The sequence below is a fragment of the Sander lucioperca genome, chromosome 1, assembly GCF_008315115.2.
Source record: "Sander lucioperca isolate FBNREF2018 chromosome 1, SLUC_FBN_1.2, whole genome shotgun sequence".
In the NCBI taxonomy this organism is placed as follows: domain Eukaryota; kingdom Metazoa; phylum Chordata; class Actinopteri; order Perciformes; family Percidae; genus Sander; species Sander lucioperca.
The window spans coordinates 10,541,686-10,612,888 of NC_050173.1; the positions used below are offsets into that span (position 1 = coordinate 10,541,686).

General features: G+C 38.6%; 4 protein-coding genes and 1 long non-coding RNA gene across 11 annotated transcripts; 3 read left to right on the forward strand and 2 right to left on the reverse strand.

Annotated features, from left to right (window-relative positions):
- Positions 1-857: 857 nt before the first annotated feature.
- Positions 858-21,255, forward strand: fybb (FYN binding protein b). 5 transcript variants are annotated; one of them, XM_031277862.2, is made up of 19 exons: positions 858-1,115; positions 5,079-6,018; positions 9,078-9,201; positions 9,312-9,385; positions 9,904-9,926; positions 11,920-11,978; positions 13,495-13,627; positions 13,945-14,104; positions 14,632-14,749; positions 15,147-15,166; positions 15,305-15,377; positions 17,071-17,154; positions 17,639-17,679; positions 18,469-18,550; positions 18,718-18,817; positions 19,493-19,655; positions 19,805-19,838; positions 20,085-20,116; positions 20,241-21,255. In XM_031277862.2, exons 1-19 carry the CDS (start codon positions 954-956, stop codon positions 20,261-20,263), a joined length of 2,445 nt encoding a protein of 814 aa, XP_031133722.1. In that variant the 5' UTR covers positions 858-953; the 3' UTR covers positions 20,264-21,255. The 5 variants fall into 5 exon arrangements, 4 of the variants coding, with proteins under 4 accessions (XP_031133722.1, XP_031133723.1, XP_031133724.1 ...); XM_031277863.2 differs by having other exon boundaries at positions 15,150-15,166; XM_031277864.2 differs by having other exon boundaries at positions 15,159-15,166.
- A 969-nt stretch (positions 21,256-22,224) lies between these two features.
- Positions 22,225-23,860, forward strand: LOC116035002. Its single transcript, XR_004101257.2, has 3 exons — positions 22,225-22,318; positions 23,443-23,541; positions 23,702-23,860. It is a non-coding gene; the product is annotated as an uncharacterized LOC116035002 (long non-coding RNA).
- A 561-nt stretch (positions 23,861-24,421) lies between these two features.
- On the reverse strand, positions 24,422-37,190 carry pde6b (phosphodiesterase 6B, cGMP-specific, rod, beta). The gene is made up of 24 exons (XM_035994736.1): positions 36,968-37,190; positions 36,588-36,858; positions 36,078-36,389; positions 34,035-34,187; positions 32,722-32,811; positions 32,454-32,594; positions 32,265-32,339; positions 32,090-32,154; positions 31,721-31,787; positions 31,561-31,608; positions 30,794-30,943; positions 30,454-30,597; positions 30,077-30,142; positions 29,678-29,827; positions 29,476-29,583; positions 29,255-29,364; positions 28,347-28,434; positions 28,130-28,230; positions 27,901-28,008; positions 27,755-27,818; positions 27,585-27,659; positions 26,703-26,786; positions 26,321-26,474; positions 24,422-26,042 (listed from the first exon to the last, which is right to left on the reverse strand). The coding sequence occupies exons 2-24, from the start codon at positions 36,744-36,746 to the stop codon at positions 25,993-25,995; spliced, it is 2,562 nt and encodes an 853-aa protein (XP_035850629.1). The 5' UTR covers positions 36,747-36,858; positions 36,968-37,190; the 3' UTR covers positions 24,422-25,992.
- A 5,543-nt stretch (positions 37,191-42,733) lies between these two features.
- rbp4l (retinol binding protein 4, like) lies at positions 42,734-44,830 on the forward strand. The gene is made up of 5 exons (XM_031278136.2): positions 42,734-42,966; positions 43,294-43,411; positions 43,505-43,641; positions 44,207-44,319; positions 44,411-44,830. The coding sequence occupies exons 2-5, from the start codon at positions 43,295-43,297 to the stop codon at positions 44,632-44,634; spliced, it is 591 nt and encodes a 196-aa protein (XP_031133996.1). The 5' UTR covers positions 42,734-42,966; position 43,294; the 3' UTR covers positions 44,635-44,830.
- A 6,791-nt stretch (positions 44,831-51,621) lies between these two features.
- On the reverse strand, positions 51,622-61,187 carry si:ch211-243g18.2 (uncharacterized protein LOC559906 homolog). 3 transcript variants are annotated; one of them, XR_004895787.1, is made up of 11 exons: positions 61,080-61,187; positions 59,317-59,589; positions 59,024-59,149; positions 58,467-58,549; positions 57,793-57,949; positions 56,302-56,466; positions 55,716-55,841; positions 54,603-54,820; positions 53,931-53,959; positions 52,075-52,263; positions 51,622-52,042 (listed from the first exon to the last, which is right to left on the reverse strand). XR_004895787.1 is itself a non-coding variant. In XM_031278110.2 (10 exons), the coding sequence occupies exons 2-10, from the start codon at positions 59,578-59,580 to the stop codon at positions 52,148-52,150; spliced, it is 1,284 nt and encodes a 427-aa protein (XP_031133970.1). In that variant the 5' UTR covers positions 59,581-59,589; positions 61,080-61,187; the 3' UTR covers positions 51,622-52,147. The 3 variants fall into 3 exon arrangements, 2 of the variants coding, with proteins under 2 accessions (XP_031133970.1, XP_031133971.1); XM_031278110.2 differs by having other exon boundaries at positions 51,622-52,263; XM_031278111.2 differs by having other exon boundaries at positions 51,622-52,263; positions 53,927-53,959.
- Between the last annotated feature and the right edge of the window lie 10,016 nt (positions 61,188-71,203).

The following is a 71,203-nucleotide window of genomic DNA, read 5'->3' on the forward strand; positions in this document are numbered from 1 at the left end:
TCGTGGGGGATGGTGTCAGGACTGTCCTTTTGTCTTTCAAATCGGCAGTAGAACTCGTTCAGGTCGTTGGCTAGGTGTCGGTCATTGAAGGAGTGGGGGGTTTTAGGCTTGAAGTTGGTGATCTGCCTAAGTCCTTTCCAGACAGTCGCAGAGTCATTAGCTGAGAACTGGCGTTGGAGCTTCTCAGAGTACCCTGTGTTGAGTCCTTCTTTTCACCTAGTCAGCTATGAAGCACATCATCGTGGTAACCAGTGGAGTTGCTGTTCTGAAGAGGGCAATTAAAGATGGTGTCCTTGGGGGGAGGAGTAGGACCCCCACTGGAGGAGGAAGAGCAGATAGGAGGGGGAGGGGGTGTAGTGGTTTGGTCTCTGAGTTGACTCTGGAAGTCGACAGGCTGGGGGGTGCAGTTAAACCTGTTAAAAAACAGGTTCATGCCATATCCACTCCTCCCTCAATCCCACTGTCAGCTGAAAAAACCAAGTGATGGTTCTCATGCCCTTCGACACCTCTCTTGCATTGTTTTGCTGGAGTTTCCACTCCAGCTTCCTCCTATATTTCTCTTTGGCCTCCCTTATCTTTTTTAGCTCCTCCCTATTACCAGCTCTAAAAGCCCTCTACTTGTCGTTTAAAATGTCCTCAATGTCCCTTGTTACCGAAGGTATTTAAATTGTTTAATACGGTTGCTAAGGAACAAGTACCACAGTGTTTTTTCTGTTGACGTGCCACAGAGTGAGTGGGCATCAGTTGTTGAGAACAGAGGAAAAGTGCAGGGAGTTTGCCAGGTATAGGCAAATTCATGAGATCAAAATACACAGATAACAGAGGCTGGGAGACTCACAGCCACATTAAAACAGACATTCTACCAAGAGAGGAAGTAGTCAAGTAGTCTGCTGATATCACTGAACTGGTGTGTACATCCTCCCCACACACAGACACACACTCACACACACTTAATGCTTTGTCACTATCTTTGTCATTCACTTTATCTCGTGCCTTTCTCTCTCTTCGTCCTCAACAGAAACTCACACAGATACACTGAACAAACACACTCTGCACCACTTACACTGCACCATTTACACCTAGCAGAGGCACCTGGGATTGCTGTTCTCAGTATGGTGAGTACAACTTAACTGTCAACTAAATGTATTTAAAAATCACTTTGTAGATATAAGAATTACTCTGGAGTACCTTGGTATGATGTAATGAAAGAAAGCTGGATACTATGAGTATTTTTTTTGCAACAACACCTTCAAGTAGCCATTCATTCTTGTCCCTATGAAATTGACAGTGTAATTTGTTTGAGCAAGTTACTGCATGTATGATTATTGATTATTATATTAAAATGCATTCAACAGAACTTGGACTAAAAAGTCACTTTATTGATTTGTGGGCTTTTATTAATCCTAATATAGTGTTTAAAACACAAGATTATTTTAATTTCATTTTATGATTTTGTTTAATTTCTTCATATATATTGTGTAAAAACAGGAGCCACCATTAGGGTATTTTGTGTGTATGTGCGTGCGTGTGTGTGTGGTTTTGTGTCATCTAGATTGTGTAAGACAACTTTGGCCTCCACTTTTCATCACATAGAAATCATGGTTCCTCTTTGCTTTGACCAGAAGATCTCTTTCTCTCATTCTTCTCTCTGCAGGTCATATTACTTTAAATAGCCTATACTTGTGTTTAATAACTGCATATACAATAGGATTTGAATTCATATTTGCAATAACAGGGGAACTAGCTAAACACCTAACCATCCAGTGGCTAAAGTCTTGTTCTCAACATAACAATACTGTGGTTTTAACTTCTCCACATGAATTTACACATAATAAAAGAGACCCTGCACTAAAACTATGAACTGTATACAGAGTAAACCAAATCTAAACCTGTGCTTATCCAGAATGTACAGCGTGCTGCCAGATTATTAGTCACACGTAGCTGAAACTAATGCAGTCTAACAGCCCTGCAATAAATCCTAACTAAACACTTTTCACAGATATGCAGTTTCAGAAGACTAAAGTTTATGGTCACTTTGACTGCAGTTTGGGGTTCTGTTTAGATGTGTTGCATTATTCTGAAAGGTCTTACAGGATTTTACAGAATGTATCTGTAGTTTTAGTTTTTACAAAATTGCAACTGCACAAACATTTAGAGAAGTGGTAATTGCAACTGGCAGGACATATTGGGGATTTCTTTGTTTACTGCGATTGACAAACTTTCCTCTGATTTCGTATGCAGCCACATCATGTCAGGCTTTGTGATAACACCCTGCATAATGCCACCACTGCAAAATGTTACTGGCACCATTATAGGAACACTTCAGCCAAAGCCTATGCTTTCAGCACCAGTGGTGAAAGAAGTATTCAGATCCTTTACTTAAGTAAAAGCCCTGCATTGAAAATGTTACTTAAGTAAAAGTATGTATCATGAGGGGAAAGTGTTCTAAAAGTATTAAAAGTAAAAGTACTCAATGCAGAAAAATCCGATCAAAACAGTGCTGTCAATCAACTAAGTGTTTAATCGGCTAATCATTTCAGCTGTACTTGTAGGCCTGTATATTGATGGCTAGTTTAATTTATAATAAAACATTGTATTTTATAAACTACAGTACATGTGTTTTGTGTGCAAAAATCTTAATTTGTAAAGTAACTAGTAACTAAAGCTATCAGATGAATGTATTGGAGTAAAAAGTACAATATTTCTCTCTGAAATTTAGTGGCGTAGAAGTAGAAAGTGGTATGAAAAGAAAAGACTTAAGTAAAGTGCAAGTACCTCAAATCTGTACTTAAGTACAGTACTTGAGTAAATGTACTTAGTTACATTCCACCACTGTTCAGCACCAAATACGGAACCTCGGTTGGCTTGAAAGGTGGTTGATTTAAAGTAAAGGTTGGCAGTGGCCTTCTCAACAACACACACAGTGTCACAATGGAATAAAAAAAATATCAAAACTAAAAACAAATCCTCCAACATCACTCGCTTCTCCATTGACCATTTGTGTGTCCAGTATGCTATAAGATATTTTGGAGCTATAACTAACTGAATAGACGCAGTGCTATATTTTGGATGATGGTTGGATAGATGAGTGGACAGCGGAGAAGTCCAGTCTGCGAAGCTGCAACATGTTCAAACTGTACATTGCTTTTCCCACAATATCTGCTCGTAGTAATGATTCACATTTTTTAAGTTTTGGCAAGTTAAGGTTATGAAAAGATCGGTGTTCAATCATCTTTTTCAGTATTTCACCAAAACCATAATATTTTCCTACAACTTCTATGCCATATAAGAAGAAAAAAAAACATAATAAACATAATTTTTAGGAGACATGGTCGGTAGAAGACGATATTAGTTATACTAATAAGCTTGACTTGGCTTTTCCATCACTCACTAACATCATACTGAGATCATTCTAGTTACAATAACACACAGTAGCTTCTTCTTTTTTCTGGCAACTGAATGGTTTGGTGTACTTTAAGTGTGACTTTCTTTTGCAATATTCTAACTGGTTTTTGAATATTGTTATACGATCTGACATTCACTGTGGTGTAACTTCCCATTTAGCAGTACATTTCTACTTTCTGTTGTACCGTTTCTCCCCCGCTTTCACTGCTCTGCTGTAGGAACAGCATGCTGCTCTTATCTACACTTCCTGGTATGGTGCGGACTCCAGTCAAACCTGCCTCATTATAATAGGTGTGGCTGCTGCTTGGTCAGTTCATTGTAGCACATAGCTGCATGACCAAGATGTTTGAATGCATCCATGTGTGCCTTAGCCAAAGCAACACTATATATTTCTTATTATAGACTTCTTTTCAGTGTAATAAACAATCAAATTGCAATAATACACTATAAACCATTTTGTTGCCAAGGATCATACATCCTCAAAACAGGCATATCATTAATATCCCTCCCTCTTCTTTAACAATACCTGACAAAACTACTTTTTGTTCACCTACACTGAAGAATGTGCAAAGCCATCTATTTTATAGTACTTCCTACTTAACGTATTACAATTTGCTAAAAGTGTTGTTTAACCTTTATCTAACATTGTCTTTTGAGACATCCTATTTGCTCTATTTATACATTTTAATATCATGTGAGGAATGCATTTTGGTTCCCAGTTCTCATCTATGTATAGGCTACATTATCCAAATAATAGAAATAGTTTCCATAGCATAGAAAATAGCTTTTATTTAGATAAATGAAGGAAATTGTAGATTACAGGACATTCCTTTAGTGGTTTATGAGTGGCCTAGAGAAAAGAGAGGAACAGATACAACTACACACCACACACTGGGTCAATTTGAACCCAATTTGGGTCAATCTAGCACCGACCCAGTACCCATGAGCATAAAAACCACTGGGTCACCGATCACACTCAAAATAAATGATTTTGACCCAGTTTTAGTTATTTATATGATTTTCATTGGGTTATTCAGCCACACCAATATGTGGTTATTTTGACACAGTAACAATGTCATATTTATATACCAGTTGGGACACCACAAACTGTACAGTATGTGTATGTACTATATACTGTATGGAGAAGCAGTATGTGCTCGCAGCAGCAGATGTGTGCTTCAAATGTTTTTATGTCTATGACATAACATACCCCAAACAATGTTAATTTGTGTATCTGTCCTGTGAATTGGAGCCGCTCCAAATTTTTGGAGATTTTCAAATGGGTTCTTTCTTGGCTCATACTATGGCCTTCCAAAATCAGGCCAGTTTTTCCGTAATTCTGCTGACAAACAGACAAACTCCTTGGAGGAGGTAATAAGTAACCACAGAGGGAACCGGAGTTACATTAATTGGAAATGCCCTGATAGGAAGGTATTTTAAAGTTGTGCAACTTTCTGGTCCTATGTGAATGTGTCAGTCTAAGGATTTATGAATTTTGTTTGCTTTTATTCCTCTTTTGCTTTGTCAAACAGTTTCTGTTTCTTTTTTAGGACTTTTGTTTGCTGAAGTCATTTTCCATTCTGGCATGCATAGCACATCTTAATCTTATTTTTAATTCAGATTTTGTATTCTGATTATTAACTCTACTTCTGATCCTCTTCCGTTCTTCCTAGGAAAACAAAGCCGATGTAAAGGCCATGATGGCTCGCTTCCAAGCGAGTGGGGCGAGCATAGACGAGACTTCTTCCACACCGGCTGGACGCATCAAACAACCCCTGCACCCCACCCTCTCCTCTGGCCCGAACATACAGACAAGAAAACCGGTATTGGAGAGCCTCTCAGGCAGTGCAATAAATATTCCTCCAAAACCCACTTTTCTGAAAAATACAGTATCAACTAAAAGTGACACAGAAGCACATGAACCAAACAAAGCTAAAGCCCTGGCTAGCCGGTTTGAAAACACCCAGGATGACACCAACACCTGCAAAAAACCTTTCATTGTTAATAAACCCTTGAAGCCACCTTTGCAGGTTCCTGAAGCTAACGGCCCTCTACAGAAGCCCCCTCTCAGCAAGCCCTTCCTGAGCTCCACCACGTCTGACCCCAAACCTGCCTTTCCTAAACCCTCTCCAGCATTCAACTCCAAGCCCAGCTGGGTGAAAGAAGACAGTGGTGGAGGTTTACCACAAAAACGAAGCAGCAGCTTTGTAAAATTAAAGCAGCAAAATGAAGAATCTGCAGGAGCTGGTACGAACACTGCTAACACTCCGACAAACTACACTTTTAAGCCGCCCCCCAACTTCAAGACTGTTCAGAATACCTTCAACAAGGAGTCGGATAGCAGCGTGAAAGCACACGAAGCCAACAAACCTCCCCTCACTGGCACTAACCCAGTCTCTCCTCCAATACCTTCAGCCATTAAAAAACCTAGCATCAAAAAACCTCCGAAGCCTTCTCCTCAGACTAGCAGCATTATCAGTGATGCCACTTCAGGCCCCAAGCGTAACCCCCTCCCCAACAGTTTAGCTTTGGGCCCTGCTCCTGCCAAGCCCAATCGACCCCCCAATGTCAACCTGGAGAGCTTTAGAAGAGGTGCTGTGGCCTCTGATAATGGTAAGTAGGACTTAATTAACAGTATTTTAGTCTGTTTAATAGTGACACCATAAATGAACAAAACTACTGATTATGATAAGAAGTAACAACCAATTCAGTGAGTGAATATACATATCAGTATTTACACAAATCAATCCTCACTGTGGTGCAATGCATTACATAGTTGCATTTTAAAATGTAGCCCGAAGCCCCACCCAAAAATAATAACAACTTCACACTCTCAAAGGTCTCAAAGATGTGTGATCCCACTTTGTGTTACAGCAGGCATTCTTCATTAAGATTCAGCAGAAAAGTTCTTGCTTTTACCTTTGCATGTTACAAAGAGCTCTGTTACATGTGGCCTTTATTGGTATAAAGTATAAAGTATAAATCAAAACTACTACTTCATGAATTGGTAAAGTTTGGGCCTTGAAACTGAACAGATTTCAATCTAAAAAAATAACTGCAGAGTTATGAACTGTAGAAGACACATTACTACTGGAATGAACATTTTGACAACACATTTGAAGTTAGAGACACTATGTCCTCTTGCAGTGATAGTGTCATTTGTGAGGACTAGATGCCATTAAGGAGACTGAGGACATACGTTTTGATTTGGTGAATTTAGTGGTTTAACAACCTGATTCTTATGATCATATACATTTTTATAGTCAATATCCGTAGGCTTGATATAAAGGGAAGTAGTATTTCTCCAACAGAATTATATTCCTGAAACTGTGGAGAACTCTTTGAAACCCAAATTTGACTTTCATAAAATGTACAGATAATATATATTGACTGAAAAAAATGAAAAAAAGAAATTAAACGTTTCTTATGGGGATGGGGTTGCACTGCATGCGGAAATATGGACTCATGACCTCAGTAAAATCATGGCTACAACAGAGGTTGCTGATTTATCTGGCTCTAATCTTTTGGATATGTAATTTGCTCTCAGCTCTCTGCTGCAAAATACATATTGACCTGAATAACTAAAGATTACGTAACTGACTAATTAAACACCTTAGCTCTTCCAAATTGAATGAAAAATCATGTAATGGTTTACAGAAAAAATAGAGTCTAAAGTATACATTTTATTGCTTTTTCTCTATAAATCTCCTTTCTATCTAATGTATAACCATTAAGAAGGCAACATACTGAACAAATCACTTTATTCGCTGGAAAATAGAGTTAGAAGAGTGATTCTGCCAGCCAGCAGGTACACACATGTGGCCCCACAGGCAGGAACACTTCAACTATATCTGGCTGCATTCACATAATTTGTTTTCCATTTGTTATGATATGTCTTTAGTCCCCTGGTCCCAATCGATATGCAACAAATACACCAATTCAAACACTGCAAAGGATTTCAACATAATTTCTCTAAACTCTCTGAAAGCTAAGCTAAACCAGGCGTTTGCTGTCAAGAAGATTAAATGGCAGTAAACAGTTTGCAGGTCTTGCTACAGTCAGATAAAAGGGGTTCTTCATACAATATTTTGTTGTCTCAAGTGCATATCCTCTCTGTCACCATCAGTGCTAATTTTGACAGACTTTTTGAATGCGTTTCAGAAGTGTGAAAAGGAATTCACAAGTTTATGTGGTTTCAGTGGCATTAGCAATGCGTCACCTGCAGTTGTTTTGCAGAGTTTACTTTTGGTTATCTGACCAAGCAGCAATACAAACACCTTCTGCTTTTGCATGATAGCTTTAAAAGTCAATTATTCTTAGCATTTTAAGATATGTTCATGTAGCATTTGAATTTGCCTTTTGTACATTCTGTACAAAATGTGTGCAAGTTGCACAGAAGCGGCTGTAAAGTTGTTCAGAGCTATAGATAAGACACCAAAGTCACAGAAACACACTTGGTTCCTCTATTTCACCCGGCCAAGTTCCCTGTCCAGTTTCTCCTTTCTCCTTCCTCCTCGCTATCCACTCTGACAGCCTAGTTTGTTTTACCACATGAGGAAGTAAGTTCCAGCAAACAGGCATAGTTTCGGGTGAGAGGCTCAGTTTTTAGACACACACCTGATCTGAATTGATCTTTAGTCAGAGGTAAGGGATGGCTGTTGGCTGAAACGCAGAAGACCAACAATTACAGTTTGGATGTTGTTGTCGCTTCATTTGATTTCTTTACTGTGAACTTTAACCACAGTTTGTGAATTAATTACCGGTACATTCATTCAAGTACTATACTTATTTACAATTTTGAGGTTTTCCATATTTTGCTACTTTATAATAATTCTACTCCTCTGCATTTCAGAGGTAGAATTTCTACTTTTTACTCCACTAGTTACTTTGCAGACTGCAAAGTATTAAAATGAAATCATTCAACTGTATATAAAGTAGTTAAAATCAGCTCCACCAGTGGAAAGCTGCTCACACTGTAATGCATCACTGATCACTGATCACAATTCAATAATATAAGATATAACACTGACAGGGGTGGCATGGTGGTTAGCACCGTCACATCACAGAAAGAGGGTTGCAGGTTTGAACCCGCTGGTTGGCTTGGGTCCTTCTGTGTGAAGTTTGCATGTTCTCTGTGTGTTGCCGTGGTTTCTTATGTTTCCCCACAGCCCAAAGACATGCAGGTTAGGTTAATTATTGACTCTAAATTGCCTGTAGGTGTGAATGGGAGCATGAATGGTTGTTCTGTGATTAATTGGTCCAGGGTGTACCCCACCTCTCGCCCGATGTCAGCTGGGATTGGCTCCAGCCCCCCTGACTGTGAACAGGATAAACTGTTACATATAATGGATGGATGGATAGATAACACTGACATGCACCTATTTTGCACCATTATGAGTATTTCCACTTTTGATACCTCTAACCCAATTGTTCTGATAATTGATTTGAAACACAGAACGTGTACAGTAATAGAGTATTTTCACACTGTCACATTGTTTGTTGGGGACTGTCTGACTTGAGGTTTCTTTTCGCATGGGCAACCATGCTAGTTACCCCTCTGGGGATTGATAAAGTTATCTATCCATCTATTTATCTATAGCTACATATATAATTGAAGGGTAAAGACACTTACAGTAAATTGTCTATTTTAACACCATGTGTTTTTGTTACAGGTCCTGGCACCTTTAAGAAACCCATTCTGCCAACTCCTCTGGGCCCTCACCCAAGTAACCATGTGACCCCGACTCCCCCTCCGCCTGCGCTTCCTAGTCTGCCCCCACAACACCCTGGAGCCATGTAACCCACATTCATGCACACACAAACACAGTTACAAATGTATATACAGTAGGTCTTCTGGATAAAGCTTCTCCTGTTAACAAAAGGTAAATCCTGACTGTCCTTTTCAGGATCCAGCAAGATGAGTTCTATGATGATGTTGATGAATTCAAGAGTGCTCCTCCACCTCTACCACCATCTTCAGGTTCAGTAATGTTCACTATTTGATCAAATGTGATGTGTCTTGATATGGCAAGGCGTTTATGTGAGTTTATTTACCACCACAGGAAGACAGAAAAGGACTGTGTGATGCTGAACATAGTACCAATATTTACATATCAGAAGACACACATACATGGAACTATATTAGTCAGTATATCTTGGCTGTGAATAGTCTGTCTTACTGTTACCAACTTTTTACCTACTTTGGGGTGGTTATCTTAGTAATTTGCATATGATATACTATATGGCTAAAACTGTGCAGTTTTTTTGTAGTTTCTATCAATAGTTGTCAAGACAGTTTAGTTCTCATATGAAACTTAAAAACATAAATGTTGTTTTTACATGATTCAGAATGGAGATAAAAAATTTGAGAAACTCTCTGTGACTGTTACTGAAGTAATAAAAATAGTCAGATATGAAGTACAAGTTGGATCATGATGATCGTAGCTATTCCACAAAGGTCAAAATATCTTGTAATGTAGATTTGTTGTTTCTCTTTAGGTCACCCAAGTCAGAGGGCAAAGGTGAGACATGCTGATTTACTAACATAAATACAGATTTGCATGCAGTTACATGTGCAGGAGCAGACACAATAAGATAAGAACATGCACGTGTGCTCATGAAGACACTAGAGGTGTTCAGCACATTTTCTCCCAATTTCTTTTCAATTTTCAAAGTGAACAACTGACTACTGCAGCACTATTAACCTTATTTAAAAAGCGCTTGTATAGACTATTTTTGTACTAAACTGAAAGTGACATCTTGGACTACAACTACAACAGACTGAACTGAAGACAATTGCATCAGTGCTGTACTTCGGGCTGTATGAATAGTGTCGCATTCACTTACTGACGTACGTAGCTTAGAGGAAAGAATGAAAAAACTGCAGGAAAAACCACCTTGCAACTTTGGGCCGGCGAGGCGCCGGCCTCAGCACCAGGAAGTATCGTGTGATATCAGGTCTTGCGATGTAACGAATTACTTCACGGCACTGCACACATACGCCCGTTCAGGAACCGGCTTACAAGGTAGCAATTAGGGTTGAACGATTAATTGCATTTGCAATTATATCGCGATATGTTAAAATGCGATTTCCTAATCGCAAAGGCTGCGATTTGGTCATGTGACTCGCGAGAGCAAATCAGTCTGCACTCTGCAGAGAAAGCATCAACTTAGCACGCTAACGCTACGCCGTACCTTGAGCAGATTTCGGTCATTCAAACAACTTTGAGTTGTAGTTTAAAACTTTTACAGCCATTTTAATAAAATGAAGGGTTTTATTCGGGCTCGAGTCCATACATGCAGTTAATGGATACAGGCACGCAGAACTGAAGGCTCGGTTAGCAACAATTAGCTCTGATTAGCGGTTAGCTCCAGTTAGCTAGCTCCATTATAAATCTATGGAGTGGAGGAGAGGGGTAACAACCAGACTCTGATAAATGACGCTCGGGGAGCTTTCACAGCAGCGTGGCCGCGTTGTTTCAACGGTTTTATTAGTACAGTTAATCCCACGGCAAGAACACCAGCAACATGCTACTACTAACGTAACGATAGCCTCTCTGAGAAAGTGCAACGTTGTGACGCTGTCATGCATACGGGCACGCGAACTTCATGAGGGGAGGGGCTGGAGGCAGCTCCTCTGTGTGCGCTGTAATAAATACACCATTTTAGATATATATTTTTTACTTATTTAACTGTCTAGTTCAAAGACAGTATTTAAAATGTGCAATCAACTAAATAATCCAAATACTACTAAGTGTGGTAAAGCCACATATTTGTTTTTATATTTCTGCAATCGGCACTTGAGTGTGATTTGTTTCTGACTTTCATATGAATGTTTACACCAGGCTTGGTCAGTGCTCAATATACTACTGTGACTGAAGTAGTTCAATAAAAGATGTCATTCATATAAATTCATGCATCACCTAATTTCATCATCACATACAGGCCTGGCCTCCAGGAAAGTTTGTTTAATCTATCTAATCTTGTGTTATTCATACTATACAATGATTTATTGCTTGTCTTTGTTGAATAATACAGAAGACAAAGAGCTTAAAAAACAATCGCATATTGAATCGCAATCGCAATATTTTTGAAAAAAATCGCAATTAGATTATTTTCAAAAATCGTTCAGCCCTAGTAGCAATGGAGTTTTTCACACTATCATCATGGCTGAGCCAGCAAAAAGTGAAAAAGAAGCAGAAAGCTAGGAAAGCATTGTCGGAGGAACAGAGAAAGAGGAAACGGCAGACTGACCGAGCGAGGAGTCAAGACACAAGTAAACATAGGAGCTGCCAAATATCTATTCCGAAGCTGTAGGAGGAGCTCTATAGAGAAACCTGCAAGCAAAAAGCGAGAAATCAGAGAAATCAAAACTGCATAGCGCCCCTTTAAATATGTCTTTAAAAAGGTCTGCAGAGGTGAAAAGGATGAAAAAGTATGTACTGTATGATGTATGAAAATGAACTAATTACTGCTGAACTAATGCTGTTTTTACTCGCGTGTTCTCCGGCCCAGGAGGAAAATGATGACGATGATGATGATGGAGAGATGTACGAGGATCTTGATGAACGATGGTGAGAGAGTGTTCGTCATTAAATCTTTACCTGTTTATCCAACACACTGATTTCAATATTGTAAGTACATGTTTAACAATTTACTGAGCACCCTCACTCAAGTGTTGGTTTTAATCCCAGTTCAGCTGTGTTCTTGTCTAACTTCACTAACACTACTCTCTGGTGGTTGTTTTGCAACACTACAAGAAGTCATTCATTCTCACTCGCATGTACTTTCATTGATGAATTTTAATTTGTGTTTTCTAGTATTGTTTGTGTTTTGCACTTTTGGAAAAGCCCGTCTAGTGATGTGCTGCCAGTGTTGGGAAGGATACTTTCAAAACGTATTCCATTACAGAATACAGAATACATGCCCAAAAATGTAATTTGTAACGTATTCCGTTACGTTACTCAATCTGAGTAATGTATTCTGAATACTTGGATTACTTCCACATTGAATTGCATTTTATAAGTGTAACAATGCGGCCATCACATACAGCTTACTAAACAGGCCTATTCTGGTGTGTTATTCTGTTCCAACTGGCTGAATGTGTACCTGAACAAGCAGATAGATTTTTGTATTTGTAGTCCTGAACTGCATACTACAAAAATCTAACCGCAGTCTAAGCTACCATGACCTAATTTTAGCTAACGTTAGCTAGCATGTCAAACGGGGCTAGACAGTCTTTAAATGGCTCTGGGGCTAGTAAATCAGCACATAGGAGAATGCAAAGTCGCACGTCAACTATAAAATAGGAAGGTGACCAGTAAAACTACAGCAGACGACTACCCTTGGCTAATTAAAAAAAAAAACTTACTTTAAGATGCTAAGTAATTTGGACGCTGAAAGGAGGTTGGTTGCTGGCAAGCAGAGGTTGCATTGCACAGTTATATTTCATTCTCCCTTCTCTTTCTTTAATGTGAAATGCTGTTTGAATTTCCAAGATAGAAACGCATTCCTGCCATGGCTCTGTTGTGTCGGTTCCGGCTCCATCTCTACCTCTATCAGTGATCACGCAAATAGCTCATTTTTTCGTTTTCATATTGGGGCTTCTGGGAAATGCATGGTGTTGCCTTAATTTATTCAGAGAGTGAATAAACTCGTGAAACAGAGAAGTATCATCATGTAATCCATTGATTTCAACAATGTAACTGTATTCTAAATACCAACTATTTAAATTGTAACTGTAACGGAATACAGTTACTCATAATTTGTATTCTGAATACGTAACGCCGGTACATGTATTCCATTACTCCCCAACACTGTGTGCTGCAAGTTAGCATAGGCTAAGATACTATGATAAATTCCATTATAAGAAATGATCCCAATTAAATAGATTAACTGGGTATTTTTAAGATAGTGTACGCTTTTGTATTTTGTCACTCAGCCAATCGGTCATGTTGACATTTAGCTGTCCTCTTTCTTAAAAATATGCTGTGTCATCTTAGGAGCCACATCTTGCAAGTGCATTTGTTTATCAATCTGTCACAATTTATAATTTACTGTCTATTATCAACTCTCTCTCGATCCCAAAAGGGAAGCGATTGAACAAAAACAAGAAAAGAAGAAAGAGAAAGACGAGAAGGAAGAGAAAAAACGACTGGAGGCTGAGAAGAAGGAGCAGAAGGAACGTGAGAAGAAGGAACAAGATGCCAGAAAGAAGTTCAAAGTGAGCAAACAAGACTAAATATGAAGCTAGACCCTTAGAAAGTGACAAATATATTGTTCTGTCAAAAGCATGTCATACTGTGGCCGGTTTGGCTCAGTGGCACATATACTGAGAGGTTTATGCCTCGACGCAGAGGTCCAGGGTTCGAATCTGACCTGTGACGATTTCCTGCATGTCTTCCCCCGCTCTCTCTCTCCTTTCTCACCTAGCTGTTCTATCAATTAAAGGCGGAAACTCCCCAAAATGTCATATAAATAAATGTAACAATCTCTTTTTGTCTATTTGCATATGTGTTTTTGCACGGCTGTGTGTGTTAGTTGGTTGGTCCCCTGGAGGTCGTCCACCAAGGGAAAGCCCGGTTGGATTGCCGAAGCAGTAAGACTGACCTTGCTCTGAAGCAGGGACAAAGCCTGGACATCATCCGTGTCCAGGGCAACCCAGAGGGAAAATGGTTGGGACGTACGCAGGATGGATCCAGTAAGTTCACACATTTATTTACATGTGTTTACATTTTCTTCACTTCTTCATGTTTGCCTTTGCATCATCTTTCACCTGTCTTCTTCTTTTTGGCCATCACATCCTTCCAGTCCCCTCTGCGAATACAGAATAAGACTTTTATTACATCTCTTATTTAAAACAAACAAAACATTTATGACAAAGGAAGCTGTTAACTAACAATGAATTGTGGAGAAGGGGTGGGATTAAATACTTCCTCCACTCATTTTCGAACATAAAAAAAAAATGTATTTATTATTCATGTATGTCTATTCTTTGTAGTTTGTGAAACATTATTTTCTGTATGACCTTTTCTGTTTTCTTTTACATGTTTGAAATAAATTTCAATCAGTCAATCTTGTCCTTATTATCGTTTATTTTTTATATATTCTCATTTTTTATCAAATAGTCTATATTTGAGCTTCAGACATGCAATAAATCACACTCGACATCTTAACTTAGGACAATAAATCAACTCAATATTTCACTTTGCTCTTTGTTTCTAACAGTTGGTTATGTGAAGACCACGTCAGTGGAAATTGACTTTAACACTCTGAAAAGTCATGCTCAGCAGGCGTACGACCCTGACGTATACGATGACATCGACGTGGTGTCTCCTGATAACAGGTACTGAATTATATATTCTAACTCTACATCAGCTAGTTTCACAGATGAGCTGCACTTTTGTAAGAATGGAGACAAGTAAAATCATGGGAGCCACTAGTACTAGATGTGTTTTTTCTCATTATAAACTGCCAATAAGAAAACCTCAGTTATGCAACACATCCATGCAGACAGTTGGAAATATTTAACCATTGTCCTTGAAAAAAAATCAAACATTTCTGTCAGTTTGGTATATCGAATGGCACCCAGTACAACAGTTCTGACATATTCAGGAAGCTTTGTTGTTGCAATGTTAATATGTTGCAATGTTAATATCCTCTCTCTCTCTCTCTCTCTCTCTCTCTCTCTCTCTCTCTCTCTCTCTCTCTCTCTCTCTCTCTCTCTCTCTCTCTCTCCCCAGTGGGATGAAAAGACCAGGAGGTATGAGTAAAACCTCACAATAATATGAAGTGTTTTCATTACACTTAGTTACAATCTTTGCCTTCAGTTAATGTCAATGTTGTTTCACAGAGTTAAACATGTCACTAATTACATCATGTATTTGCTGTTGTCCTGTAGTTGTTCTACCCCCGCTACCAGGAGACGAAGGAGAAATATATGATGATGTTATTGATCCAAACCTGGACGTCAGGTGAGAACTGATTTGTTTAAATGGGTAAATTTACGGTGGCCGACAGGGGCATACGCCCTGCAAATTAAGAAAACACATGCAAATAGACAAAACACAAGCAAATTAAGAAAACAACTTCATTCATTTGACAACACATGTGCAGCATTCAGCAAACGCACTGCAAATACCACAACACAACCAAATACATAAACACACTGCAAATAAAAAACGATGCAAAAAGAAAAGCACGCAAACCCCGAAAAAAGAAGAGATGCAAAAAGAAAAACAACTTCATTAATTTAACAACACATGTGCAGCATTCAGCAAACGCACTGCAAATACAGAGAACACAACCAAATACATAAACGCGCTGCAAATATGAAACTATGCAAAAAGAAAAGCACGCAAACCCAGAAAACAAATGCAACAAAAAAACGCTGCATCCAGATTACACAACGGAAGTTCTCCAGGCCTCTAGAGGGAGCAGCTAGTGGAACAGCTGGATTTTCGACTGTTATTAACCGATATTAAATTCATAGTATTATTATTATTATTATTATTATTAATAATAACATAATATATTATTAATATACAGTCTATGCTCCCGTCTCATGCCCTCCCGGCTGGTGCTGTCCCCGAGCTTCGGCTTTTCAAAATAAAAGCTTGCGTCTGGTCCGCTATGTGTTTGTACTTTGGTGTTTTGGATGTTTGTGAACTCAACAGTACGACAATCATGCTAATAAATATAATAACTTTTTCAGCAGATGTCTTACTTACAACACGTTGGAGTTAGCAAAGCAGTTTTGTGTTTATATGTGCGGGCGGGATTTATTCAGTTTGATAAATCCCACGGTAAATTGGCTAGTTTACTAACAGGGAGGGACTATACATCCTGTCTGTTTTTTGTATTTCAAGAGCGAATTGCTCCACAATATGAATACAGATTGATCACTTATTTTGTTGGTAACCGTTGTTGTATAATCACAATATTACACTTGAGGAGGCCTACACTTCAGTAATTTCAGACCTCGAAATTAAACCCTCTCATGTAATATGGCTTAAACAAATGTCAACGTTAAACGCTGATGCAGTTTTAAATGTTTTATCACCACGAGTTTACAGACGTCTCTGCTGAGTGAGTATCACCTGTGACCTGAGCTGAGACACACCCACCAAACGAGAGAAAACAGATCTCAAACATAGACTTCATATTTACACCGTCTCTCTCTCTCTCTCTCTCTCTCTCTCTCTCTCTCTCTCTCTCTCTCTCTCTCTCTCTCTCTCTCTCCCCGTGGGGTCGAAAATCCAGCTGTTCCACTAGCTGCTCCCTCTAGAGGCCTGGAGAACTTCCGTTGTGTAATCTGGATGCAGCGTTTTTTTGTTGCATTTGTTTTCTGGGTTTGTGTGCTTTTCTTTTTGCATCGTTTTTTATTTGCAGTGCGTTTATGTATTTGGTTGTGTTGTGTGTATTTGCAGCGCGTTTGCTGAATGCTGCACATGTGTTGTCAAATTAATGAAGTTGTTTTCTTAATTTGCTTGTGTTTTGTCTATTTGCGTGTGTTTTCTTAAGCTGCAGGGCGTTTGCCCCTGTCGGCCACCGTATAAATTGAATATGAGTACAATATGCTTGTGATGGATACACAGGAAAGTTACCAAAAAAAAAGTAAACAGAAAAAGAAATGCAGGTTTTTTTCATCCTTGGTTGGCTCTCTAGTCCAGACTCCAGGTCTTGTTCTACGAAGCCTCGTGGCTTCCTGTGGATGTTTGACCGGAACAGACGTCTTGCCAGCACTAAAGAGTAAAATACACTCAGTAGTAAGACTGACCAATCACAGATCTACTGTCCACTCCCTAATCTTTCAGCCGTCACTCCTCCCTTTCAACATTTAAACAATTCCTCTCAGATGAATTTGCTTTTTGATGTTGATTTTCTCCCCAGATCAGATCAAAACCTTCACCTCTTACTGAATAACACCGAAGGATGCTAATTAGCAAACTGAAATCAAAGTGTTGTTTCTATGATTACAATCAGTGCAGCTGATCTGTGACTTTCCTAATCTTCTTGAGACATTTGCATGACTGTAATTGATGTATGACTGTTGACTTAATCAAAAAATCAGGGCACCATCTGCTGCTAACACCCTCAAGTATACTAACTAAAATATTGTGTTGCAATTCATGAATATCATTTCTCATTTGGGCTGCTTTGAATCAACCTTGAATTTTTTATATTGTCATGATATAAATTATGTAACATTTTGATTTTTCTTCTGTTGTACCAGAGTGCCTCCACCCAGCCAGTTTACTGCAGAGGGGAATTCAGGTATCACTCACTGTAATATGCTACCATGTTTTGAGTGAGAAAAAAAAAGTATAATATATATATATCCTTTTCTCTAATAAAAGCAAGTAGGAAGACAAACTCTAAATGAATGCAGAAGTTTTAGCCTTATGCAACTGGCCTTTGGTCATTTGTTTACCCAAAACAGTCCTTGGTCCTTAGTTGGCATTGTTAAAGCGAGACTACAGTATGTCACTATTGAAAGAAGACCTAAAACATTTTCCCTTTTACAAATAAGAAGTTGAATTCATAAGCAATAAAATACACTCTCGCTCCATACAATACACATAATGGTGTTGCTATTTTGGTCTGTCATGACCAGTAGCTCATAGTGGCTAATGTATTAGACTTTAGACAGACATTGTTGAACAATTGCCATTACTGAGTCACTCTGTATGACTCTTCTCTGTTTCTGTCATGCTACATTTAAGCTTTTACAATTATACTGTCATTGTAGATTGTAGGCACAATGGCTGGTGTTCAGCTAAAGTTACATATTCTCACTTTAAATAATTACACTTTGCATTTGATCTCATAAGTGAAGTTTGTACTTTGGACTCAATTCATGCTTTTATGTCATGGCTTTTATGGCATTATGGCTTTTAAACCTCACTAGCCAAAATGCAAACACACACCTTCTCTTTACATCCTTTATAGCTGACTATCGATTGTTTTATGTAGTCTGATTAAAATGTGTCCCCTCTTAATGGTAGGTGTCTTAAAGTAAAAAACATGTACATCACTGACTTCTTCTTCCACATGTTATCACAGATCAGCCAGGAGCAGCGATTGATGAGGAGCTATACGACGATATTGACTCTCAAAATGTGCCTCCCCTTCCTCCCATCAGCAGGTACATTTGCATCAATCTTAAAACAAAATAACCTTACAATAACGTCCATTCAGATCCACGTGTTCAAGTGTATTTTCAAAAATGTCAGACTCAGAAGACATATTGTGGTTGACAAAAAAAAAAAAAAAAAAAAAGTGACCAAAGAATCATTTGTTTTTGCTCTCCAGCCTTCCACCCCTGAAAGGCAAAAGCAAGACTGAAGAGATGGACCCAAAGAAGCAGAAAAAGTTTGAGAAAGAGGAGAAGGACTTCAGGAAAAAGTTTAAAGTTTGTCGCTCCTTAATGTCTTTAAGCATGTCTTTATCAGTTACCAGGATCCCTGCTGAAAAACTTAGAACAGCTCTATAGTGCATATATAGTACAGTTAGTATTTTTCGAATTTAAAAGCTACTGCTTTAAAAGCTAATACTTCAACAACAATTTGAATATAAATTCATTAGGATATTAAGTATAATCATCGTAGTGAATATATGGTCAAACTTCTTTAAATAACTTTTTTTCATACATTAAAAACTAACAAGCCATCATCAACAGGGCTGATTATAAGACATAGGTGCAGCACCTGAGCCATTTTGGGCAGCACCTAAGTCGAATGAATGTAAAATCAATGTGAGCATCAAAACTAACAAAATTATACTAAGATCTAATGGTTGTAGTTGGTCCCCATTGGACTTATTTAGCAAGTTTTGTCTTTAAACTTTTGAGCGTTATTTATTTATTGTCTGCTCTAGCGTTTCCAACGTTTTTAGACACACATATGGTGATAATAATGGTCCAAAACGATGTCAAATTATTGAAAAACATTCTTGAGGGATTTACCCCTAAACCCCTTCGCCAATATGCGCACCCAAGTCTTTCACCAACCAAGGGAAATCTCTGATCAAGAATGTAAAAATAAAATGTATACACAGTCACAATATTGATGATGTAATTCTCTTTCAGTATGAGGGTGGGATAAAGGTGCTGTACCAGGTGACCATCACCCCGACCCTTACTAACAAGAAGTGGGGTGTGAAGGAGCTTCCAGTCAAAGCAGGAGAGACACTGGACGTCATTGTTAAAGCCGTGGATAATAAACTCATCTGTCGGAACGAGGAGGGCAAGTGTGAGTATCTGCTGCTTGTTATGGTTTGTGTTTGCAAAGACATTGAATCAATACATGTGATCAAGGTTTCTACACTACAGCTTTTTCATTCTTTGCACCACAAAAGTGGACCATCCCAAATCTAAAATCTGCCTGTGTGTATTTTACAGTTGGTTATGTTTCGACCAGCCACATTGTAACGGAGTGAGTACCACAAACATGTACATGTACACACACACACACACACACACACACACACACACACCACACACACCTCATGCTTTATGTCTGTCTCCTAAACACACACACACACACACACACACACACCTCTTGCTTTCTGTCTGTCTCCTAAACACACACACACACACACACACACACACACACACACACACACACACACACACACACACACCAACACCAAACTGATCGTTTCGTTTTTTGTGTTTACAGCGATGGTGATATCTACGATGATATTGGAGATGGTATGTTTTCAGTGAATCTTTTAATCAGTTCATACAAATATATAATTTGTAAATATCCACACAGTGGACATAAATCACCATTTCTTTCAATGTTTTTTTAATCAATGTTATATTTTCTTTTCAGATTGCGTCTATGACAACGATTAGAAACATCCTGCACTAGGTGTATTGTTTTACACTGATATTGTTCATGTTATTTATTATGTGTATTGATAATATACATCTGGAGCTGCTTTTGGTTAGCCTGATAATCAGACCAAATTATCATCTTTCCCTTCATTATTTATCAATCAACATTTGAATCTGGAATCAGGCTAGCTTTAATTACTTTGAACAATGTGATCCTTTCAAAATTGTATTTCTTCAAACAACAAAACAATCTGATGGGGTTATGTTACTTGCAGCATTTTAACAAAGTGGGAAACATTTGTTAGAACAACAGTATTTGCAAATCTCCACAGCACTGTATTTACATGTTTGCTTCTACTGTGTTTTGCATTTCATAGGAATAGCTACATGTTGTTCATTACTTGCTATTTTGACTTTTAATTAATGTCCATGATATGATACTGTATGTACATTGCATTGCTATCTGTAAACTAACTCTGGTGTCTTTGCCCCAAGTTTCAACATGTAAACGAAACAACTGTTTCAGTGCCAAACTTCCTCAATAATACTGTACATACAATTATGAAATGCAATTTTAGAGAAAGAAACTGTTTGATTTTCTCTACACATCTTAGTTTGTAAAAGCATAATGGTATAGAGAGAGTGCTCCTGTTCTATGAGTATATCTCACAGTAACAATTACCATACACAGTTGTGTGATGTTTTTAAACTTGGGTAACTTGTGTGCTGGTGTATGAGATGTGTGAGGATGAAGGAAGACCATTTTAACTGTCAAAAGTCAAAAAAAATCAGCAGCAAAGAATTTGCAACTCCTCAATCATGACCTTCTCTGTGCAGTTTCTGTGCAAGAAGGGATATCAGCAGCATCTAGTGGCAGCCATCAGGAACTACAACAATAGAAAACTTCACACTTCAAGTAGTTTAATTTTTGCTGTCAATTAGGTTATTGATACAGTACTATAGAGATAGAGATAAAGACTTAAGAACAATAAATGGTATACCTACCCAAACTTAATAAGTTTCAACTTACATGAAGAGCTTAAACGATTAGTTGATTACTTAATTGCTCGATCAACAGAAAATAAATCAGCAACAATAATAATGATCAAATTATCGGTTCAGTCACTTTTCAAGCAAAAGTACAAAAAATATTATGTGAGTTTTTTTTCCTGCTTTTCCATGTTTTCATATCATTGCAAACTGAATCGGTTTTGGACTATTGGACGGATAAAACAAGAAATTTGAATAAACTGCGATGGATATTTTTTGTAAAAATGTCTTGATTAATCGAGAAAATAATCAGCAGAACATTAATTTTAAAATAATATTTGGTTGGATGTTTAGTTGTTTCCACAGCTTTACCAAAATGAGGTGGTGCCACAGTTGAGGTGGAAGGCCCTTGACTGGCAAAACATAATTAAGACCACATCAGTGACATAGGCTACTGTAAACATCACATGAATCACTAGGCTAAATGATTCATAGGCCCTAAAACATGCACAGGATTGTTTCCACTGTTTTCTAGCAGTACACCTGTAAGAACTGTATAAAAGTATCTCATAACTAATTAATGAGATGCTGCCAAGTATGAACAGGAATTTTGTATGGACTATCTTGCATTTGCAATATTGCCCATATCTGAGCAACACATGTATAACTGGCCAGAATCTTTTATCTGGCAAAACTAAATTAGTTTTTATCACTTTAAATTAATATGATAAATGTTCATGTTTGAGTAAATATGTATTTATTTAGCTAATTGTGCATTTCTTTGCTAACTTTGTTTAGGCATCATTACCTTATGAAGCGGGTGAGTCCATTCTGAAACTGTCTTGTCTGTTGCTTTAGTCCATTGTTTGGATTTAAAAAAAAAAAGAAGAAGAAGCAATGACAATAATATATATTTCGTAAAAATTACGTTTGGCTAATATGCACCTCCGGTGGTTTTAACTGAAATCCATGATTAACTAAGTAAAGAAAAGAAGAAAAGAATAAAGACTTCCGCCCGGCCCCCGGACGTCACTTCCTCGCTTCACCATGGTACCTCCAGTCGCAGTGTCGCCGCTCATCAAGGTAACGTTAATATTAATAACACACATTATTTGACCTGAATATTGCCATGATGTATTACATTTAAAGTGAAAACATTCATTTGAAACGGAAGCTTTCATTTTTAGATGTGCAGCTATCGGTGGACTGGCCGTTAATGTCAGTTGCTATAGTAGCATGTTAGCTAATGTTTGCTAGCGATGACATTGACAGGCTGTTCAGGTGAACATTCAACAGCAGCTGTAACTTACAATCTGGAGCTTCTGCGTCAGTCTAATGCAAAGTTCGTGATTATCATTAACGTGACTAGCTAGTTGTAGAGGTAACTCACGTTGGGAAGGGTCATAGAATAAGTAGCTAGCTAAACTTCACCCCCATCACGTTAACTTTGCGTTATTTTTGTTAAACGGTGACCACACTCTCTGGGTAACGTTATTGGTAAAGACAGAACCGTAACAAAAAGTCAGAAAGGTGGTTATCTCTCAGCTAATACTGTTTAAAAGTGAGTCACATGAGATGCAATGGAGTTCTTAAATATTGTTAAAGAAATTAACTATCTAAAGCTGTTTTGCTGACATGTCTTACTTAGTTAGGTTAGCTGGTTAGTAAAAGTTGCTTCACTAGTTAACACGTTTGAATCACTTATTTCAGACGGCCAGGTGGTCTGCTCTGCTGCTAGGCGTGTTCTATGGCAAACAGAGGTTCGGTAAGTTCATGTCGGCGCATGCGCCAGTCGTGTTTGTCAATGTCCAAACTCCAAGGGCAACAGTCAGACAGAAGGGAGGGACTAGTAAAGTTCCTTTCATATACATGTTTTTAATAGTCTTATTTAGGTTTATAGGTGAACTATCAAAAAATCTTATCCAAAGAAATACATTAACATACATACATTAAACAGTCCTTGTATAACTAGTAAAAATAATAAGAAAATCCATCTGTCTGACATAGGCCTGCTTTGATCTTTTAAAGTATATAAAGTATGAAGCTTCTATAATTATACTGTAACTGTACTTCTTTCTACCTTTAACGTGTGCTCATGATGCTGGACTCCTCTGTCATTAGGATATTTTGCACACTGCGTAAAGCTACAATAAATGTTCCAGGTTTGTTTTGAAATAATGATTGGTTGTGTTGTTTTTCTTGTTCAGATTACCTAAAGCCCATTGCTGAGGAGGAGAAGAGGGTTGAGGAAGTGGAGAAGAAGGCCAGAGAGGAGCAGGAGCGCATCTACAAACAACTGTCTGAAGGTAAAACAGGACCACACTCTTGGTTCCTTCTGTTTAACTGTCTGTCACACAAACATTACTTTTATTGTTGTTTATTCAAATGAGGCATCCCACATTTCAACATTATATCCACAACATGTTCTATTAACATGTTTTCCCCTTTTCTCTCTCCTTTCTGCAGCCAATTCTGACACCATCCTCAAATGAACGGTCTCTGGACCTGTTAAGTTATGTTCCAAACTCAATAAAAACAAAACATATTTTTCATGTAATAATCAGTTATTTGTGTTTTTTTGTGGGGGTTTATCTTCATACTAAAATAGCAAATCAAACTAGTTAATATAATTTAATTAAGAAGGTCTTCTTTAAAACAATGTGTGTGTGTGTGTGTGTGTGTGTGTGTGTGTGTGTGTGTGTGTGTGTGTGTGTGTGTGTGTGTGTGTGTGTGTGTGTGTGTGTGTGTGTGTGTGTGTGTGTGTGTCCTCCAGTAGGAGATTAGCCTGGGGAAAGAGCATGCATGGTTGTAATCCTGGACTAGTTAAGCAGCAATCCCAGGATTGAGGTCAGGGACCAGTAGTAGAAAGTGCAGTGTGGACAGACGTGTTTCCTCAATACTCTTGTGTGTTGTGTAATATTGTAACCTTCGTTATGTACTCTACATTACCTCATAGCATTATATAGTACATGCTATTGCATTATAATTGTGATGGCCAAGTGGCTGCAAATTAGGTTTTTAAAACATTCCATGTTGCTACATGTAACTCAAACAAAATTAAATTAGTTTTTAATAAATCAAACTAGTTTCCTGTGGTGAGTGTGCTTAGTCAGTGAATAGAGTTAAACAGTAAGTCATTTTAGTTTGTAAGCAAGTTTCAGTAAGGCAGGCAATTAATTCACTCAGTTACCTCATAAAAATACATTTGCTTTATTTGGATCATCATTGTACACATGGAACAAATGAGGCAAGCTTTAAAATACTGACCATGAAGTAAAGTGAAGTCTATTTATTTAAAAATCGTTAGGCAATTATTGCCTAATATTACATGGTTATCTCTGATACATCCACTTCTTTCCATATGTGGAATACTTGTAAATGAATAAATGGAGGCAAGCATGATAAAAAACAAATTTCAATCATTTAAGGGGATAAGAAATTAATTGATGACTCATTTGCCAGTGCTTACAAATCACACTACAGAAAATAAGCATCTATGTTTCAACTAGAAAAATATATTTTTTATATTTACAGGGACGAAGGAAGTATGTACGAGTCATTACAAGAAGCTGTTCTTTTGTCTCAAACAGCTCTGTCTGCAGAATTTGTTGCTGATGCCTGATAGACTAGTGGTTTACACGGTTGCCTCACAATAGTCCTGAATCACCAGATCATTGACCTGATCTTTTTTGTGTGGAGTTTGCATGTTCTCCATGTGTGTGTTCCTGTTTCCTCTCACATCAAAACACATAATTGTCAGCTATTATAAATACTATCATTGCTTTCGAACAAGACACAGGCCTCAGAACTGAAAAGTAAAGTTAATCTGATCTGGAACCAACTAATTTCCAGAGTTTTAAAATGCTCTTATTTAATAAGACATCTTTAATTGTATATTCATAAAACATAACATTCTCAGCTACTCAGATGTACATATGTACAGTATGAAGGCATCATGAGTAAGCAACTACAGGCTTGTCTGCGGACAGTAAAGCTACATTTCTAAGCCATCGCCTTAAATATTCATACTTTTTCACAAATATGCATTTTTTACTGTAGCAGTCTCGAGCTTGCCATCTACCTTTGGCTCTTTAATCAAGGTAAACAAACTCTCATTTGTAAATGGTAAGTGACTGGAAGGAGTGAACATAAAATGATCAATTTGAAATATATGTACAGTAGTTCAATTACTGTATAGTTCTATCTACTGATTTTCTAGATTTACATTCTGAAGCCCTAAATGAATATTACATTAATGTACAATATGCAGTATGTTTGAAAACAGAGCTCCAAACATGATATCCAATCTACGGTGACCTGGGCTTTGCAGCAAAGAATTATTACATCCTGTACATAGATATCACTTCACTACACATATGTATGTACAAGTTGTATCCTCTCATTTTTGCTGTGTTTCATAACTACATTAAAGAAACAGTCAAAATAAATGTATGTTTGTCCAACAAGCATGCACGTCTGTTTTTGTTGTTCCTCAGAGATATTTTTTGTCAAGATGTGGGAGTGTCCTGAATTCATATTTTGGCTCACCTGGATGAAACATTGCTCTTCCTTGTTTAGGTTTTTCATTTCTGATTGGAACCAGTTATTTTGAAGAAATACTACGGCACTGTGCATTTACTCACACTTCTGTCTTCCTGACTTTATTTCATTTTCTTCCTTGCCGGTGAGACGGACTGGCTGGCTTTGGTGCTCAGGTAATTCTAAAGTTGTCTGCACTTCCACAGCTTTTTGACCTTTTAGCACACAGAGCAGGTCTTGGAGCCTTCACCAGTGTTGTTTGAAGGAGCTGGTAAGACAAAGACATCAAAGAAAAGAGTCAATATATTTGTGGATCTTTAATATTCTGTATAGTAATTAGGCTTGTTTTTGTGTTTTGGCTAACCCAATAACTTTTTAGGTTCAGTGTTCCTGGTACTCCACATAGAATCACACTTAAAAAAAAGGCCATCAGCTGGTACAACATGGCATGCAATAACACGTGAAATAACTAAGATTGAGCAAACACCATAGCAGCAGTTCGAATACATTTCACAGTTGTGCGATAAGTCAAAAGAATCACTGCACCTTTACTGGCTTTGGCTGCCTCTTTAGCAGCCTTCTCCTCCTCTAGGGCTTTGAGTGTAGCTTCATACTCTTCTTTTTTAGCATTCCACTCCCTCCTGTTATTTAGGATGCCGTCCAGCATGGGCTGGATTTGTGGGTGGAAGCGAGAAAACTCCTGAGAGGAAAGCGAGTCAAAGAATAGGATAAAAGATCAGGTTAGTGGTTTGTTCAGACTTGTTGATGCTCCAATGAAAAAAAAAAGTCAGCAGATAGCTTTTATTTTGTCAGACCTGCAGAAAACCTCCAATTATATACACATCTATATAAATGATTTGCTTTAGGTAAACTGAAAAAGACCATGTACTGTGTAATTCATCTGTCAAAATGCAACATTAAACATTACCTTGTAGACAAACGTGCAGACGAAGTCAATGAAACCACACTGTAGCTTTGGAAGTTCTGGTGCATGGTTCCTGTCCATCATGGGCTGGTGGGCAGGCAGAAAGGGTTTGAGGCACTCAAAAACATCATGTCGACATCCCGGAAATCAATACTAACAGCAACAGGGAGTAGTTTCTTGTTACTAAACACCTGCCTAACATCAACCATTTTCTTCTGGTTTCTGACAAGTTTACATTTTCTTCATGTTTTTAACATTGCTGTGTTAGGAAGCCTAATGAGCACAATGTCGAAAATGATGGAGTCACTTCAATCAGGGCTCAATCAACACATGATATCTGTGAAGCTGTAGGTTGGTTAAAGATTTTATAATATATTGGGTTCTGTATTTACTGACCCACAACAGATGTATCAGTGGCACACTCCTTGCTGCTGCATATGTCACCACTAGATAGTCCAAAGTTACTAGTTAACAGCAACACAACAAGCAAATATACTACAAAACATATATTTCATATGATAGGAAATTAATCAGCATTTACTTTAATAATTTATTTCCTCATTTTAGTATTTTTTTAAAGCAAAAATAGCCAAAATGATCAGGTTCCAGCTTTTCCAGTGTGTCCAAACTGTTTCCGTTTTATATAATTTTATAAGAAATATTTTTGAGTTTTGAACTGTTTGTCCCATAGAAGTAGACATTGTGATGGATAGTGTTTACTATTTACTGACATTTCATACACTAAACAATTCATCAAGAAAATAATTGGCAGACCACACCAAAGATTACATTTACTCATACTATTACAGTATGTGCTTATATGTGCTGTACATATCCACACGGATAAAAATAAACAGATATTCACTATAACATTTGAAAACTCACAATAGGTTGTTGCTCCAGAACTGTCCTCTCTAGGTCACCCTGCTCCCAAAACTCTGCTGCTACAGACAAGGCAACCTGAAAGATACACACAGATACACACTCATCTGTTAAAAAAGCAGATCACAAACACTTATTATAATGAACATATATTAGATTTGTGTGCGTCTCACCTTGCTCTGCACCTCCCAAGGCTTGGTGATAGCTGACAAGTCGCATGCGGTCATCATCATGGCCCTGCAATAGAAAAGATTTACAGTAGAGAATCAGAGAAAGAACAACAACAACAAAGAACTACGTACATGCTTGTTGTACTCACATGACGATTTCTTTTCTGGTTGTTTCTAGAGACATGAAGTCCACCCACTTCTTTTCATCCTCATATGTGTGTGAAAGGTCCACGATCTTCTGGAACATGGTTCTTTTCCTATCAGGGTACGAGGAGAGGAGCTAATTAACTATTTATGAGTTTGTATTTTTACAGTGTAAAGTTTCAGAGAACAAGCAAAACAAGGGAATAAACAAGTAGAGTGAGAGATTGTGCTGACTTGAAATAAAGAGCCAAGTCAGTGGCGATGATGGCGATGTCCATGAGATGAATCACATGTTCTACCTGTCGCCTGTTAAGGTTCTGGTAGATATTCAGTGACTGCAGATGAAATGAGAGAGATGGGCAGTTAGTGACTGCTGCAATATCTTCCTCGTCACATCCTCCACAGTATAAGTAAGGTGAAGTTATTCTCTAGTTCATTTCTTCTTTCTCACCTCGTCAGCTAAGAGGAACTTCCCAAACTCTAGATGGTGTCGTTCCAAGATGGATGAGCCATGTAGCTTGGCCAGCGGGTTGCCAGATCTGTCGGCATGAATACAAATTCCTTAGATATGACATAACAGAATTAAAGACGATACCAACAACTGTCACTATTAGTTTCAAGTATAAGGCTTCAGTATTGGCATATGGCAGACTTTATGGGTTGTTTAAAGGATTATACCAAAGTGACGGCATGTATTGGCCCAATTCCTACAAATTGTCAAAACATAGTCATCCCATCATTTATTACTATATCCCATCACAATATATTAAACTTTGAAAGACTTGAAACTTGCTTGAAATAGAATGGCTTAAGATGCATTAAAAAGCTTTGAAAAGATATTGAAAAATTACTAACTAATGACTAACATTCATATAGAAAGTGATTTCTTTCCGAGCTACACGTTAGGACATGAATGCATCATTAGTATAGACTAATATAGACTATTTATGTATGTATATACACATAACTGCATCTTCATTGTAAATATAATAGTTTTCTTAGTTTATTACACTTTGTTTTATTTTATTTTAATTCTATTCTAATTTAGACTATTTTACATGTTTATACATGTTCTGTGTGTGTTGAGTGGAGGGGGACTACAGCTGCATTTCATTGTGCAATCCTATATTGTATAATGACAATAGAGCTGGACCTTGAACCATATACATTTAGATAGAAGGTGGTATGTGTGCACCTACAGCATACAATGATTATTTAGCAGTAGTATGGCACTAAGACACAGCAGTGTTATGATTGTGCCTCTCTGTAGCCGGCTGGTTTTCTGTATACCATGCTATGGATATAGTTTTGCAAAGTGTAGGTGGGGTTATTTTTTCTATAGTTTCCAACAGCACTTACTTGACTTGGTACAAGTTGTTGGTCCCTCTGTGATCAATATCATGCAGGAAGCCTGCAGTTATCATGGCCATTACCTCCAAGTCTGTGTAGTACCGCTTCAGCATTCCCGTCTGAGACACAAACAAAGTGGTCAAACAAAGAACATTTTGCAGAACAAACATAATGGTGCTTACAAAAATCAAAATAGTTTCTATTGTAAGTAGAGTAAAAATGAATAGCACCGTTAAGAGTGTGAACATGGTCTGTCCCACGTTAAAGCCGTGACGCCAGTTGTGGTAGGTGATCTTTCTGTAGCCTTTATGGACCGAGTACATGAAACGAACCAGCACCTGAGAGGAGAGAATTGCTTAATCACAAAGACTAATCACAAAGTGCTTTATAAAAAAAGAATGTATAATAATGTTGTATGAGTGTGTAGATCACCTCTTGAGGGATCTGGAACTTCTTGACCACCCCAACCTCATAGTACATCTGGATGCCGCACTTCACCAGTTCCATCTCTGTGCAGTTAAAATCCGAAAAGTGGAACTCGTAGATTTCAAACTTCTTAATAAGTGGAGGTAGGTCTTTTTTCTAAGAAGAAACAAGAGAGAAAGCAGAGTAAGATAAAAAAAAGAGTATACAGCCCATTCATGTCAGTGGAAGTTCTGCTTGAATATAGGAAAGAAAAACTGAGAAATTATGTTCTCGTAACTGAAGTGTAACACTCCCAAATATTGGAATTACTCAGGTCTTCCTCCTCTTTTAAAGAGTTGGTGTTACCTACTGTAGGGGACAAATTAAATGTGTGGACAATAAATTATAGATGATTTTCAGTGTTACCAAGATAGCTAGGAGCTCCTCCTCTTCACACTCATTGGGTTCAAGGTCATAGATGTCTCTGGTGTTCTGAGAGAGATGAGAAAAACACTCAGATTGTAAGTATGGACTGACTAAATAGCGAGCACAAGCAAGTACTGAGGTAGTTATAGGTAGTCATACTGAAAACAAAGTGTGTAACATGAATGCTGATCCATTTCTGTTGCCTAGTCACTAGTTTGAATTTGAAATAACTTCTTTCGAACAAGTGCTGTGATGACAAATCGTAGAAAAGCTTGAATGTGCTAGTGCACACTGGGATTTTTGATAAATCTAAACCTTCTCTGAATGTCCAATATTTCAAATGAATTAACAGTGAAAACAAAATGATAAGTACTGACCAGGATATTCTGAATCTCATCCTCCCGACATTTGACATGGTAGAGCACCATGTCCTGAGCGATGTCTTTACGATTCTCCAGCTTGTTCATCTTGTCGTAAGTGTCAGTGTTCAAAGCTGACCAGCCCAGGAACTGGGTCAAAGCCTGAGAAACAGGGATCAGGATCAATACAATATGTAGTAGTAATGTAGTAATGAGAGGAGGATTCACAGACAAAGTCCAAATTAAAAAAGCTTGGTAGACTTTTCTTAACCACATCATACCAAGATGAACTAAATCAAAGTTTCTGATTTAAAAACAAAAGCATTTCATTATGTGACGTAGTTCAGTGGTTATATACCTCCATGAGCTGCTCATCCTGATCATCAAAAGGCTTTCCATCTTTTCGGTTGTAAAAAGTGGCCACACCAACTATCTCTTCTTTTTTGTTGACGATTGGCAGAGAGAGAACATTTTTTATGGTCCATCCACTGCTGTCGAGTGGCTCTGTCTAAAACATTGAAACAACAAGCAAAATCATTTGATTCATCTCTGAATATACCTGGACTAACTTAGCTCTGGGGAGCTTATTCCCCGGAGTCCTTATGTTTTTTCGCCCCGCAGTTTTCCTTGGATTAGGGTGGCACCTAAATCATGGCAGCTGTCGCCGTGGTCCTGCTCCACGCCCTGCTATGCCCTGCTACACCCTGCAGTGCCCTGCTAAGCCCTGCAGTGCCCTGCTACACCATGAACTACTACAACTACTATTTCTAGTCATAGTTCCATTATCTTTATTGTGACTATAATTGCCACTGTTCCTCAGACCCCCAACCGGCACCATCAGACACCGCCTACCAAGAGCCTGGGTCTGTCCGAGGTTTCTCCCTAAAAGGAAGTTTTACTCACCACTCAAGGTTTCTGCCTAAAAGGGAGTTTTTTCTCGCCACTGTCACACTAAATGCTGGCTCTTGGGGGAATTACTGAATTGTTGGGTCTTTGTAAATTATAGAGTGTGGTCTAGACCTACTCTATCTGTAAAGTGTCTTGAGATAACTCTTGTTATGATTTGATACTATAAATAAAATTGAATTGAATTTTACCTTTCAGCTGAGTTTAGCCGTCGCTTACCTGGAACTGGAACGTCTCGTCAGCAGCTGCATTCATAATGTTACAAATCTGAGAAGCAGAGATAAAAACAGACTGATCAAGGTGGAAGATGTGCAAATACATTTATTTGGTTTCTAACGCATTCAACAGCTTATAGTAATGTAACGGGAAAATAACTCACAAAACCGCTCTCAGCAACATAAGTAGGAAGGCCGCTACTCAAGGCCCAATGATCTGGAGTCGGATTGCTGTGTGACAGAAGGGCAGGACGACAAGTTAGCAGACATGAGCACAGATTGTGTCCAAACTGTGCTCTGCTCTCTGATGTGCTATTAATGTTTTTAAATTGAGTAACATGGTGCATAAATATACCCATTTTACTTCTCTTCGCTTGAGCCCTGTTCCTCCAAATTACTTATTTACTTACTTATTTAACTATTTTAACTATGGGTGATGTTTTGGTATTTGGTTGTCATATTAATCCATGACCCCATTTTGAATAAATATTTAGACTAAAGCAAACTGTCAAATGAAAAATAAATGTACTTACGGTATTACTTTGATGTCTTCTTTTCCGTGTAGTATATAGTCAATCACTTTGTAGAAAATTATCTCCTGGAGGAAAAATAAAACACAGAGATTCGGTTTAAAACTGTTAAAACAGGAAAAAAAGACCAAGCAGAGTGTTGATAATAATGTTAGATACATTAAATAAAAGAATGTACCCTGCCATCAGGAGTGACAGGACCAGAGTAAGGTGCCTGATCTCCCATCAACACTGGCCAAATATCAAAGAACTCCTGGAGGAAGATGGACACAACAATTCAGAGAAAAAAAGCAGCACTTCATGGTAACAAATGCATGGCCACAACACAATGGGATATTACGGGCAAAGACACAGAAAGACATGGTACCTTCTCCTTTGTCATGTCTAGTAAACCGACAGAGTAGCGGTCACAGTTGAGGTAGGCTCGGACTGTGTACAAGGCTTTGTGAAACTGTCGCTCAATGTCTGTCAGCTCTTCAAACACCTTGTTGGCAGACCACAGCAGCAGCTAGGAAACACAACACACATGCAGCAGTCAGTTCATGCAGTGTACATGCAGTCATTCTGTATTTGAATAGAGTGTAAAGCCAAACTCTTGAGAGTGACTTCTATCAGAATATGTGCAGGTCCTTCACCTGTCCTTTACGGGTCTCACAGTTGTGGAGGTAACTCAGGTGGTAGATCTTCAAATTCAAAGTGGCAATTTTCAGATACTTTAAAAAAAGCTAAACGGACAAACAAGTGAAAAGACATATAAGAAAAATATATGATACAGTGTCTGGACAACATTTCTGATTAGGTAACATACAAGATACATTATGACAGAATACAACATGTGGGGATGTGTGAGGATGTAGGATACAGCATAATCTGATTCACTGCAAAAAGATAGGCTTTACAGTACATAAAGTCAGGTGCTTTTTAAAAACACAATACGCCCTTAAAGTGTCCCATCAATCTGGATCACTCAAGCTTTTTGCTCATTGCAGAAAATAATGAGCAAGTAAGTAAATGTAGGTAAAGCATTTACATCACAGTGTGGACTTCAGAATCATAATTCAGCATTATGACAAAACTGAGGCACATGAAATGTGTGAACTGTGATTTACAGTTGTTATTTGACAAATCTTCAACAAACCACGGAGCTTTGTCGTCATTTTGTCTCCACTACGCTTTTTCTTTTGTCTTTTCTTTTTTTCTTCCATTATGTGTTTATATTAGACTTACATCACAAGACTATCTAAAAACAGACAAACATGCATTTTTCATGTTTATTAAAAGGCCATCATGCCAGACATGTTTGAATATATTTAATGGGTTAATTTAAAAGGTGATGAGGATATTCAGGCAGATAACAACCCTGGCAAATACAACAACAATGTAAAAATCCATCTTTATACAATCTTTATGAACATTTCCTACTCAAGTGTATATACATATCTGGATTTCTGCATCATCATTCAGATAATATATGCTACTGAACTTTTATTTATTTACTTTTGCTAATTATATCATACCCTGTCATATAGTTACATGCTGTTAATACAGGCATTAACCTGCTGTAGATCTATAACTGACTTGACCACCTTGATCTTATTTCCATTTTGAAGCTTAGTTGGCTCCTAATTGGGATTAATGATGTATAATGAACACATACTGGTCCCATTCGTAAAGACCTTAATGATCTACCAGTCAGCCCAGAGGGAATTCCCTCCCAACTGTAATGATACACTGATGGCAGTTGTCTTTGAGAGTTATCAACTAAGTTTGAGATAGTCTAAAAGGTTAAAGAAGAGCCACAATCAAAATCTGGCAGAAACAGATTTGGTACAAGAGTTTTTGTTGAAGAAACTGTGATTTGGCAAGGCCGCTGACTTTATATGTGCTTAGCTATGTGTGTGTGTGTGTGTGTGTGTGTGATTTGTGTATGAGTGTGGTTGGGACTCACATCTTCATCCTCAGTAGTGAAATGTGGTCCTGTGGTCTTGTTTAGAGCCATGATCACAGCCACCATGTCTTTGCCGTTGAGGATGGGCATAGCCAAAATGTTCCGGGTCTTGTATCCTGTGAGATCGTCGACAAATGAGCTGAAGTGCTGGCTCTAAGAGACAGAAAATACACATTTTGAGTATGTATAAAGTATTCTTGCAGGACTTTCATTACCTGCTTTCATTACTATTACTACGTAGTGCATACATTAAAAAAAAAATATTTGAAGAAGAAATGTGGTCCAAAATTGCAGTTATTGCTCGTATGCAGTTAAGTTCTCTAACTTGATATAATAGTCATACTTTTCATTTAGTATATTGTAGAGTGTAGATTCATGAGTAGATTTATTAGAGGTCAATGGTGTCCCTAACCTTTATGATATAATGACATTAATTGCCTTTAAATTAATACTTTATGAAGTAGAATGAATGTCTCTGCATCTGAATGCCAGGTGGTAGGTAGGTACTGTAGTTCTAGGCCTCTAAAGTATTACAATTTGGACTAAAACCAAGACCATCATTGTTACAGTAACCCAGACGACAAATCACTTAACAATAATCCCTTTGGAAAAGTACATACAATCACTATACTGAATGCAAGATGTCTTTTACATGATTTACAAAATGTCCCACAACCATAGGATCAACCTGCTGTTTCCCACTGCTTGAGGTGATTTCATCTTAAAACTACAGTATTTATTTGAGCACAACACATATTATGTATGTAGTTTGGTTTGTATGGAGACAGTGTAAAGTAAAGTAGTTTTGATCTGTTTTGGATTCCTGCTGACTGCTGACTAAATGCCAGAGGCGTCTAATCCACAGCTAGAGCAGAGGCTGATGGGATCTGGAAATAAATGGATTATGTCTGACAAAGGGATTTATACTCTCACTTGGTCAAGTATAGAGATACGGGTCACTAACTCTTCTTTTACATGTCTGCAGCCATCAGCCAGGTTTTAAGTATAATGCAATTCATGAAAACATATAGATTCAGTAAGGACATGTCTAATGTCGACACTTTACATCTGTACAGTTTGATACAATAACAGGCAGCAGTAAAAATATTGACGACCCCCTTGAAGATGAGATGTTTCATCTCTAGGGGTTTATACTCTAATTCAAGTTTTAAATAAAAATATAATAATACACCAAAATATTGTTTGGTTGTTTACTTAATAAAACAGAGTAGTGGGTGCTAAAGCTACATACATTTTGTTTTACATATAGGCTGCCCAATACAGTGCCTTAACTCCAGTGCATTATTAATAACCACCTAATAAATTAAAGCTGCATTAGAGCATAAAATATTACTTCCAGATTGCATATATTGTATTCAAACTACTAGCTAATTTTCTATAATGGGGAGATGCACAATTCAGTTGTCATGGATGCCATAGCCTCATTGCCTTTTTCAAATATGCACTATGAACACTTGTCCATCTGCAACATGCTATTTTAAGGATTCTAAGGGACATCATATTACCTTAGCAACATGCTAGCCATCCTTAGTTTTGATCGTCACAGACAAATCCGATTTCACTCAATTTTTTAAATTGCCCAAAATTGTCCTATAGAACCAGATATATATTAAGGGAAATATACCACAGTATGGAAGGTACTGTATGGCATAGTCTTGCTACAGCTTGTTTTCACTAAGATGTAGATTTACTCTTACATCCTTATTTTTACTTGTCTGCATGTCACATTTAATAATTAATTAATTACGCCCCTCTAACGAAGTACAATGGTGTTCAGAAACAGACTTGCTTACTATGAGATTAAGATGTAATTGTTAAAAGAGAAACATGTAATTATTAGTTAAAACCACATTGTGTGGGAGTTAAAGATTGAAGACTGTGGCGCCATCTGGTGGTAGTATCATGAATGGAACTGTGAAAGACAGCAGTGCAGATATGCTCAACATCTGCACCCCATCCAGGTAGAGCTTCATCATTCTAATTTCAGGATTACTGTTTATCGGCGCATTTTTCCCCACTAACCTCTGTGACATCTTTCACATTAACAGTCTTCTTGGTCAGGGCCACGTGGCCGACTATTCCCATGTCCAGCGGATAAACGATCTCAGAGTCGGGTGGCACCACACAGTCCTCCAACTCTGCCTCTGTGTTGACATTGAAGAGCCTTGTGGCAAGCTCTCCAATGCCGTTTCGCTGCCGGTACATAAACAAGCTGCACCGGTCTGCGTGGATGAGCGCACTGATTCTCTTCAGGATCTTGAAGACCACCTTTTCCACGTTGATGTTCTCCTGCATGTCTTTGATCAAGTCGTACATGATTTGGCTTTCTTCAACCTTGAAACAGAGCAGAAAATAGTCCCATTTTAGAGAAGATTAGGACCTTCATAATAAGTACAGAAGTTTGCCAGAAGTTACATTGTACATGGATAGGCTTATGTGGGGTAACTCATGGCAAGGTGTGGTTAATAGTCTCGACTGGTTCTCTTTTGTTTTTACTGTAATAAACAAGTAGTGAAATAAAGATATATTTACCTGACTGAGCTCCTGGAACTGGCTGAAGTCAATTAGTTTCTCTGGGAGTCCTGATGCCTTTGATATGGAGGCAGCGCTCATATTCTTGGCAAAGTACTGTTTAGCAAATGCAGGGTTCCCGTTGAGGAACTTTTCCACGTCTTCCTTTTGCACACCCATGGTTCCTTCTTCCTCCTCTTCTCCCAAATGTTCCTGTCTTCTCCCTCTTCAGCTCAGTGATGGAGCTCCCGCTTGGTCCAACGCTTCCCTGAACGAGCTACTTCCAACTTCTCTAAATAGAAATAAAAGAAAAAAGAATAAGCAAAACAAAGCACACAGCTCCCAGTTTATCCAGTTAATCCCCTTAAGGAAAAAAGGAGAGAAAAACAAACAAATCTTACCCAGGTAATACACACAAAGGGGGAAAACAGAAGTGGACACATTCAAATGCAGGTAAAAAATAATCCCCCTGTAAGTGGGATGAGTGGACTGAGTGAGGGAGAGCCCTGAGGAGAAGGCAGAGGGCTGAATCCAAACAATCCATCTGTCATCAGCAGATAGTGCTGAAGGTTAGCAGGGATCTGACTATGCTAAACTTGTCAGCTGATCATCTAGTAACAGATATGTGGGCCAAATTATCCAGCCCCCAGTGTGCTTCAGTACCTTGTAAATCTGCAGACAAGACAGGCTACTGCATGTAAAACACCAATATTACATTTCAACACGATGCTGCTGTGCAACAACATACCCCTCTTTCTTTTCAATGCACTCTTAAATTTTCAATTTAAGGGTTACATCTAATTAGCAAGTCTTTTACACACATGTCAAATGGAAATAACATTGAATAATTTATATGTATGCTTAAATTAAAATGTATATAGCTTTCTCAGTCTTTAATAAATATGCACAAAGACAAGCAAAGCTAAAAATGAAACTAATTAGCAATTACATTATTATAATATGACATATCTAGATAATCTTGGCGCTGTTATATTAACTTAAACCCTACAAGCAGACAAGAATAACACTCCCAATGAAATGATTTAATGCTAAAAATACAAGACATCTTAGGCAGGTTTTGTGTACTCTTAAAGACAGAGAAATCAAAATGTAGGAACCCCCGTATTTCCGATACATTTCCTATTTATTGAATGATAAAAATGTATAAGAAACAAATATGTACGTTCATAAGTATTTTTAAATTATTATTATTATTATTATTATTATTTTATCCTTTGTCTTCCATATTATTTTTCAGTTTGTTATGTGTCATCTCCAGTATACTGTTTCTGTCTGTCTCTCTCATACATGCAGGTGTACCTGTACAAACTCTTTAAGTCCTAAGGCCTCCTCTAGCATAAGCCCTATTTAGTTAGGACACTAGCTGATTATCTCAGCACCCCAACTATCTGTCTCTTTCCACATGCAATTTTGTATGCAGTCCCCTTCTAAATTGTCATGGTAATTACTGTCATTATCATGTTTAAGAGAAAGATGGCTAATGCCCTGAGAAGACTGAGGGAGTAAAGCCAGCAAGAAGCTAGACACTGATCTACTGTCAGCAAAAAACACACAAAGACACAACGTGGGAAATAGGAGATGTTTTGTGCTTCTGTAAGAAAGTGAATCATTTCATTCAGAGCAGGGGGGACCTAGCCTATAATAAGCTTCCGAACATCTTAAACAATCTGCTTCCAATAGATTACGGCAGGTAGAGAGAGAGAGAGAGAGAGAGAGAGAGAGTGTGTGTGTGTGTGTGTGTGTGTGTGTGTGTGTGTGTGTGTGTGTGTGTGACATCACATGAGTGAGTGAGGGAAGGTATAGTGATTTATGTTGGTCAGTTTATTAAGTATGCATTTCATGTTTACCTTTCCTGTTGTGTCTTCTGAGTAAATCCACTAAAGTGAGCAGTGGGTCACTCAATGTGAATGCTGTTCTGTGCAGCCACGTTTTCTTTAGTCATTTGGGTTCATAAATCGTTCAGGTTTGGAAACTGCGAGCTGAAGTTGAAATAATGTTGATCGTTTTTATTTTAGTGTAGGATAGTTAATGGAGAATATTTAACAGTTTCATCTCCATCCATCCATCTTCCATCCATCTTCTTCCGCTTATCCGGTAACGGGTCGCGGGGGTAGCAGCTCCAGCAGGGGACCCCAAACTTCCCTTTCCCGAGCCACATTAACCAGCTCCGACTGGGGGATCCCGAGGCGTTCCCAGGCCAGGTTGGAGATATAATCCCTCCACCTACTCCTGGGTCTTCCCCGAGGCCTCCTCCCAGCTGGACGTGCCTGGAACACCTCCCTAGGGAGGCGCCCAGGGGGCATCCTTACCAGATGCCCGAACCACCTCAACTGGCTCCTTTCGACGTGAAGGAGCAGCGGCTCTACTCCGAGCTCCTCACGGATGACTGAGCTTCTCACCCTATCTCTAAGGGAGACGCCAGCCACCCTCCTGAGGAAACCCATTTCGGCCGCTTGTACCCTGGATCTCGTTCTTTCGGTCATGACCCAGCCTTCATGACCATAGGTCATCTGTTAATACAAAATATGTATCACAGTGGATTTGAGCTTTTAATTTCATTGCATACTTATTTATTTATTATTTAAAACCTATACAACACTCATTAATCAACCAAATTATGTAAATATGCCAGTGTTAGCCAGCTAGCTAATTTTCAGCTACAGTCCTTTAGCTAGATGTTTTGACACCAATGAGTTGCTAAAAGCCAAAGCTAACGTTAGCCTAACATGCTCACCAATGCTACATGCTATGCTAATAAAAATGCTGGGGTGTCGTGCTAAGGTAATTACCTCCATAGACTGTGATTACCTCTGATAGGACGCGTGCTCCTGGCCACGAGAGCGCGCATGCAGTAAATGGACCTACATTACGCTTCGAAGTTGCCTAAATGAAAAATAGCAACATTCTTTTTCTTTTTTATTCTTATCGTCCCCTTTCCATTTCTCTTTTTATGAGTTTGTGTTGTTTCCGGTTGTTTCTATCATAGACTGTATAAAAGCTATCAACGAGTTTTGCACCCAAAAAACCCCACATTCATCCTTCACATGCTGTCATTTGCTGAGTTCATAAAGATGGACAAAAAGAGCAGTTACAGTGACCAAAAACTGTTTCATGATTATTATACGGGCATGTTTTGTCAGTGTAATTCAATGATGGACTTGAATTCTGGATTGTCGTGGATTTAGTGTTGTACGCATAGACTCGACTGGTTGTACGTCACTACTACTCAAAATAATAATACTTAGCCTACTAGTTGCAATGCTGACATTTACCACAAGATGGCAGCAGACCCATATTGTAGCACACCCCGTGAAGAGATAATACATGATAATCAATAAATATGTTAACACATAAAGTGTGGTTGACTGACATCTGGTAGTTTATCATTTTTTATGGGAATTGTACCTACATAGAACCTACATCACACCACCATATACTGCTCGTGGTCTAACTATAAGAAAAAGAGTATGCAGGGGCTCAAGGTAGCATACAATGATGCAATGAGGCTGCTGCTCCGTGTCCCTAGGTGGTGTAGTGCCAGTCATTTGTTTGTGTCCACTAGAGCCGCACTCTTGACAGCTGATGTTTAGTTTTATGTGTCGCCTGGACAAGTCAGAGAACCACATAATTGAAGCTCTAGTCAGCCTTCTGAAAAGCTGTTATAGATACACTTCTAGGTTAAGATGGCATTGGTTCAATAGCCTGTATATCCTACAGGCTAATATGCAATTTTTATGTATTTTTGTATATCCTATAGGCTAATATGCAATTTTTATGTATTTTTGTATCTCCTTTTTATACTATGTATACCGTATGATGTGTTATATGGACCTGTGTCTGCAATAAAGCTTTATATATTATAGCTGACAGTTCCTAAATAGATGATTAGGATGGTCAGCAGAGGGTGTGTTAGCCTTGCCCCAGGTCAGCCAATCAAATCTAGCTGATAATCATGACCTGAGGCTTGGAGCATGCTCTGTGGATAATGCAACACGTGTCCTCAGATCAAGAGTTAATTTAGATCAATGGTTTTGCAGGAACAATAGAAGTAGCCTACTCATCATCAATTTCTTTATAATAAACAACCTCAAGAATTGAGGTACAGTATAGGGCCACAGACTTGTATATGATCCCATATTAACCTTCACATTTTTGAATTTAGGAATGTAAAATATAAAATGGCGTATGGTAAGTCTATTTTGGTCGATGATCCATTTCAGGCCATCGAGTTGGATTAAAGTGCAGCACTGTGGCGAAAATAGGTTGTCTATCTTGATTAGCTTGTCTTACTGTGTCCTCACTAAGGAGACATTATCAGTGTGTGGTGAGTCTGCAGTTTTTGCAACTTTGTTTTGTGTATAAAAAGCAACGTATTAAAGAACTTTAATTAAGCAAAGAAAAATGCACAATAAAAGAACAAAGCTACAGATGAAGAAGAGTTAATCCAGGAAATGAGAGTTTATGTCAGCAGAGAGAAAGATTAATTTGCTAATAAAGCAAATTGAAATTGAGAGAGAGAGAGAGAGAGAGAGAGAGAGAGAGAGTGCATAAGTGCATTCATGCATGGAAATGTATATTTATATTGATTCCTTTTCCTACATTTAAGCGGATCATCCCATTATTTGGAAAGTTTTGACACACAGGCTAATTCTCAGAGGATTACACACTGATTACTCACCCACGAGATAACAAAAGAACTACTCTAATTTTATTTACTCTCTGGTGGTGGTGTGAGATAATGTTCTTATTCTTAAACTGTGCTGAATTTACCAAACACTTAAACCCCATGCAGTATAACTTTAACAGTAGTATATGTCTTTATATGTGTCTGTGTACATGTAAGAATGTAAATATATATGCATTGCCATTATATCCATATTCATATTTTTTACTATGAATATTAATATCAGTACTTTTTATTTTGACATCCTTGACAATGTGTAATGATGGAGACTCTCCATCATTAAACATTGTCAAGGTTATAACCACTAATGTAGTTGTTTTTTTTTAAAGCACTTCTAGGGTTGTATATGTATCTATTTATTGTGGCACCTTGAGTAAGTAAGTAAGTAAGTAAGTAAAGTTTATTTCTAGAGCACAGCTTAGACGGTCCAAAGTGCTGTACAAAAAGCAGGTGCTGTATAAAAAGAACATTAAAGTGTAAATAAAAAGTAGAAAGAGAACATACCAACGACAACAACAAACAGCAATTCACAAATCCAAACTGTCAGAGTGTACAGATAAACAGGATATTCTATGTCAACTTGACAGGGCATAGCTTTTATTAGTCTGTGGAGACATTATCTAATCTCAAATATTTGTTTTCTGTGGTGAGTGCCAAGAAACTGTGATTGGTGGGGAGGGTTTAAAGCCTTTATATTATCTAGCCATATGTACTGATACATTTATTGATTCATCATCGGCACCAAGGAAAAACAACAACACAATATAGAACCTAATTAAAAGTGAATGGACATTTCTTTTTGTCTAAATTTAAAGCTCCTTAATAGGACATTTAATGGGAATATTTGGTCCTTTTAGGCCCAAGGGTTGTGTATTAAATAGTTTAGCTTTGTGGATCCTACACAGGCTTGGAAGTTTTTCAAGTTTAGTTTTAAAAGTGGATTTGTGCCTTTCATACCAGTGTGGCACTTTGCCATACACTTCGAACCTTCAAACAGATTCTTCTTAACAGATATTGATTTATATATTTGTTTTGTCTGCAAACATGACAGCACTATAACCTGCCAAATCAAACAATGAAAATCCATTTCTTGTCACATTGGTATTATGGCATCTAACCTTTTTAATTGGCACAAAACGTCTTCCTTATATAATATTTGTGATGCAGATAAATGCGTTTACAAAATTATTTTTTTGGCATGTATAAGTCATATGAGTATTTCCTTAATAATCAAGACATCAGATAACAAAGCTCAGAAATATCTGTTACTACCCTGTAGGCCTTTTTCTTTAGGTAAGTAAAGATTTCATTTTGTGTAAAGTCAAATACTTCGTTTATGCTGTATACTGTGCCATGCATGCATTCAAATTCAGTTTGTGTGCATGCACCTGCATCTGCTCAGATATCCACGTGCCTTTTTTGTTTGCTTCCAATCAGTCACATAAAGGTCTAGTTGTTGTTACAGTAAGTCTTGGGCAGGTTTTAACATGGAAGCCAGATTACGGTAAGTATTTCAACCCAACAGGATTATCTCCAGATTTAAGCACCTTATTTAGTTCCAAGCAATGAAAATCAGCCAGCTTGTCTGTGGAGTGTGTATATAAAGACTGCCTCACACACCACAAGACCCAATCTGCTGGATAACCTAAACAGAAGAAGACTTTCAATTACTGTTGCTTCTTTGACTCAAAACAGGTAAAACACTGAAATCAGCGAAAGCTACAGTATCTGAGATTGTGTTTTCTGAAAGCGTTTTGTGCACTTAAACTTTCTATTCTGTCAACTGTAACTGTTAGTAGAGATTTGATAATCACTGGATTGAGTAAAGTGCTACTATTTTCTTTATCATGTCAAATGACGCAATATATTGTTGAGGCATTTATTGTATGTTAGTATACAAGATATCAGGGATGGTGGACTATTTTTTCCTGAGACCTAGTTTTGTGTCAAATAATGATACTTCAGCAACCATGTAGAAATAATCCCAGGGTCTGTTTACACTGATATGCATGCTCATTATAGAATGGGATCCTCTAAGGTGGCCCTGCTGCTGGTCTTGCTGTCCTGTGTAGAACGCTGTCTGTCTGCCTCCTGTGTTGTTGACAGCTTCACAGTCAAAGGGGACTTTGACCCCAAGAGAGTGAGTGAATTATAACGCACAAAAAGCATGCATGTTGAAAAAAGTAATTGAACATCATTTTTTACTTGTCTTTTTCCTTCCTTTTAATCGCAGTATGCAGGAAAGTGGTATGCACTGCAGAAAAAAGACCCAGAGGGCCTGTTTCTGCAGGACAACATCTCCGCTGAGTACACCATTGATGATGACGGCTCCATGACCGCCTCCTCCAAGGGGCGTGTCACTCTGTTTGGGTAAATCAAGTGACTGTTTGTACTCACAGGGATGACTTTTTACCCTGCCTTATCCACTCAATAAATACAGATAAGATTAAATAATCCAAACGCAAAACCAAGGTAAGGGGTACATTTGGTCACAAAGACCTTCTTGACTTCCTAGGATAAGGATCTAGGATCTCAAATATGATGTTTCCAGGGTCAGCAGTTAGGAACAGGTGTAGAAGCAGAAGCACATTCTGAACAACGTTTGCTACAGACCGGGTTTTATGTGGATTATGGAGGATTAGGAAGGAATTAAGCTTGAACAGGTGGATTTTTACACAGAAATTTGGGCTTGAATGCATTTTTACAAACGAACTAACAGCTGATTTAGCTGTTAATGACATGGACTAAAAGCAATCTAAACTTTATTTGGAGAAATTGTAAAATGTACTGTATGTATATACTGTAAATTGTAATGAATTAAGGTTTACACAGTTAAAGGTTCCTGTAATTGCAAGGCAGGAACAATGATATTGGCTAAAGACTGTTCATTTGTTGCACTTTGATACTAACGTGTGTTTGTATCATCACGTTGCAGCTTCTGGGTTGTGTGTGCTGACATGGCTGCCCAGTACTCTGTCCCCGACCAGGCCAACCCTGGCAAGATGTTCATGAACTACCAGGGACTTGCCAGCTACCTGTCCAGTGGAGGTCAGCTGTGCACACATATCCCCCTCGCATCCCTCTTATACCTCCTCATTCCTCTTTACGCTCACTAACCTCTCTCTTCCTTTCCAACCAGGTGACAACTACTGGGTCATCGACACCGACTACGACAACTACGCCCTCACCTACGCCTGCCGCACCCTGAAGGAAGATGGCAGCTGCAATGACGGCTACGCCATTGTCTTCTCCAGGAACCCTCGTGGCCTGCCCCCCGCCATCCAGCGCATCATCCGTCAGAAACAGGAGGACATCTGCATGGCCGGAGAGTTTCAGCCTGTCCTGCAGTCTGGAGCCTGCTAAGAGAAAGAGAGCAGGAATGAGTGTGAAGCCAGCTAGTTGCAGTCTTAGAAGCTTGAAAGCAAGAAGAGGGAGAATGAAAAGAGTGTATGTGACCTATATGTGGGAGTAATAATGTGAATGGACAGAAGCAACAAAAAAAAAATGGGAGGAGGAAAAACGTGAGAAATAAATAAGCGAAGACAGTGAAAAACCTGCATATGTCCCATCAGGGTTCCAAGATTTGCTTCTGTTTTTTTAATCCATTTTCTCATCCATCATTCTATGTCCATCCATTTTTTTGTCCAAGGAAAATGTTACTGCTGCTGCGGTGTATTAAGTGAACTTGAAAGATAAAAGATTAAAGATATTTTTCTAAACAATATCACTGGAATGTTGTCATTTTTGTGTCGTAAAAAAGTTATATTTCATTTTTAAAACATGTATATGTGACTGTATATACATCCCCTAGTAGTTAAAAAAAAACCATAAAGCTGTTTGAAGCATACAAACACATTTGTCAGCAGTTAAGGCTTGAAAATCTGTTTGCACTTTCGCCATGTAAGTGGCTGTGATCCCTCCTGAGCTCAAGAGAATGCAGCCAAACAACACAAGATGCACTGAGCAGTAATAAGCTTACTGGTGGTCAGATGTTCAGAGACCTTAGTCCTATTATACTACCTCACCTAGGCCACCTAGCAAGCTCCAGGGGTCAAGGACCATATCAGGAGCCTCAGCTTTCTAAAAAAGGAAGACTGTCTTTATACTCACAGGTAAGAAAATGCTCAAATGTATTTTTGAATGGAAATTAGGTAATCTATACACAATACAAAACAGCTAAACCCAAACAATATGTTACACTTCTGTCATGATTTAGCCTGTGAAACTGATGTCCTCTATCCTAGAGCACACATTTCGTCATATTCTTGGATTTCGCGCTAGACAAACAGTAAGGGAAACTAACATTACATAGGCATCACTTTGGATGGAGAAACAAATCAAACAAACAACAATTATTTTTACAACAACAATTTACATTTTATGATCTCACCTTTACTGCAGACCCAGACTTGTCACGTAAATAGTTCCACAAGCTTGAGATAATAATTTAAGTGGATTTATGGTCTGGTGAGGCTCCAACTCAAATACCCCACGTCTGGAAAATGCCAGCATTAGGGTTTGTGGTCTTATAATGGTCTTCTTCATAGCAGCCTAACAAAGCTAAAGTGACAGACAAAATACTACTTGTTATTCATAAGAAATACTGATTCAATCTATTCTAGTGTTATTCAGTATATTCTGTCTATCAAGAAAGTGGCTTTCCTCTCATACTGTCCCATTATTTACAAGTCTCTGAGGGAGAAGGGTTTTTACTGTCCAAACAGACTGTGTCATCGTCATTTCAAACAGAAATAATTAACATCCTGTTTAAACACACTACCTTACATGTATATAAAATTGTACAGTACATTGTGAATGTTTGCAATAGCTGCCTTTACTAAATCATTTAATCAATCAATCAATTAATTACGTGTAAGATCACCATTAGACATGGTCTCAGTGCACTTGTGAAACAATTGAACAGCATTAAAGCAGTGATAATAAACAATACAAAACCAGCAACGTAAGAGAATAAGTGAAAAGGTTTGTTTGTGAAGGATGCAGAAAGGATGGTGTGTTATGGTTGGCTATAGTATAATAAGTAGATGTGGGTTTTCAATCTAGATTTTAAAATGTCAGCTGAGTGAGCTTCCTTAACATGTAGTGGGAGGCCATTCCACAGATGAGGGGCACAGTAGGAGAATGCTCTATAACCAACCGATTTTCAGTTGACTAGAAGGAGACCAGAATCAGAGGGGGCGGAGAGAGCGAGCTGGTGTATATGGTGTGATATATACATTTTATAGTGATTGCTGCAATAAGATTTGTCCACTAGATGGCAGTCAAACCACACCAAACACCGTACCAACACAGTCCTTTTGGCCTTAAAGTCGTTGTAATAGTTATAGTTTATGATTAATATACGTTTGTCATAGTGTCTATTAATAGTCAGTCATTTTCATGTTTGATCATTTGGTGTTGATAAACTTGCTTATTTGATAAGTAACAGTTCAGATAAGTTCAGTGACAGCTGGTCACCAACAATAAACAATGAGGCCTGCTACTTGATTATTTATACTCAGTATAAGTTTCTATTTTACGTTACATTCTTTATTTATCATGTGGATGGCGTGAAGTGCCAGTGCTCTGGAAGAGGTGCATTTCAATGCTGTTTTTAAAAGTGCAGGGCTCCATGTCTTTTAGAATAAACAGGTGAATGGACGGAGGGCGTAGGGCACTGACAGATAATTGGTGCTATTGTGTTTGTGTTGTGGGCTCAGGGTGGGGATGAGATTTGATCTGACTGAGGGTTTTTTGTAGTAGCTTTAAAATGTCACCATGTTCTTGTTCACATAACCAATAAAGGAGTAACACAAGGAAGCAGTAAGGATAACATAACTCTAGATTACAGTTTCATTTAAAACTTTGTATGTGTTGGGATCTTCTAAATGGTGCCTGAACGCAGCATCTGAATTTTGGAGGTGTGCCGGTTTTTGAAACATCACCAGACTAATCCAATGATCTGTCTGTCTCCTACTCACCTCTGTCTCTCTCTCTCTCTATCTCTCTGGAGAAAACAGAGGAAAGACAGAAGGTGACTGCCTGTGTACTCTACCTGCCGCCATTTAAAAGATTTGAGAAAACATGAACAAGCTTCTGCTCAATGTGCAGCTCCTTTTTTGAAAGAAATTTCCTCTGTAAACCTATTGTTTAGGAAACAAAGATGCCTGCAGCAACACACTGTTGTTGCCAGCAACATTTATTATTGTTGTCTCAATATGTACCAAGTTCTCTAAATCTTTATGTGATTATGCGCCAATAATCTTGTACTCGGTCTCTATTACCTAGGTATTTCTATTACCTAGGTAATTGGATGCTAAGGGAGTGAGATGATGCAATTTGTTCCCAGTGCAGCTTTCCTTGTTTCAGGAATGAGTATACTGTTATAAACAACATCATTTATCAGGTCCTAAATACTGTTCGTACAGAACAAAGACAGATTTAATACCATAGGTTCACTCTCAGTGGAGTTGGGCATTCATCACACAGACACTTACCACTTGAGGAAAATTGTTCCTTTAAAGGGGGTACAGAGGGCATTCTCATTTTCTAAAATAGACACCTTCAGAGGTCAGTTGATTAAAAAGGTAGATGTGCAAGGCATTACAATAATAAATACTGCTGATACTTGTTATTATGATGGGGCGTGTGTTATTGACACAGAAAGTCTTCTTTAGCGTCATGGTCACAGGGCACCAGTGTGAGACATTTCTCAGTTTCTTCTTGCTTACTTTATTAACCACCTGTCTCTCTGTTTGTGCTCCGTCTGACTCACCTGACTTTCTGTCTGTGTTTTTATGACTCTTTGAGTCGTCTGACCAAGAAACTGGCAGGGGGGCGGGTAGGTTCTTGACAAATCTGTCTAACTGCTCTGTAAACAGGCCGTGCCTTTATTTATTTTAAATGTCTGGGGACAACAAGGTGCTCATGAGGATAACCTGAAGCTGGAGTCAACAGTGTTTCAGGGTTCACATTTAGTCCTTACATCCAAAATAAGGCACAATTTTCTACACAGGATGTTTTTTATTTGTTTTTGTTTTTTAAAGCTCTCCAAATTTAATTAATTCTAAAATGCCAGTTTCACTTTATGTTGTGGGGCTTTAAGACTACTGTCTTTTGAATGTATGATATATGTATGTGATCTAGTAGCCTGTTGATATGTTGTTGTTGTTGTTGTGCATTTAGCTGGTCCAATCATTCATCACGTTTGCTTTGTAAACAACAAAAAGTTTGAAAATTGCAAAAACCTGCTTGGCAGAAGTGTAGAGTGGTTGATCAATAGCAAAGTGTTTTGCAATTGTTTTTGCCATGTCAATGTGAACAAACATTTTGGTTTTCTTTTGACTTTTGTTCATGAGGATTTTTGGAGCATGGTGATCCCGGTCCAAAAGGTCATGACCCTAAATGATAGGGTTGATGGAAGTCACAGTGGGGTTGTTGTGTGTGCTCAGGACGTTCTTAAGGGAGCATCAAATATATTAGAGTCTCTCAAGTGAAGCAGAGACAAACTAAACCTGTGTTCAAAAACCAAAACATGTCAGTCATTTTAGATCATTCTCTTACAAAGCAGAGACACAAATCTTATACATTGAAGATGGGACATTAGTGGGGGGAAGGGATGGGGATGGTCATGGAAGGTTTAAAAGTAAGAAAAAAAATCTATATAGATGAGCACAATATTTTAACAGTTTTTTAAGAGTAAGAAATGAAGCAGCCTGTACTTTGTGGTTTGCTATACTCACAGTGCTGCTGAGGTGAAGATGTTGTCCTGAGTGGCCCAGCCAGAGCACCACTGTAGCAGCAAACTCCTGCCTGGACTTGGTTCTATAGACATTAAAAAGAACATGAGTGGGATAAGTAACCGTGCTTACATTTTAGCATGACAAGATTCAAAGCTTACTATTAAGTGGCTTAGTGTGATTGACCGTATGTTATACTCAGCTGACTGGCTGCTGAAGAGGCTTCCAGGAGAGATGGCTGCTGCACACAAACGTTTAATTAATCTTCTATATCAGCCAGTTATAGGAATTATTTATAGGGTGGTGGGGCCCCCATCACCCTCTTTGTTTTCCTAAATGTCAACAACTATTGAATAGATTACCATGAAATGGTCCCCAGAGGATGAATCCTACTGACTATGATGGTCCCCTGATGTTTCCTCTAACTCTATCATCAAGTATAATGTGTCCAATATTTTGTTTAGTGCTAATTAGCTAATATTAGCATGCCAACACATTAACCTAAAATGGCAAACATGGTAAACATTATACCTGCTAAACATCAGCATATTAGCATTGCCATTGTTAGCATGGTAATGTATTTTAATAAAAAAACTGCTGTGCAATAAGTATTTATTCTATTCTTAAAGGTAAAGTCAAGACATTTTTTATGCAACTAGATCAACAACAAAGAAACTCAGAGCAGGGGCCTGTTTCACAAAAGCAGAATATATAAATCCAGGATAACTGATAAAGCGAGGCTTGACCTAGTCTAATCTGTGCATCCTGGCTTGGTGCGTTTCACGAAGGCCAAGCCAGGCTGAGGAGGAGCGACTAGGTTGAGCCAGGCTGAAGTAATTCAGATAGATGCGCGTCCACGGCTTTCCTCAAAAGACCGCGAGGTCGATCACAGATTTACTGATGCCAAAATGGAGAATACGCATTGCTCATACTTTATACAGAGTGAGCAGCAGCTTCTTGTGGAAGTATGATGATGTGAAACACATTTTTTGTATAAAAAGAAAATAATGAAACAGCGAGAGAAAACGTAGCAGACGATCACGGACCGACTGAATGCGCAGTTGCCTAAAAATATACATTAACTGACCACTGCTCTGAACTGAAACCATCATACCATTCAAGGATTAGGCTACTAATCATTTGCACAAATTAACAGTTGTACTCTTTGCCTTAAAAGTAAGCAGAAGATAATGTTACTCAGGAAATTTACCATGAAGATCAATTTTCTACAATGCTAGAGTATGATGCGTAAATATCTCTTTCACTCTGTTCCTCCCTCTCTCTCATGGGCTAAAATATACATTTCCTAAGTTTCCATATTAACTTCCACTGCTCGCTTTTAATGCAAAGTGTACAACGGTTTGCTTTTGCAAATGACAAGGGACTCATTGAATGGTTTCAGTTAAGAGCAGTAGTTCATACATGTATATTTTTAGACTATCGTTCAGTCTGTCCGCTATTATCTGCCATGCTTTTTCTCGCGTTTTTTTTTTATTTTTTATTTTTTTTTATAGAGGATGAGTTCCTTCTCTACATATTATATGCCTTGCTCCCTTGTGGACATAGAAAATAAAGACACTGAAGAAATTGGACTCTAAAATCTAGAAACTATAAAGATAATTAAGTGATAAATTCCATGCACACTGTAAACATGAATGGAACAGAGTGATATTCATCAGTTATTTCCCCCCCCAGCAAAACATAAGGTCAAAAACCATTGGGGTGCCCTCTCCCTGTTGTAACATGAATGTACAGTAGCCTACATCACTAGATAGTTACTGGTCCAGTGAACTAAGACTATAATTTGGGAGGATTGTACAATTACGATATGTTCTTTAAATTGTACAATCCTCCCAAATTATAGTCCCAGTTTACTGGACAACACAATTTGTGTGCTAAGAATGCCAAATACAATGCACATGGAAGTGGAACAAACATGATCCTTATTGTTAAAGAATTTAAAAAAAATTATCAACTAAAATAATTCAAGGTGCATTGGTCAACTATAGAAAAGGACAGCATTGTATGTATTGCCCTTAGTAACAGACTTAATTTAAAACACATTTGAAATTGTATCAGCCTTTTCTAATTATCTCAACAACTGCCATAATATATTCATCAAACTTCTAACAACAATATGAACAGCAGTCTTCATACAGCAATATAACAGTAACAATGACTGTCACATGAATAATTATTAAAAAAAATTATGGTCCCAACTTTAAATAATAACAGTACTTAAAGGAACAGCAATATGCACCTGTTGTATTTTAATCCAGGCTGATAACAATAGGGTAAAACCACTGCTGGGTGATCAGAAAATTAAATAAATCCTGAATGTTAGCCTGGTCGGGAGCAGGCTAGCTGCACAGAATAAATCTCCATGGTGATTTATGTGCCTCCACTTTCGTGAAACCGAGTCAAGGCTTAAATCATCCAGGATAACTGATAAATCCCGGCTTAATCCCTTATCTTGGTTTTGTGAAACAGGCCCCAGGTTTCACTGACATAACAGCCCAAAAACAAAGTCCATTTCGGCATTTGTTGATTTCAGTAAAAAAGCCATAAAATGTTCATTCTGAGTGACATAAGAATGACGGGGTAAACATTCCATGAATTAAAGAAACTTTATTTAGACATAGTACAAACACAGCAAAGACAATTAAATGAATAAAACTCAGTAACATTTTTGTAAAAGGAGTAAAGGTATGCATTAGCTTACTAAAGTTGTTCACACTAAGTAATAAATATCTTGTTTAAGTACAGTAAACAGCATTTTATTAATAAAACAGTATGAAGATGGCTATTAGTCAGTTGCTCTCACACAAAAACACACATTTCTATTCTAAATTGGATTAAGCATGCATAGCTATAGTAGTACTGGACATACAGTATATGTTTGTGGCATTTTCTCCAGAAACAATTGATTGAACAAAGTGTCACTAATAAGTCAACTGTGAGAAAACATTCCTCTGAAAACACAAAACATTCACAGTCATGTCATTTCCCCTCAAAAATTCTAAACAATATTTTCTCTGTTGCAAGAATAAATGACACTCTTCTCCCTCTCTTTTTTTGTTTTGCATATCCCTGTCTCATTTGTCATCCGTTACTATCTGTTCTCTCCTTTCCCCTTCTTATTTCTTGGTCTCCTCGATCTGCTCCACCTCGCTGGATTCGTCCACCACTTTGCCGTTGATCATCGTCTGAGTCACCACCTTCACAATCTTCCTGGTGCGAACATCAGGCTCCTCTGCACAGACAGAGATGAGATCAAATGAGATGGGAAGGGATGAGATGAAAGAGGAGAGGAGAAATGAATGATTTTGGAATGAGATTAGTTTTACAGTAAATGGGATCACATGAGACTTACACAGGTGAGAAAGTAAGCTGTGATTAAAAGAGATGACACGTGATGAGATGGAGAAGAGAAAAGTTTGATGATATGAGATTAAATAAAAAGAAAATAGAAGAAAAAAGATAAAACAATTTGAAGCGTGAAGATGAGATCATATGACAAAAATATTAAATAATACAGTGTGAGAAGAGATACGATGAGGTGGAAGAGATGCTATGAGAGGGGAGGAGAGAAAACATTAGAAGTAGTGAGATGAGAAGGGAAATTGCAGGTTCCATATTGTAAGAAGTGAGATTTCCATGTCTATTTTGATTGTAAAGCATGTTGAGGTGCTATATAAATACTGTGAAAGAATCAAAACGCTTAATCGACAGAAGAATGCACACAGCCCGTATTCAGAAACGGGGCCTTTAAATGATACAGGAGTTCTGTATGGTTGTGATGTCATAACTATACTAAATTTATTTATAGGTAGAAAAGTGCCCCTATAGTGCTGTTACAGTCATTCCCTGGCTGCAATGACAGTGCAGAGACTCAGAGAGTGTAGATGCAGAGGACAAGGAAACGCTGACCAATCAGAGCAGACTGGTCTTTTTCAGGAGAGGGGCTTAAAGAGACAGGCGCTAAAACGGAGGGTTTCAGACAGAGGGTGAGTACAGGTATGTTCAGACGGACCGTATGAAAAAAATTATGTTTTTGTAAAGATGTTTTAGTAAAAACCCCAAAATACAAGTATGAACCTTAAAATGAGCATAAGATGGGGCCTATAAAATGAGATGAGTCATTTTAATCTCATATTCCTCTGTAATTTGTGTTGAATCATGTGCCTGAGTAGGGCCTCCTCAGTCCCTGCTCTGTCTCTGTTTTATTTCTCCTGATGTATTGTGTTTGCAGTTTGATGGGTTGCACACTGAACTTCTATGTGTATGAACTGTAACAAATAAGATGTTGTGTCAGACAGCTTCAGATGAAGGACGACATGCAATTCTCACTAAGAAACACAGTTTGTAAAAACAGCGTTAACTATTCAACTCTCCTGTCTCGCGAAGGACTCTTAAAGGCGTCACAGCCATTTTTTGTGTTGTCTTTATGTTGAACACTAAACACCAAAACACCTCAAGCGTGTTAATCCAGCTGCAAGGGATGAGTCAGTCAGATTAAGAGACAGTTACAACATTTTCCCACCCACATTTGTTGCTATAGGAGTTGAGCTGTTAGCGGTGGTTGCATTGTTTTGAGGTCCATAAAACAATCATTAGTCCTGGGCCACCTGGGTGTGTAAGTTTGTGTCTGCCTTTCAGTTTCACTTTAACTCTGTCAAATTACAACATAAACATTTGTGAATAGTTTGCTCTACTTATCTCCATCATTACTGCTTTAGTCACACTGTACCTCCCTGCTGTTTCCTTCAGGTTGTAATAAAATGCATTCAGAATAAATGAATGATCAGTGAGATGATCATCTTTGCTGTGCTGATGTACTATTACTGTGCGTCGAAGTCATTCTGATGTTCTGACATTGTGACTTTTTTTTAATCAGATAATCAGAAGCCAAGTACTCACTTTTTGGTGGAGGAGGAACTTCCTTGACTCTGAGGGACAGAAAGGAAACATGTCAGAATGAATAGCTTTAAATTGACTTGAAAACAAGACAAACACTTAGGAATAGATCAGGAAATGTGCTTGTTCAAGCGGTATTTACAGTTGCCTGGCTATTTAAAAATGGCAGGTTTGTGCAGGATGTCCTGTGTCGCACTAGTGACGGTTCTCTCTGACCAATCAGTGGCCTGCAGTGTTTTAGTCTTGCATTGCCAGACCCTCCTCCACAGCTCTTCGAAGGAAGGTCTGACTAGTCCACACAGCATTCCGGGATAGGAGAAAAACACATGCCGGACACAATGACGGTGCCGCTGCAAAATAGCCTCGGGAAGGAACTTGTTTTGGTGGAACATGTGCACGTTCAAGTTGTTTTAGTCGTGCAACAGAAAACTCAGATTGGACAGATAGTCTAGCTAGCTGTCTGGATTTACCCTGCAGAGATCTGAGGAGCAGTTAACCATAGTCCTCATAAATTGACCAGAGTTTAAAATGCCAACACAAAGAAAGCAGAAGGTGACTGACATCTGGCCTAAAATGAGGTACATCCGGCAGATTTTCTGGCGGCACCTGAACATGTGGTATGCCGTACTATGTGGTGGAAATACAGCATCAGCATTCAGGATGGTGAAAACTCACGTCTCCTCTCCTTCCAGGAGGCGCCTGTAGGTTGCGATCTCCATCTCCAGGTTCTGCTTGATGCGGAGGAGCTGCTCGTAGTCGGTCTTGGTGCGCTGCATGTCCAGCCTGAGCTGGGAGAGGTCGTCCTCCAGCTGGCTCAGGGTGGCCTGCAGCCGCTCCATCTCAGCAGAGTATTTCTGACCTGTCTCACCCAGGTTACCTTCCAGCGCTGCTATCTGAGGAGAGAAGTGAAAATAATGAGAGCTGACCTAACTTATCCACATACCTGGGTCTAATATTACCATTGTGTGCTTTTAATGTTGCCCATAATCATATCAGTTTATAAGTTAAATGACAGGTGACCTGGTAAATGTCCCAAAATTATTCATAATTCTGTTATGTTGGCTGGTATTAAAAATTGATGCTTTTCAACCTCCTCACATTTCCTTAGAGGGTGTTTTTCAGTAGAAATCAAAGCTCAGTGTCTCTTGATTCTAAAATTACTTCCCAAAACCATTATCAACAAATACCTGAGAGCTGACAAGGCTTTGGCACCCAAAACAAACATTTGCTGCTCAGACACGATTAGGCTACCAATCTCACCATCGAAACTCACCCCCGTACAATTTAGCAACTGAATCCACTATGTCCTCGTACGGCTTATCAGCGTGGGAGAACATGTTTACTGTCAACACAGGATTAAGAAAGCAAAAAACAAAGAAATTCTCAGACGTTGATGTCAAGTTCAACAAACAGTTGTCACTGAGACTGAATCTGAAGTACTGTAAGGATTTTCTGTGTTGGTATTCGACAAATCCCTTCTAAACCCACTCTTTCTTTAACACAATTGCGGCTTTGTGAAAAGTTAATATTCATTACCATATTTCAAAATCATGGTTGTGGTGTTTGCACTGCCTTATGAGTATTCAGTTTTGTTTTCACTGTTCCAAATGGAGAAATATTACACATTTATTTTCAAACCAACACACAACCATGTAAGGCTTTAGCATTTCTCTTTCAACAAATTATTCCAAAGTGGAAAAAAAAACCCTGTCTTTTTACGTCTCTTGTGTGTGTTCATGGGATCATTTGCTCCACTTGTCACCTCCCTCCTCAGGTGTAGCCGCTCACCTGTTTGTGCAGCCCCTCCAGCTCCACCTCCAGGGTCTGCAGGAAGCGCTGCCTATCGATCAGCTCGCTCTGAGCTCCTCTCAGAGCCTCGTTGCTCTCCTTCACCTCGTTCTGCACATTCTCCAGCTACACAAAATAAACACAGGAATGCACACTCACATGGAATGCATGTACTGTACTACATGCATTTGTGTGTTTCCCCTCACTTAGCCTGCTATTTCTTCTTTGAATATTTAACATATCGTTTTTGTCTAACCTTGTCTCAGCCATTTGATAAAAACTTTGATATATAGGATTTCACTGCCAGGTGTAACTAACTGACAAACAATTTTAGTGTAGAGATGAAATGATTTTTAAATCAAAAACAGTGAAAAATATTCTCTCAAATGTGAGGATTTGCTCCTTTAAAAAAAAATATCTTTGCGTTTTGGATATTTAAAAACACCATGGCCTCTTAGAAGTTGTGATGGCCATTGTTTCCCTATTTTTGGACATACACCAAAAAAAAAAAAAAAAAATCTTAATGACAAAAGTCTTTAGTTGCAGTCCTATTTCAATAAATCAGCTGAGCGCTCTCTGCCCTCACCTTCTTGCGGTACCATTGCTCCGCTTGGTCCTTGTTCTTCTTGACAATCCCCTCATACTGGGAACGCAGTTCAGACAGAATGGTGCCCAGTTCTGGCCCGCTGGCCGAGTCCACCTCCACATTCACTTCATCTTTGGCAATACGAGACTTCATCTGCTCTAGTTCCTGGGGGTGGGTATGTGAGTAGTGAATACTCATGTGTATTTGTGAATGAAAAGAACACTGCATTGCGTCACTGCTACATAAACTTTGTTTACAAAAAATTGTACCATATGTGTGAATATACAGACGACATATGGAACCAGGGATAGTCTTGTGAATCCGACACCGCAGGGTGGCAGAGAGGATGTGAGGACATCTTCATAATTTAGATTTTCTCCATTAATAGTTGATGGGGCAGAGCTCACCTTACCTCTGCTTACTTACACACACACACACACACACGATCTCTTTCACTCTCGATCTTTGTGACATTGTGTCATGTCACATTTGTTTTTAACCCTCTGAGGTCTGAGGGTATTTTCATAAAAACCGATCCCCATGTATTTCATATCAAAATGTTCAGAACAAACTCAGCTTTCCGTATAGTAGAGGCCCACATTTTTTTTCCAGAGCATTGTGTGAAGAGATAATTAGGCGCTAAAGCTGAAACGTTGATGTTCGCTTTTTCAAATTCCTTAAATCTCTTTTGAAAACAAACTTTAACTTATGATGTGTTGTGCGAATTCTTTTAGTGCTTGAAATGAGTTTACCAAAGTCTTAAGTTCACAAAGTACTGTAATAAATGATTAAAATAGTAAAAAAAATGTCTGAAATGAAACCGGTTTTAATGATATTGAAATTAAATTTTTTCCAGCCTCTGTTGGGCAATAAAGTTCAATTATATCATTTATTTTTTTCATTGTATCCTTGCTTGGGAAGGAGAAGCATGCGTGATCTAGTCTCATTTAGTCAAATTCATTCTCAATATCTGGAGTAGGTCATGTATTGGCTCGGTGCAGTTTTATTCACATCTTGTTTCAGTAAGCAGGAAATCAGTCCTTCTCTTGATGAGAGGGCGTAAACTTATCTTAGTTTCTTATCCCCTCAGAGGACAGTAGTCCGGATGCTTCGGATCAGCTGATTGGGCAGAAAGAGAAGGTTTGGGAAACCAGATCTACCTGCTTCTTTTGTCTATAGTAACCAGAGGACCACATCTCTCTCTCTTCCCCCCTCCCCACACATTATTTTCTGTCCGGTTAGGCTCTAAATAAGACCTCATGAGTCCACTAAACTGGGTCAGCCCGATATATCAAACAACTTGTTGTTTGTGAGTGCAGGTTGTAGAATAAATGAAAGGGCCATGAAAATGAGATCAGGCAAATGTCGAGTAACAGAGAAGTAATTTTGATAACAGCGTGTTACTGTAAAAGACCTGCAGAGATGTGGGCAAAGAAGAAAAGAGAAGGGATAAGAAACTAGTACCGGCAGACAGCTTTAAGACAGATTTACCTCCTCATGGTTTTTCTTGAGGAAGTAAAGTTCTTCTTTCAGGCTGTCCAGATCTCCCCTCAGGGAGGCGATGATCTGCTCGTGGTCCGTCTTGGCCTTTTTCAGAGCAACACAGTCTCGCTCCACAGACTGACACATCACCAGCTCAGTCTCCCACCTAAGTAAAGTCCAGATAAATGGAGAGAAAGGCAGAAAAAAATAATATGTATTTACTTTCTTTTTAACTGCAATAGAAAGTGTCTCATAAAGTTACATCTAAACTTGAAAGCTCTGTCTGCAAAAAAGAAGAAAAGCATTCATATTGATCTAGTTCCATCTCATGATGACATCTCTTTGCAAAACGTTCATTAAACAAAATACTCAAGACTTTACAGGGAAAAAGTAGGAAATGAATGGTTGAAGCAAAAATGTAAATATTATGATGTTTTTCTAATAGGAATTTGCATTAAATACCTCAACAGTTGAGCCAATATCACACTAAAACGTAACACATACTTAACATTTTAGTATTAATGTAATGCTCCCATGCCACACAGTTATTAATGTGCGCTACTGCATGAAGCAGATGTAGTAAACCTCAATCAAAGACAGTGATTAAACTCTAACAGGCTCAGTAAATCATGTAAATCATGTCTCAGTTGTTCATCTTCATCCTGTAATCATGAATCACTCACTTAATTCTGAAGTCATCAGCAGCCAGTTTAGCATTATCAATCTCTAACATGAGACGAGCATTTTCCAAGGTCCTCTTCCTCACCTGACAAATATTGACGGGGAGAAACAATGTTATGATAGACATCAACATCCTTTATTAAATTCACACAGAAGTCATGTGGATTTGATGCTTCGTGTATTGCGTTCACATATTTATATTCATTAATACTGGCAGTGAAAGTAGCCAATGTTACAAAAGAATGTGAACATTCCATCTTCATGAAACTGTAACTTTTTCTGTTTGGTCAAAATAGGCAGAAATAATGACTTCACTCAGGCTCTGCTTGGTACAACTCAAAGATTAAGTGTAGGTGAAATTCTGCCTCTGATGAATCTAATAATGCAGTTCCTGCTAAAAGATCATATGTCCACATTTGCATGAATGTTTTGTCTATGTAAAATAACCAATGTCATTATAACCTTGAGCTTTGTTCATGAAAACAGAACTTGCAATCTGGCTACCGGTCTGTGTCACGTACAGTGTGTCTGGTGTGGTTCCACGGCCCTTCATGCTTACCTCTTGCTCAACAGCATGAGCTTGGGCCATCATGGAATCAAGGTCATGGCCTTTGGGAATGCGGTCGAGCATCAGCTTCTTGATCTTGGCCTCCAGGTCTGCATTGGAGCGCTCCAGTGAACGCACCTGGAGGAAGACAAAGAGAGAGAAACAGTTTAATGATCAGAGTGTTTCTGCTTGCTACTAGTGGTGTCAGATCCTTGTCTGCATGGTGTCAAGTGGAGATACACCCATCACCCATTTGGCTGCTGACCAACAGTATAACAGCGCTGCTACTGTTTTATGAATCACACCTTGTCCAGGTAGTTGGCCAGACGGCTGTTGAGACTCTGCATGGCTTCCTTATCATTGACGCTGTTGCCATGCAGGCCGTTAAGTTGCAGGCTGGTTGGCCCATTGAGATCCTGGCTGATGGAGACCGAACGGCTCAGCGGGCTGGCTGCAGCAAAAGACACCGACGCACGGGAGCGGGCGCGGCCGGTGTCCATCAGAGAACGACTGGAAAAGGAGGGCTGACGGTTCATAGAGAAGCTCCTCACCGACATGCTGGAAGCCATGATGGGTGGCTGTGAGGACACAAAGATGGAAATGTTGGTGAACTTGTAAAGATAAAATGGAGGCAAAACATGACGAGAGAAACCCAAGCACAATCACACGTTACATCCATCACAGCTACTAAGGGCTCACACTCTGAATAGAGAGTGGATGGATTTTCAAATTACAGCTATAAGGTCATAAGGAAAATACATAACTTCAAATGCCAGACTGTTTGACTTATTGCAGCAGTTTAAAGCTAGTGTTACATGACATCTGGCTGTGGAAAAGCTCTTTTGTGGCCCTTAAGCAAATGTGTTTTATTCTAGCATTTGGCTAGACTTACATACAAGTAGGGCCTTAGATTCAAGACGACGGAACGCCCCACTGAAAATGATGAAAGGAGTCTTTCAATGAGTGTACATATGGCCGGCTAGTGGCTTTTAAAATGAACCATCTGCATTGAAGAAATGACGACTTTACAGTCAGAGCCACTTCAGTCTGTTCGTCTCGGCTCTGTTCAAATGCAACTTCAACTCAAGTCAGGGTAAAATCAAAATGTAAATGAGCACAGCTCAACCCTGGGTCGAAGGAGAGCCTCTCAACGGGACTGAGAACGCTCTCATATAGTCTATTACTATGATAATGAAGTGCATTTTATATTCAAGAAGAGACTAATAGAGGATTCATAAAAACATAAAGTGAGGAGATAAAAAGTGGCTTCACAAAATAGCTTTCTTAAAGGTTTAGACTAATGGAGAAGTGGTTAAATGTTATAAAAGATTATGAAAGTTATGTTTCTATGTAAATCCAGTTCACACGCAAATCATTTTTTTCAGCAATGTAACTTTGTTTACTGTAAATACCTAGTATTTTCTTCCCTACTTTTTAACCTCAGTTAAGTTTAACAGGTGTTCACATTACTTTCTGGACTTCATCAAGTGTGACTAGTTGGTGTATAGATCGATGTCAAACATATACAGGACGGTATCTTTGTGTGTGTGTGTGTGTGTGTGTGTGTGTGAGTGTGAGTGTGAGTGTGTGTGTGTGTGTTTCTGTAGATTAGCAGTCAAGGGAACCTCTCTGTCTCTCTGTCACTTGATCCTTGCAACACCGTTCCCACAAGACTACAAAGGACCCAGCAGGAGACAGACGGCCCTTGTTCAGATGAAAGATATAGCTTGGGAAAATGATCGGGAAAATATTCAGAGTGAATTCCAGTGACACAAGGAGACACTTTGTTCAGCAGGAAATAGCCTTTCATTTCATTTTTTTTTGTTTAGATCACCTTGTCATTAGCTGACAAATAGTTGTGATGACAACCGTTGAATGAAAGTGAACAGAAAGATAAGATTCATTTGCTAGAAAGTGGTAGAAGCTTTTTCTTCCAAATGCTTATTTTTTTCATAATGTCAACTATTAAACTTAATAAAAGAAAAAAAGTAGAATTGTTGGAAATTACTTAAATCATCAATTCTAATAAATCTAATTACAATAACCCCTTAAAAAGCATCCTACTCACCAGGGTTTTCTTCAGATAGATGCACTGTGGGATCCAGAGGAATACACGAGGCTCTGTGCTGCTGATGCTACAGGACAGGTGAGCTTATATGCAGGTGTGCAGGAAGTGGGAGGAGCTAACTGTGAACAGGAGGTGTGTTTACTGCACCTGAAGGTCTTGAGAACGGTAGATGTGGGTCTTGTGATTAAACTGTAACATACATTTCCATTTTACCTGCCTACTGTTGAGGTGCACTAAGCTGAGAAACTCCATAGTACCTTTATTATGAGGAGGCAGTGACAGAATAGGTATTGTAGGTCTGAGCTTGGCTTCAGAGCTTGAATTTGTACTTAATACTCTTTATTTTTTAACCTTCGTCCATTGTCCTGATGTCTAAAATACTTACTTGTAACAGTAATTTGTGTCTGATATGGTTTAAAAAAAATTCCATTTACCAGATTAAATTCACCCAGGATCTATGAACATACAAATATTAGGGGCTTTCCGACCGGAGGGATTTTTGCAGTTCTTAGAACTAAACATTCCTAGAACACTTTTTTCGTCGTGTTCCGACAGGAACAAAAAAAATTGGGGATTTTTAAGTTCCTCTGGCCTCAGTAGCATACTTTTTTTAGCTCCTACTTCAGAGCAGGGTCTTTTCCCTTTTCCTAGGTGTACTTGATTGGTCGAACTTATAAGTCACGCCCCCTGCCAACTCGGAACTTGCAGACAGAGCAACAACGGGACATTTTTAACAATTTTCTCCATCTTATTCATCATTAAATTCACTTCTGACAACGTTTTAGGCTAAAAATTAACTGTTTGGATTTCGAATATAGGCAGTCTTGCGCAAATTGATGCCGAATTGACAATTTGCTTCAAAGTTTTCGGAGTTGAGAACCTCCATGAAGTGAGGCGACAGCCAGGAAGCGCCTGCCCCGGCCTCTAGCTCGTTGCTCGGCCAGTCTTGCTCAGACACCTCGCTGTAAGCTGGAGGTCTCTCAGACCGCTCTCGTAAATAAGAGGCTTTTATTTCGCCGTTGACGGTTCGTTTGTTTAAATATCACAACACATGTCCATCATAAGATTAACGGGAACCTGTGGTTAACTGTCTTTTCGGAGTTAAACTCCACAAGCGTGTCCTGCGGCTCGCCGGCCGTCACTCACACACACACACACACACACGTCCACAGCGCAGCAGGCAAACGCGGGGTCTGTTCCGAGTATAATAAAGCCCCGTCTGTGTTGAGCAAAACATTACGTGAATTACTACGAGAATGGACGGAATGCGGAACTCGGAAAAGTGGACTGATGCGGAGGTGCAGGCACTGCTGGCCATGTACGGCCTCCTCCATGCTGCTTTGTTGTTGTATGTGGCGCTAAGGTCTAGTGACGATGCTATAAAGACCGTTGCCGTGCTTGCGTCACTCCCTTACCCCTCCTACCAGTCCCTATGGCCACTTGGCCAGGGGGAATGCAAATGGAAAAAAAGATTTTGGGGGAGAGTAGTTCTTAGAACTGCTTAGAAGTGTACTTTTCCTCTAAAAAGTACAAGTACTATCTGGTGGGAAAGCACCTAATGTTCATTTCAATAGGTTGCTGGGCACGAGATATCTTCTGTCTGTTTTTAGTGTATGTGCACTGGAGGTTTTAAGTTTTCACATCACATTTGTGTGTAAATTTCTTATTTGGACCATGATTGGCTTCCTAGTTGCGATGTCACAAAACCCTGCTTACGAACACGTGTGAAACTCAGATTTAAGGTAAACAAACTTTTTCCTCCCTCAACAGATGAATGTGAAGCAAACCTTCCAAGGATAAATGGACATACTGTAACATAATGGGGACTTTAAACAATGGGGGCAGAGCAACAAACTGTAGACCATAGACATTTCATCACCCTATAAAGTTGATATGGTAAACATGAAACAACCTTCTGTTAACACATCCTGGAAACACGCATCAACATAACCATTCTGAGTCGTCTTTCAAGCCACCAACTCTAGAGAGAAATAGTTGCTAAATGCTCAAAGAGGTGAGAGTGAACCACAACAGTAAAACTGTGGGTTGTAAAACCAAAACAATGAGCTGAAAGATGCCAAAACGCTTTGTAGGAGAACTGCAGAGTTGTGTGACAATTCTCTTTGGATTCGTCGCTATGAGAGACCCCTTTCACACTATTATGAAAATATAGGGTAGTGCAGGTTTGAATACTAAACCAATATATTCTTTCAACAAATATTCAGTCAGGGATGCTGACAGTTCTCAGCTTCCACCTCGCAGCATCACTGATCTCAAGAAAGCATGCCCTCTCATGTATCTGTGCTGTTAAATATCTCATTATCATCACCATCCTTTTACTGTTTGTATGTGGGTGGGTGGAGCCCTGCCAAGCTTAAAGCTACTTATATACATATTAGATTTTGCATACTTTATTATTTTTTTCATATTTTTATTGTAATTCTCTTCATTTCTATATTTATGTCTCTTAGTGGAGCCCTGTCTGCAGTTCCCTGAAGCCCTCCTGTCATCTCGCTGCAACCTGACCCTCCTACCGGTTGGAGATAAAATATTCAACAAGTCGCTCACAGAGAAAGAAAACCTGCTGGCTGTAGCACTGTGAAACAAACGTGGTGTAAACTCATAATAGTTTACATACAGACACAACATATATCAAAGCTTATGCCCTGAAACACTCCAATAAATGTGTCATCGTTAATGAAGTTGTAACTTTAAAGATGACGCTGTATTTGAGTGCCAGGGAAGACATTTAGACTGACCAAATGCTTACTGTCATTTATTTACTCTCTACACACACATACACGTGTGTAACTAACACATGCTGCTGTGGTCAATATTTACTGACGACACACACACACACACACACACACACACTCTCTCTCATGCTACACAGCAGGACTGATTAAATTATTCAATTCAATTATGTAACTATAACTCTTTGAACTTTGTCCATGCAAATTCTTGTAGAAACATAGAGGGACGTGTCATATCAAAAATGTTTGTGTGTGTGTTTTCCATGTATTATCATATTCAAATTCAAGTGAGTTAAGTATTCCATGTGTCTGTCAGCATTGCAAATGTCTCTATTTGCATCCACAGACATTCTGCATTTAGTTCCTACGAGTTGTGTTGGCACGGTGGCACACATTGGTTCATTCTTTTGCTCGGTAATTAACGCATCGGTGTAGATGCGTGCTTAAAAACCAAAACTATTGTCACTCAAAAAATTGTCCAAAAGTTGAAACTTAAAGTTTGATATGATCAGTTTATTTCAAAATGATAACTAAACTAATCAAACAAAATAATGGTTCTCCTTTTCCTCTTACCACGTTATCACCATATACACTGAGGCTGACCTCGCTGTGCGAAACACAGCTGTACCAATTAGGCCACATTTAAATACACTTTTTCCACCCACAGCGTCACGCGCTGGTTGCCCATGAATACCTCCAACATGTTGTATTTGAACAAAAAGCGAATAGCTATATTATTCTCATATGCTTTATGACATGTATCTGTGTCCTTACAATTTACAAGCTGCAACATGTGGTGCTCTGATGAAGGCTTGTTTGCCAAAAACACATCATCCTAAGAAGTGAAAAATGGTAACCTGAGGCTGTGCTATTAATATGTTGTGCTTTTGAACTGCTGCTCTCCTTATATTTTGCTGTGACTTAACTAGTGAATCTCTTGCGTCTTATAATAAATAATTATTTCTTTGTATGCCACTTTTTCATTACAAACAATCAATAAAATCAAAGGTGCATGAACAAAATCAACAATGTGCAGCGTATAGAACATAATAAGATGCCAACCATAAAAGATTTAAAAATGATTGAGAGGCTAATTGACAAAAATCTGCTTTAAGAAGTCATTTAAATGTAATTAAAGGAAAAATAATTATCAAATGTAGTCCTAAGAGATGGAAATGGACAACAGGGCAAAGTTGAAGTGGGTTAGATGATAGACCTGAAGGGACAGAGAATGATACAAAACAAAAAACACATCTGTATTTTATTACTGCAAATCTTCATTGGTTCAAAATGTTGCCAGTGCCTTCGGTGCATATTCCCATCAGACCACACATCATTCACCAGGCAGTGATCTCTGGCTGAACAGCTGTAATCTATCTCCATTCTGTGGTGAAGGCTGGTCTATACAGGCCAAATGCAGAACAAAGCAGGTACCAGGACCTCCCAAAAGAGGGCAGCAACAAGCTGTCCTACTGTAGTGCTACTGTAGCTTTAGCCTTGTTATCCCAACAGATTGTCTCAATTGGATTTTCCATGTTTTTGAGTGCTTGGCAAATTATATTATATTTTTTTATCCCCTTAATATTTAGTATTGTGTTTTTACTTCCACTAAAATCAGAATCATTATCAAGTAGGTTTTCACATACAAAGGATTTGCTTTGGCGTTTTGGTGCATAACATCAACATTGTAAAATAAAATGAAATTAACAATAAAAGCAAGTATTGCAAAAATCAAGAGACATAAATACACCACACATAGAAGACGAGAAGAGAATTACAATAACAATATGAAAAATACCATAAAGGTATGCAAAATCTGATATATATAATTAGTTTTAAGGTTGGAAAATGAATTCACACACATTTGCACGTACAATATAAAGAGTGTAAATTATGTATCCAATTGCTTTAGCTCCTCATTGAAACTTTATAAAGTTCTGTAGATCTGAACAAAGTTTGTTAGAATGTATCTACTTACAGGCTACTGCATGTGGAGGGGTTATATAAAGAGACATGTAAACAAGGCGTATTTGCACTTTGCACCAAAACTATCACTAAACATGACGTGCACATCATCCCGACATGAGATCAATCATGATCGAGCTGAAACTTAATCAACTTTTCCTCTCACTGTCACTTTCTCTTTCTTTTCACTTTCTCTCCTTTGGCCAGTGTGGATCAGAGTTTGGTTGTTAAAAAAATAAACAGGTGATTAGACTGGCAGGATGTCAGGATACTAGGTATGACCCCACTTGACCCCTCATGACCCCTGTCACAAACGATCATGTGACCACACCAGCAAAATGCACACACCAGCAGAGAAAAGTGCAAACACTGTGGTACTGAAGACATCCAGGGTCAGGTCATCACTCTCATAATATTACGAAATACTAAACCACACAGACAGGAGAATTATATGGTTTATTTGGATGATGAAAAATTTAAAGTTCACTCCGAAATCAGCATGACAGTTTAGGACATGACACAAACACATTTTTTTTAAATAAGCAGGTAGTCTGCAGGAATTGAACTGTTAGTTAGTACAACATGATGCAGAGGGATGCAGCAACAAAGTCATAACAAAGCACAACTATGACAGGCAGAGCAAATAAAATAAAAGCATTTAAAACACCAGACCTGCGGAAACAGATTTTACGTTTGATGTATCAGGTAAAGGCTTCTTGGAGAAACAAACTTAAAACGCCTTCAGTATCATGCTGTGCAACATCCTCGCTACTCTGGCCATGAACATGACTGACGCCTCTCAATAATCATTTTGCTTGTGAAGTGATTGCTTCCTGTTACTATTCTGCTGGCAGGACTCACTTGCATTCATGTTGGCTGGCTGACAGACAGGCAAACAAACACAGACACACAGAGAGGCTAACAGACAGACAGACAGACAGACAGACAGAGCCAGAGATGAGCAAGTAGCCAAAGAAGAATCAGTTCATTTCACAACTTTGTGTATTGAGTCTTCTTCTGCATAACTATTAATGTTTTGGGTGTCAGAAATATGGTTGAAAACAGATTTTCTGTGAGTCTGCAGAGCCCTAACCTAAAAAAATGGAGTTGCATTTGGAGTTGATTGGTGCGAGGAATGGCCTCCTTTTCTAATGGAAAGCCAATTCAAGTTCAAGCCCAAAGTTCAATCAAAGATTTTGGGAGCTGATCCAAGTGATGTAAGTGAGACAGCAGAAACAAATAGCATTGCGTGTCCTGTGAACAATGCATCGCCAAAATGACAACTTTTCTAAGCTGCTAAGTCAAAATGTCTGCTGAGAAAAAAGGCCCAAGTGATGATGTTGGTATTAACCTATGTACTTCTTCTGTATTTATTATCAATTGACTGCTGTCTCTGTGAGCCAAATTAGGCTTTGGGGATATTAAAGCGTTATTCTACTCCACAGATGTACTGTATGTATGAAATCACTTACATTTTTTAAAGAAAATCTTAGTCGGATCACTGCAGATCATAGAAGTATGACATCATATCATAAAGCTTTTCAATTGGCTGAGCTACTAGTCCTCAATGACTCTGTACTATGACTCCTTCAGACTGGTTTGAACCTTTAGATGATGCATGCTGTAAAAGAGGAAGGTCAGACATTTCTTAAAGTGTGATCAACTCTGGAGATTAAAGGCAGATTGAATTATGCATAAAGCAATCTGTTGCTTACAATCACTTGTTTTTATTTCAAATAATTAATGCAATCCCATCTAATTTCACAACACTAAAGTATATTATTGAGGAAATCTTACTGTAGATTATTTGAGGCAGCAACAAGTTGCACATGTAATCAAGCTGTGATCTCAACTGCAGGCTGTTATTTTCTCTCCCTCTCCCAACTCAACATTTCTACAGTTTTTCTGCTGCCTCTGCTTCGTTCCTCACAGTTTCCCATCAAAAGTTTACATCTAAGCTGACAATTGGAAGTATATTCGTTATTCCACCAATCTAAGGACTCCACTCCAGACCCTGATTGATGCAATCTGGGCCCCAAGTCACCGTTTGATGGGCGGACGTCGGTACACCAGCCATTCTCTGATAAGAAGATAAGAATCTGCAGCGGAGAAATTACACACCGGTAACAACATGTGAGCAGCTCTGGAGGTCAGCACCTGCACTCGCTCTTTCTTTTCCTTTACTTTAACTATAAGGTTTTTTCCCCCTTCCTCCATTTGGGTTTTTCTCCCCCCTCCTGCCTGACTGCAGGTTGCTTTTGTGTGACGGAAACACGTCAGACCGCTCAGTATGTGTGTGGAGATTATTATCAGAAGGGTTGGTAATATTTAAGATATACATCTATATGCATAGCTGGTGGGTGTATGGAAAGTTGAAAGGGAAAGAGGTCTGTGTGTGTGTGTGTGTGTGTGTGTGTGTGTATATGTGTGTTGTGTGTGTGTTAACCCTTATTTAAAGCTCCATTGTGTAATGTTTTGAGCTGATTCTTAGCAAAAAAAACCTTTGTTCTTTCACAAATATGTGCTCATTCATGTGTAATTACTTCCACCAACTAATCAAAGTATTCTCTTAAGCGTAGAATCTGCCATTCAGAATACATATGAGCGAGTCGCTCGTATGTTTTCTGCCATGTTGCGCCTCCATCTTTAAAATACATTAGCCAAAGAGGGACATACCTCCACCTTTCGCGCTTTTACACTCGCGGCACCGTGATGAATGCCAGGGGGAGATTACTCGATCTGCTGGCAGATTTGAAAGCCTGTTGAAGATGGAGGATCACACTGATACTTTACTAATATTAGCTTGCATTCATTAGGGAACCTGATAGCTGATGTTAGCAATGAAATGGTACCAAAATAACGAAAATGTAAAACTATTATTACACTGGAAGGAACACTCACGGACAAAGTACTTCTTGGAATAATACGGCCACTGTAAGAGTTAAAACGCGATCGGAATGGGAGGGGCTAGAAAGTAATATTCAGTTGGTTGTCATATACAATTTCCCCGCTAGATGGGAGAAATTCTTACACAATGCAGCCCAGGGAAGCAGCAGCAGATGCAGGGAGAGTAGCACCCTTGGGAGCTGCTTAGTGGTGCAACTACAGTCCTGTGGACAGCTGAGCCGATGTAGCAGTTATGTGAGTATGGTGCCTTGCTCAGTGGCCCCTCAAAAGTAATTGTAGAGAACTGTTTCTCACAAACTTCCCACTGTGAGAGTTTAAACTGCTGTGGCTCTAGTTTGAAGTCACTGACTACGGCTGGAAGCAAAGCAGGCAACTGTCCGGGGGCCCAGGAGCCCTCAAAGTACCTATTTTTACCTGGTTTTGTTGATTTGATTAATTTGAGATTACAAAATGATTTAAAGGCCCTAAAAACCTATTTCCTCAATCAGCTTCTTACTATGAGCGATGGAGTCATACATGAACATGATACTTTCTGCCAAAGTTGGAACAGTTTGGTTTTGTTTTTAAATGAGAGATTTCTGATATTTAGTTTTTCGCACTGATTTAAGTGGGTAGGAACAGGAGTTTAGAAAAGGAAATGTCATATGTCTCTGTGCATCAATCAGGATTTAGTAAATTTTTTTTAAAAGATTTTTTTTTGTGGGCATTTCTGCCTTTAATGGATAGGACAGCTGAGATATGAAAGGGGAGAGAGAGGGGAAAGACATGCAGGAAACCGTCACAAGTCAGACTCAAACCCTGGACCTTCTGCGTCGAGAAATAAACCTCTACATATGTGCGCCCGCTCTACCAACTGAGCTAACCCAACTACAGGACTTAGCAATGTTTGAATCAAAATCTGATGACACTATTTCCGAGCATTGAGTTTGATTGTTAATGGTTTAATCATATGTTGTGTTATTGAGAACTACTAATAATTTCTTAAGATTTGACACCAAGTTTTTATTGCATGATGAGAGACTAAAGATCTAGTAAAACCATTGTGGTCAGGAAAAAGGACACTTTGTCTTTTAATAAACGGGTTGTTTTAAAGTGGGTTCTTTAGTGTAAAGAATGCTAAATAACACACATATATACAGTAAATATATACTGTGGGTAATAGCGTCCTTTTGAATCACAATTTTCTGCCCAGTAAACACAAAAAAATATAAATCATTTTGATCATTTTTTGTCATCTTAAAATCTTTCTTTTTTATGTCAAAGTGACTGTGGCTGAGGCTCTAAACCAGACAAGACACACAAGACAATAACGACACAGCTCTGTGATCCGTCGCTCATGTGATCATTGGATGTTTGTTTTGAGGGAGAGAGCTCAAAATCCGATGTTGCTCAGCTTTCCTTCATTTGGTCCCATTAACGGCTGGCAGCACTCTTGTTTTTCCGTTGTTGTTGAAAGAAGCCCTTTCATATTCATATTCCATGTTCTTGGTCTGCACTGTGGTTGTGTGTGTGCGTGTGCATGCATGTGTATCTGTGTGTGTGAGTGTTTTCAGGAAAGACTCCATAAAGTATGCCCTCCAAAATATGAGTTAAATGGACAAAAAAGATGAACTAAAACAGGAGGGTTGTCAGTGCTGTGGGTTACATACTAATCTGGTAAGTATAGGTGATCATTAGCAGCATGGAAACAGGAAAAATGCTTGTCATTTTAACACAGTCCTTAATGAACAGCTATTAGTATAATGACATAATTCTAACTTACAAAGACCCGTGACTAATGTTAAAAGTACATGAAACTCAACTAATCTTTAATGAACATATGTGGTGTGAAGTAGCCTAAATTTGGAAAAACCACACTGAATGTATTACTCTTTTTGATTTTGTACAAATTTTGTAAATGAAATAAGAAAAGCCTGATATACACAATTAATCTTTAAAAACTGAAACATTTGTCAAGATAAAGACTTAAAGGTGAGTGTCATTGGGGGGCAGCGAACTTTAAATGCAGTTAATTCGGTATAGCCTACAAGCAGGAATTAATACTTGAATTAAGAATATTTTCTAATGAATGACATGTTTTGTCACTTCTGTTTGAATGTGACGTATTAGCAATTAGCCTATACCTGAGCCAGATTAAAATAAATACCCCTTTAATAGTTAAAGGGCTTGTCCTGCTAGATGTTACTGTGTCAATTTTGACAACAGGAAAATAAAAGAGTAATTTTTTTAGCACTGACTGAGTGCCATGATACGTTTCAGTGCTTCTTGCTTTAAGGTAGTTGTTGATCAATATGCCCAGCGGGTGCGATGAATATGCACGAGGTGTCCGCCGCGGCGGCCCGGTAATTGCCGGTCGTCAGGGGTGGCAGGCACGGTAATTTGCATCTTGGGGATCCTGCAATCAGCGTTCTATTCATTAGCGCGCCAGCCGCTTCATCTGCTGGCCACTCAGAGCTGCCAATCTCCCCTCGGCAGCCAAAGCATTTGAAAAAAAAACAG

Excerpts from the sequence above, each read along its gene's own strand:
- fybb (XM_031277862.2), top strand. The coding sequence starts at position 954 with ATGCTTTGTCACTATCTTTGTCATTCACTTTATCTCGTGCCTTTCTCT. Across the intron at positions 9,386-9,903 it reads ACCTCTACCACCATCTTCAG|GTCACCCAAGTCAGAGGGCA; the intron begins GTTCAGTAATGT and ends GTTTCTCTTTAG. Across the intron at positions 19,839-20,084 it reads ACCAGCCACATTGTAACGGA|CGATGGTGATATCTACGATG; the intron begins GTGAGTACCACA and ends TTGTGTTTACAG.
- pde6b (XM_035994736.1), bottom strand. The coding sequence starts at position 36,746 with ATGGGTGTGCAAAAGGAAGACGTGGAAAAGTTCCTCAACGGGAACCCT. Across the intron at positions 28,435-29,254 it reads AACAACTTGTACCAAGTCAA|ATCTGGCAACCCGCTGGCCA; the intron begins GTAAGTGCTGTT and ends TCATGCCGACAG. Across the intron at positions 26,787-27,584 it reads TTCTGGAGCAACAACCTATT|CCCATGATGGACAGGAACCA; the intron begins GTGAGTTTTCAA and ends CCTGCCCACCAG.
- rbp4l (XM_031278136.2), top strand. The coding sequence starts at position 43,295 with ATGGGATCCTCTAAGGTGGCCCTGCTGCTGGTCTTGCTGTCCTGTGTA. Across the intron at positions 43,412-43,504 it reads GGGACTTTGACCCCAAGAGA|TATGCAGGAAAGTGGTATGC; the intron begins GTGAGTGAATTA and ends TTTTAATCGCAG. Across the intron at positions 43,642-44,206 it reads GGGCGTGTCACTCTGTTTGG|CTTCTGGGTTGTGTGTGCTG; the intron begins GTAAATCAAGTG and ends ATCACGTTGCAG.
- si:ch211-243g18.2 (XM_031278110.2), bottom strand. The coding sequence starts at position 59,580 with ATGGCTTCCAGCATGTCGGTGAGGAGCTTCTCTATGAACCGTCAGCCC. Across the intron at positions 55,842-56,301 it reads AGCAATGGTACCGCAAGAAG|CTGGAGAATGTGCAGAACGA; the intron begins GTGAGGGCAGAG and ends TATTTTGTGTAG. Across the intron at positions 53,960-54,602 it reads CTCCTGGAAGGAGAGGAGAC|AGTCAAGGAAGTTCCTCCTC; the intron begins GTGAGTTTTCAC and ends TCTGTCCCTCAG.